Source organism: Mustelus asterias, chromosome 22, assembly GCF_964213995.1.
Source record: "Mustelus asterias chromosome 22, sMusAst1.hap1.1, whole genome shotgun sequence".
NCBI classification, from domain to species: domain Eukaryota; kingdom Metazoa; phylum Chordata; class Chondrichthyes; order Carcharhiniformes; family Triakidae; genus Mustelus; species Mustelus asterias.
Genome location: NC_135822.1, coordinates 18,101,306 through 18,173,394, shown reverse-complemented (window position 1 = coordinate 18,173,394; position 72,089 = coordinate 18,101,306). Strand labels below are relative to the sequence as shown.

The window sequence follows — 72,089 nt, the reverse complement described above, 5'->3', positions numbered from 1 at the left end:
ATAGATAGGGTGAACAGTGGGAAGCTTTTTCCCAGGTCGGAGGTGACGATCACGAGGGGTCACGGGCTCAAGCTGAGAGGGGCGAAGTATAACTCAGACATCAGAGGGACGTTTTTTACACAGAGGGTGGTGGGGGCCTGGAATGCGCTGCCAAGTAGGGTGGTGGAGGCAGGCATGCTGACATCGTTTAAGACTTACCTGGATAGTCACATGAGCAGCCTGGGAATGGAGGGATACAAACGATTGGTCTAGTTGGACCAAGGAGCGGCACAGGCTTGGAGGGCCGAAGGGCCTGTTTCCTGTGCTGTACTGTTCTTTGTTCTTTGGTGCCAGGAGTCTTTTACACCCACTCAAGAAGGCTGACTGGGCCTCAGTTTAACATCTCCTAAATCCAGTGCCTCCAGCAGTGCCGCATCCCCTCGGTACTGCGTACGAGTGCCAGCCTGGAATTCTTTGCTTGAGTCTCTGGAGTGAGACTTGAAGCCACAACTTTCTGACTCAGGCCGAAACTCTACCACCTCGTCCACCCCGGAATCGGGGAGGACGAGGTTCCCAGAACAGAAATCTCCTTTGGCCAGGGGCGGGATTTTACGATCTCGCCCGAACAAGGCCGTAAAATCCCAATGATAGAAGTGAGGGAGCTTTCCCCGGAGCTTTGGCTACACGATGAACACTGCAATGGTCCTGCGGTGGGCCACTTGCATGAAACAGGATAGGTACACATGGTGTGGGGTTGGTATATGGAGGGTAGACAGATGTGACTCAGCATCTCTTGGAGATGAGAAAATACATTGGAGTCAAAGAGATGGAGAACGCTTGTCCTTAAAAAGCAACTGCACTGAAAAGAGCCTCCTGTAATAGTCTTTTCAAGCAACTATTAAAAATATATTGTGTGCCTCACTTATGTCAGAATGTTGCTTGTTTGTGTAATTAAAAAAGTTCCCTGTGGTTTTAGACAGGAAGAGGATGAAAGTCAGAGAACAGCCTCGAGCTGACGTGGGAGTGGGCTGCTGTGAAAAGGGAGCCCATACTATCAGTGATGTCACCATGTGGGCAGTACGGAGGGGGCTAACACTCATTGCGTGAATAGGGGACTGACTGCTCTCGACTGTGTGACTATCACGCTAATAACATAATCCTATCAAAAACAGCCTGCCTCTGCAACACACCCGAAACTACTCGGGCAAAGTCACTGGCCATTGGCTAGCACAGCCCACGCTGGGGGAATCCATAAAGCTGACACAATATTAAACTTTTCTCCCGGTGAAACTTCCAGTGGTCCGAGCACAAACTGGGATATCAGCACAAACTGGGATATCAGCACAAACTGGGAGAGATATCAGCACTAATTGGAATATCAGCACATACTGGAATATATAGCAGCACAAACTGAGATATAAGCCCACACTGGGATTTATGTCAGCACACACTGGGATATCAGCATAAACTGGGATATAAGCACACACTGGGATATCAACATAAACTGGGATATAAGCACACATTGGGATATCAGCATAAACTGGGATGTCTGCACACACTGGGATATATATCAGCACAACTAGGATATCTGCACAAACTAAGATATCAGCACACACTGGGATATCTGTACACACTGGGATATCAGCACACACTGGGATATCTGTACACACTGGGATATCAGCACAAACTGGGATATCAGCACAAACTGGGATATTAGACTCATTCAATGTCTGTCCTGTTGCGCAGCTCCAAGATCCAAGAGAGTTTGTAAAATCTGTCATTTTATATCACAAAATCAATATGAATACTGTAATTACAATGTATATGATTAAACTAATGTATATTCCAAGAAAATAACGCATACACAGGCATGGACCATCAATTTAAACTACATACTGCGGCCATAATGTTTGTGTCATAAATATAACATGATTATACCATGAATATAATGTCTACCATGGGTATACTGTGAACTTAATAGAAATCAAACATGTATACCATAGGTAGTGCATGAATCTAAGGTACCATGTGTAAAGCAGCTATGAATATAACATATATATTATGATGTAACAAGTGTCAATTCGCAAAAGACAATTATGTTAAGACTTTTCAACCTTGGTGTCACATTCAACCCTTCATCAGGCTCCTTCATCACCTAAAAGCTCATGATTCCAAATAAACCTGTTGGACTTTAACCTGGGATTGTGAGACTTCTTACTGTACTGAGGGAGGCAGTGTCAGAGGTGTCGTTTTGTTGAATGAGTTGTTAAAGCAGGGACCTGTGTGTCCTCTGAGACAGAAGTAAAAGATCTCACTGCACCAGTTTGAAAAAAAGCATTATTGGTGTCCAGATCAATATTTATTCTATGTGGGGAATAATACCCATACTAATAATTATGGAGGAGAGTGGTAGCCATATTAGTAACTGTGTCCAAGAAAAGAGTTAAACCACAAAAAAGCCTGCACACAGTTTAACAGCAGAGACAGGATAGTAAGCTGCTATTTCTAGACAAAGGACGACGGTCTGAGTTACAGACCTTTCAGATAAACAGAAGGGGAGGAAGATGTCTTAGTCTGGGAGAGGTCATTAAACCAGACATTTGGAATGGGAGGATTGATTTGTGTTCTAACATTCAGACACAGCTGGGGTGTCCAAAGATAGTTGGAACAATAACCTACTGATGCAATTGAACCTCATGCTGATTCGATATTATAATTAAGCAAGCATAAGGTGATTGTAATTGGTTTTAATATCTGTACCTTATGAATGATGTAACCTTAATCAATAACTCTGAGTGGATAGAGATAACTCCTATACATTGATTGGTATATGCTAATTACTTGTAATCAAATTTGAAACTATAACTGCTTGTGTATTTCTGAATTCTGCAATCTGACTGGCCTTAATGACCTTAGTCAGGGTCCTATAGTTATAGTCCTCAATAAATCATTTTGAACCACTGCCATGACTTTGCCTGGCTACTTGAGGGGAATGGTAGTTATAACTAGAATCCCCACAACATCCTTCAACCAACATTACTTGAAGCAGATGACTGGATCATTGTCACATTGCTGCTTGTGGGAGCTTGCTGTGTACAAATTGGCGGCCATGTTTCCGCATTACCACGGCGACTACACTTCAGAAAGGACTTTGCAGGCTGCAAAATGCTAGACCCTGAGGTCATGAAGAGCATTATGTCAATGTAAACTCTTTCTGAATTATCTGGTCATTCAATTCTTTGCTGTTTGCTGTGTAGGGAATGACTGGAAAATTTGCTTATTAAATGAGAATAGTCACTGGATTTCAAAGCCATCCAGATTACATGAGTTATTTGTAGATAATTTTAAGAAATGGAACAAGGCCACTCTCTAAATACGAGGCACAAACAAAATAGTTCTGATGCTGGAAATCTGAACCCCTTATGCTGGACACATTCAGCCAGCCTAGCATCTGTGGAGAGAGAAACAGGGTTAACGTTTCAGCTGTATAACCTTTCATCAAATATAAACCTTTCTTTTTCTTGCTGGATTCTGTTGGGTAATAGTCCGGTTGCCTTTACACGTGGTCGGTAGGGACACAGATGTCTGGGGGTTGCAGGGCCACAGGAGCAGTGGGCGTCGTACTCCAGGCTGCTGGCCGTGCTCACTTCACACAGTTTGAGTAAAGTGACGTTAGCCGTCAACTGCTGAACTGCGAGTGACAGCATCAATCACGTGTGCCACACCACAGGAATCCGGCGTCTGGTTGGCCTTCGAGAAACCTCAGTGGTTGAAGACTCACGGGTGTGACTGGAGAGTGACTAATGAGCTGTAACCTTCACCTAGAGGTGCAAGTTACATCAGAAACCACAAGCCTGAACTTTACAATAAAGTATTGGTTTTATCAAAAACTGGAGTTTTCTTCCAGCACCCTGCTCAATGTCTATCTTTACATAAAATTTTATGCAAAGCAGGGAGAGTGGGGCTAATTGAATAGCTCTTCCAAAAAACCAGTACAGGCATAATGGGCTGAATGGTCTCTTTCTATACTGTATGTTTCTGTAAAACTACCTTAACAAATTCCATGTGAGATCAAAGTGCGGTCGGCATAGGTAGGGTAGGTGGTTTCCTGGCTCTGCACCCCTGGCATCGACCCTTGCCCACTGGGGGGAACTGGGGGCAAGGTATGACAATAGGTGAATCTGGTGGCTCACATCACCCTCTAGAGACATAAACATACAGAATATTCCGCCAGGGTCCGAGGTGGCCAGTGATTTCAATGCAATTCGTTTTAAGGAGGAGTCAAAATCAGCTTTGTATAACCATTACTCTCGAGAAACAAAAAGGTTTGAGGGCCGACCTGATGGAGGTCTTTAGGGTTATGGCAGGGATTGATAGGGTAAATGTAGAGAAACTGGGGAGACCTTTAGCCTCTCAAGGTGGGGGGATTTCTTTGCGGATGGCAGGTTAAAGAGCTGAAACTGCCAACCATGTTGGAAAGCTAGCAGGAAATTATGAACATGACCTCTGCATTTAACCTGAGCTTAGTCCAGTGCATGGAAATCCCTCCTGGGGCAGGCGGTTCTGCTTTTTAAATGTTGTTAAAATCAGGTGAGAAAGGGTGAACTGACCCTTCTCTATTAAATCTCCTCAATTGATCACAACAAAGGTTTTAAGCTTCTTTCACAAGGATATGCCTTTTCCAAATCAGAATGTATTTAACTATTTAAGGCACGCATCCACACACACACACACATGCAGGTACACATAGACACACTGATACACAGATACATGCACACGCACACGTACACGCATGTATACATGCACACACGCATGCACACATACAATCATACACACACATACACACACACGTGCACACACACGCACACACACACACATGCACACACAAATCCAGTCCTGTGTTTCCACTTGTTCTGGTGGTCAAAACTAGAGGCATAATTATAAGATAGTCATTAATAAATCCATAAAAATTCAGGAGGAACTTGTCTACCTGGAGAGTGGTTAGAATGTGGACGTTGCTACCACAGAATCACAATCACAGAATTGTTACAGTGCAGAATGAGGCCATTTGGCCCATCGTGTCTGAACCTGCTCTCCAAATGAGCAACTCACCCCGTGCCGTACCCTGGCCTATCATCATTATTAGATTATTGTTACTGGGCCGACTCCCCCCACCATCCAGACTCCGAGAGACCCACTGTCATTTTACGCTCTAATGAGCATTGACTGACAGAAGACAGGTCTACAGTCCTCACTTGGGCAGAAGCCCTGCCTTGGAGAGCTGCTGGCCAATCTGAATGGTGAGCAGTCCTTGAGGGGAAGGCACCCCCAGTAGAAGGGGGATTAGATGGAGGTGCTCCCCTCCATCTTCCCACCCGAGATTTAGGATTTCAAATTTTTATACTTCCCCCGCCTCCCGACCTATTTGCTGCCAGCCCGCCTATAAATTGAGCCCCCTGTCCCAAGGCCCTGCCGACTCCACCAGGAAATAACTTCCAGATCAGGGATGTCCCAGAGGGTAAAGTGTAAAATTCAGGCTGTGGAGTAATTGAGACAATAACCACAGATGTATGTAAGGAGAAGCTAGACAGATTCCTGAGGACGAAAGGAATAGAAGGATATCCTGATAACATTTGATGAGGAAAGGTGGGATAAAGTTGATATGAGTTCAGTTGCAAGGGGGCTCTAGAACCATATCACCAGGCCCTACAATCCATGATTAGGACTCACTGCTCTGAGTATCCACATAACTGGAACAAGGGTTTAGATTGCCTGCTGTTTGCTTCCAGGGACTCCCCAAACGAGTCCACTAGCTTCTGGCCCTTTCAATTAATTAAGATGCAGGACCTGTGAAATGATTTAAAGAGAAGTTTTTGGAGCCCAAATGTTGGAGTTTGACTCCACCTTCCAGCAATGGCCTGTGCAGTGACCAAAGAGACCAAAGTGACTAAAGGCTTCCCAGCAAACCATAAAAGAAACAGGCAGACTGGCATGCCAAGGCCCGGACTCTCTAACCAGGAGACTAGGTCCTAGTGCTGTTGCCTCTACTCACTGACCCTTTCTGAGCCAAGGTCAGTGGGCCATATTGAGTGGCCACAGGGCGACAGAGTCAGTCACCTTATCCATGCCACTGGTGGGAGGAAAAAGCTTTGGTTAGGCCACCTTAACCTGCTAAAGGAATATTAGAGTGAGAGCCCAGTCAACCAGTGGGCGTTTACCAGAGGGTGGAACTATGTGAGGGCAGCCAGGGGGAGTTGGACAGGGAGGGGGCACTGGAGGGTGCCCCGGTGGAATACCTGGCCACCAAGCTGGAAAACACCAGGTTCTTGGGTGGACATGGCAAGTAGAATAGATCAACTATCAGAACAAAACACTGTATGGTTAGTTGACTCCGTCCAAATTGCTTCCTAACATTCGTTATGAAGTTCAATCAGAAAGTGGAAAAGACTTCAGTCTAAAAACAAGTGCTTTTTATTGCACAGACATTTCAACTAACTTCACTCCTGCTGTCACTCTGACAACACCTCGAATCAAAGGGGCCATCGGGGAACTTCCCTGGCTTGATGATTGGTACATTCCTTTATCATCATTCGGGAATGTGGATGTCACTGGCAAATCCATCATATGTTACTCATCCCGCAGATACAGAAAGAAGGTGCTGTTGGGATTTCTCTCTGAACCACTGTGTTGTAGTGTTTTGACACAGCTGACTACTTTTCGAGGTAACCTCAGGGGGGAGTCAAGAGTCAACCACATTGATGCAGGGTTTGAGTCAGAGAGGGGCCTTGACCTGGTATCCTTCCCTAAAGGACATTCATGAATCCGTTGGATTTTTCCGATGATCCAGCCGACAGCTTCAAGGTCACTTTTACCAATTCCAACTTTTAATTTCCAGATTTTTAAACTGAATTAAAATATTCAAACTACTGCAGAGGGATTTATACTCATATTCTCTGATTCTCTCGCTCAGAGATTGGACCACCAAACACCAAGCCCAAAATTCTGGTTGTTTTGGTTGGGGGGGAGAGGGGGGGTAACATGTTGTCCTGCTGAAAGAGGGAACAATTTGGGACACGACCTGAATGAACACAATAGGAGGGAGAGATCCCAGACAGGAGGAGGGATGGTGGACATCCATCAGCTCATTCCCCTCAAAGAAGGAGGCAGAGGGGGATAGGGATTGCTCCTGTGGTGAAGGCTGTTGAGGACTCAGAGATGCTGCACAGGTTCCCTGTGGATCCCTGGAACAAGCCACTTGTAAATAGGTCGAGTACAGTGGCAACCTTCAGGAGCCCTGGCACGGAACAGCCTCCCAGTCCATGAGGCGTTAGATCCTCCCACAGAATGTGGCAGTTTGAGTCTCACATCCTTGACAAATGTAGACGGGAGCAGCACCATCTCCCACTCGTCTCCAAATAGGAGATATCTTTGGTTTGCCCTTGGTCGCGACAGTCACCTTCTTGGGATGGGTCTGAGCTCCTCAACCTCTGGCTTTTCCTGGGGCACCCATGGACTGTACACTGTGGCCAGGCTCCTCTCTAAGCTGTGCTAGACGGTGCCAGGCCCGCCTCCTCCTCCTCAATCTGAGCATGGCCATCAAGAGGGCAGCATTGGCCACAGCTCCAGTCTACAATCCTCTCTCAAGAGATCAATGTATCTTACCCAATAATTACAGAGCTTCCACTCTGAGCCAGAAAGCCACTTCCATGCCTTTGAGTTGTGCTTTCGCTACCTACCTCTCCCTGTTCCATTCCTGTAGCTGTAACGTTTCACCAATCACAGATGTCTAAGAAGCGACTCCAACAACTTGACATCTCAATCCCTTTACTAAGAGGGTTCAGCACAGATATGTCATTTATTTTTGCCTCACTACAGGCACCCATTTGGATTTGAGATTATCCCAGCTTTGCTCCTATTGAAAGATTGGATGTCTTTGTGCCCTACCTGGAACTCTTCCCCCCCCCCACCTCGAGGCTGTCTGCATGGTCACATACAGAATCATCACCCCCATGAGAGCTTCCAGAGCCACACCACCCCCCCGCCCCCCTTTCTCACCTTATCTCCATTTACAGGTTTCAGATGCCTCCCTGACCATGACTCTTCCATCTGGAGTCCAGTACTGAGTCAGGCACACCCAGACCACCATGGATGGTGTGCACGACTCCCAAGGAGGCGACAGGCCTTACCCCTCCCTGGCCAGGGCCACAACGTGCATGTTATGCAAAACCCTGTAGCATGGCCCATAGAGAACCACGACTGCCTTTAACCTCTCACCTTGATCATTTGGCCTCAGTCCCAGGACTATGACTGACACTCATCCCCCAGCACCCCGTGTGATCGGCTTGTCTGGGGGGGCACTGCACCCCGTGTGAACATCCCTGTCTGTGTCCCCAGCATCCAGTGTGAACAGCCCTGTCTGTGTCCCCAGCACCCAGTGTGAACAGCCCTGTCTGTGTCCCCAGCACCCAGTGTGAACAGCCCTGTCTGTGTCCCCAGCACCCAGTGTGAACAGCCCTGTCTGTGTCCCCAGCATCCAGTATGACATTTTCCCTCACGTCCCAATTTTCCATGCCTGCCTGTCACTCCTACCATCGTTGGGACTGGAAAATTCTGTCCATTGTTACTCTGATATTGACAGATTGTTCCAGTGATGGACACGTTATCACACCATTAGGGGAGGCGATGGCCTAGTGATATTATTGCGAGCCTATTAATCCAGAAACTCAGCTAATGCTCTGGGGGCCTGGGTTCGAATCCCGCCACGGCAGATGGTGGAATTTGAATTCAATAAAAAATATTTGGAATTAAGAATCTACAGATGACCATGAAGCTATTGTCGGGAAAAACCCATCTGGTTCACTAATGTCCTTTAGGGAAGAAAATCTGCGATAGTTACCTGGTCTGGCCTACATGTGACTCCAGGCCCACAGCAATGTGGCTGACTCTCAACTAGGGATGGACAATAAATGCTGGCCCAGCCAGCGACGCCCAGGTCCCATGAATGAATTTTTAAAATGTTACTGCTGTCCTGCTGTCTACCCCAGTCCAACGCTGGCATCTCCACATTACTGCTGTCTACGCCCAGCACTTTGTGATATAGGAGGCTGACTGAGCTGGGGTGACTAGTTGCAGTGGGAGAGAACTATCTCCATGTGTCAGACTGTCAGTGGGCTGAAGGTGACTAAGTGTGGCTGATTCGAGTCCAGTGTGTGCTCGGGTCAGTTCTCCTGTTGGGTAGAGTCAGCAGTTCCTCGGGTGAGGCAGAGTCTCTCCTTCAGCCGTGTCCTGAAGCTCTGATCCTCTGAATTGTTCTCCCAGCTGGAAGATCAACCTCAAGACTCCTTGGATCTCCATCAGCGGAGAAATGGAAACATGAATTACTGAATGGTCATGACATCCTCATTTTAATGTGGTAATTATTCTTCATTTTAATTATAGAATTGAGTTATTACATTTTTTCAAGTAAGTCCATTAGTAAGGTGTTTAAGTGGTGTCGGGACAGGACAGGGCTAAGGGGAAAGGGAAAGGGCAGTTAAAGGACAATGTTGGGGGTGAGGTGAGGGTTGGTAGAGGCAGGGCAGTGGCACTGACAGAGTGTAGGGAAGGTGATAGAATATACAGTCGGGATAGTGTTGGGTAGTAGAGAGAACAGGAGAGGTAAAGCAGGGGTTGGGGAGGAAAGAGATACAGAGTAGATTAGGGTAGAGTTAGGTTGGGGCTGCAACAGGGAACAGGGTAAGGGCACGCAATCAGGTTTTGTGACGTGCAGAGTTATAAAATGACCTTCAGCATCTTTGTCAAGTGAGGGTAGACTTTTAAAAGACGGGAGGAATAAAATCTTGATTATTTCCACTGACTCTCTGCCCTCAGGCTGCTGTTGAAGTTAAATACCAGCGGTGATGATGTATGATCGAATTCAGTAAAGTTCAAGATATGATTATGCGATCACAATCTCTGCTCTCTTCCTGAGGCTGTTTTGTTGACACAAACATGATATATTTTTTAAATATGCCATGAGACAGGGTTAATGTCACACATAACACTATCTCTGAGCATCATTCCTGACATGATTTAAATCGGACAGGAGGGAACAGCCAGCTTCCTGCAGCCTCTGTTTTCTTTCTGTACCAGGTGTTCTTAAAGCTTTGTGAATCACTTCATTCTGTGAAATCTGCATCTGCAGGTGCCACATCTCGGTCACAGTCTTGCGTCATTTTCAGCTCAGGTTAGGGAGCGTAGCGCTGAGCTGATCTCAGCTTTGCCCTTGCTGTACCACCCTACAGCCCAGAGAGAGAAGGAGCACCTCAGGGTGATGTGCGCATGAATTTCCTCCCCCTCCTGGTAACTCAAGCTCCCCCCTCCCCTGCCGCATTGTGCTCCTAGCCACTGACCTAGTGATCAGTGAGGCCAGATACCCATTGTGTGTATCCTCAGACTGTGTGGTTCTGTTCAATGTGTTCCACTAGATGAAGTGGGTTTTTAACATGGAGTCTTCTTTGAAGCTGGTGGACTTGGTCAGGCCTTTGTCCCTTCTGGCACCTCATGTTTGACTTGCCACCGAGGCAGCAGTGGGTGAGCGCCAACCTGGAACTCCTGGGGACTGATGGCTGAGTGCCTGTTGTCATAGACCAGTTGAGAGGACTCCCTCAGGATACACTCCATTCCTACAACCTTCCAAGGCCTTTGTAACCTCCCCCCACCCTTCTAATATCTCTGCGCTCTTCCAAACCTGACCTCTTGCACATCCAAAATGTTATTTGCTCCATCACTAGGCCCTCAGCTGCCAAGGCCCTGAGCTCTGCAAATCCCTCCTTAAACCTCTTCACCTCTCAATCTCTCTCTCCTCCTTTCACATATGCCTTGAAACTTGTCCCTTTGACCAAGCTTCTAGTCACCTGTCCTCTCCTATGTGGCTCAGTGTCAAATTTTGTTTGATAATTGCTCCAGTGGAAGTTTTACTTATATTAAAAGTGCTATATAAATGCAGATTGTTGTTGTGCTAACGAGGCTCAGGATTTTGTGGGGAGATGCCAGTGTTGTGTGAATCTACGGCACTCGGTAAATGTTGTCAGAGTAACTCCCCGCCCCCCCACCTTCCTCCTCCTCCTGTTCTACATTTTACTGCCTCTCCGCTGATTGGGTGACCTTCTCGGGAACTTCTCCCTGGTCATCTTTAAATTTCAATTTCAGACACGGGAAGTTCCTTTTTTTTAATGAAAGACTGGTCATTTAAAAAATTGGATCAGCAAAATTGGCAATGAGGCTGTTTGATTGCCATAAAATCCCAACTAACTTACACAGGTCCCATTAGGGAAAAAGCTTGCCGTCATGACTGGACCTGGACAGATATGTGACTCCAGTCCCACTGACCTCTGCAGTGGCTGGGTGAGGCTCTGGGTTGTACCCGGATAATAAATGCTGCCTCTGCCGACGTCGAGTGTTGAAATCAATATAAAAATGTACATCGTTGAAGTTATTTTTGTCTTGTTTCAGTTACAGGTTATGCAGTCGGGTTCCATGACTGGTGCTGAACTATCCATCAGTCAATGTTCACATTGCCCTGTTAACAACTAGGAGAAGTTGGATGATGGACATCACAGTGTGGTTGCAGATGATCCACAGTGGATGTGTGAGAATGGGACAAGACAGACAAGTGTGACACACTCCACGGTAGCAGGTTGCCTGGCAAGAGTAGCTACACAGTAAGAGTTTTAACAACACCAGGTTAAAGTCCAACAGGTTTATTTGGTAGCAAATACCATTAGCTTTCGGAGCGCTGCTCCTTCGTCAGATGGAGTGGAAATGTGCTCTCAAACAGGGCATAGAGACACAACATCAAGTTACAGAATACTGATTAGTATTCGTATTTAGTATTTCAATTAGTATTCGATTAGTATTTCGGAGCAGTGCTCCGAAAGCTAATGGTATTTGCTACCAAATAAACCTGTTGGACTTTAACCTGGTGTTGTTAAAACTCTTACTGTGTTCACCCCAGTCCAACGCCGGCATCTCCACATCAAGAGTAGCTACAGGCAGGACGGAGCACTAAAAACTTGTAACTGTATTGGTTCCCCATCTTTCAAAACCCTTCACAATCTTCTCCAACTTTATATCATCTTCCATACTCATTCGTCTCTCTGCCATGCACTTCACCCCACCTGCAGCTTTCTCCCTAACCCAACTGCCCGAAGCCCTTCTCCAGGCCTCAGCTTTCTGCCCCAATGCCTAACCTTTCCTCCAGTCTTTTGTTTTATATTCATTCATGGGATGTGGGTGTTGCTGGTTGGGCCAACAATTACTTCTTATCCCTGAGGGTATTTTAGAGTCATTGTTGTGGGTTTGGAGTCATATGTAGGCCAGACCGGGTAAGGATGGCAGGTTTCCTTCCCTAAAGGACAACAGTGAACAAGATGGTTATGACAATGGTTCCATGGTCATCATTAGACTTTTAATTCCAGATTTTTATTGAATTCAAATGTCACCATTTGTCCTGGTGGTATTCAAACCCATATCCCCAGAGCATTACCCGGGGTCTCTGGATTACTAGTCCAGCGACAATGCCACTACACCACTGCCTCCCAAAGTCTCCACCCTCCCTATTTCTTTGTCTCTATCGATGTGAGTGTATGCCAGGACATTTTCCACAGGAAAGATCTTTAATAATATGAGTCAAAAGCAAAAAAAAATTGCAGGTGTTGGAAATCTGAAATTAAAACAGAAAATGCTGGAAACAAGAGCAGTCAGGCTGTATCTCGCAGAGTTAACAGGCCTGATTTTAACTTTGTGCAAGTGGTTCTGAATGAGTTAAAAATCTCACCCAATGTTTCAAGTCAATTCTGATATCGGCCATTAAAGTTTAACATTATTTCCATCTCCCCCACAGATGCTACCAGATCTGCTGAGATTTTCATTGTAACTTCATTGCAGTGTTAGTGTAAGCCTACATGTGACAATAATAAATTTTTAAAAAGGTTATTCGCAGCATTTTCAATTATTTATATTAAAAGTGAGTGTTTGCTTTTTTTCATCCTATTCCAGTCACAGGGCATGTAATCGGCCTTCGATGATTGAGGCTAAATTTACTATCAAGACAACATCAGCACATTATAGTTCCTCGTTATCAGTTTGTGGCTCCCATGAGGCAGAAATGCAATCTCAAAGCACGTCAGGAGCTGATGTATTAGATTGTGCGTGTGTGATAACACAATAGAATAATTCTTTCAATGTTTGCAAAACCCAAGGACACTTGGGATTGTCTCCAGTGAGATTTTAATTCATACAAAATTGGCTGTTTTTGCTGTGGTTAGCACTGCTGCCTCGCAGCACTAGGGTCCTGGGTTCGATTCCAGCCTTGTGTGTCTGTTTGCACGTTTTCCCCGTGTCTGCATTGCTTTCTTCGGGTGCTCCGGTTTCCTCCCACAGTCCAAACATGTGTAAGTTAGGTGCATTGGCCATGCTAAATTGCCCCTTAGTGTCCCTAGTGTTAGGGGCATTAGTGGGATAAGTGCATGGGGTAACAGGGATAGGACCTGGGTAAGATGCTCCATCAGAGAGTCGGTGCAGACTCGATGGGCTGAATGGCCTCCTTCTGCAATGTCGGGATTTTATGATTCTATGTTCGCCGGAATTTCTGATGCTTTGGCTCAATCTGACCGACCCACCAGAGGTTTCTCTCACTGCATTGGCCCCACTCCCCCTGCTCCCTATAAACTGGCCTGAAGGTCTTTCCCAGCGCCTTCACGCTTGGTCCACTGACTCCGCAAAACCATTGCCTCATGCTGAGGTTCAGTTCCACATGTCCCACTCCCATCACTGGAGCAAGGGGCCATTCTTCATCTCTGTATAACTGGTGAAGCCTGGACATGCCACAGGATTAAATTTCAGCATTGCATATCTGGAATTGTTTGCCAGAACTGACAGTGAGTACTGACTGTGCCTGCCCACATGGGTTCACATTGCCACTTAACGGAGTCGTCCAATAGACCTTCTGCCCTAACTGCCCCCATGTGTCAGGAGAACCAGTTTCTGGCATCCTGCATGGCACAGGCAGCATGGGCAGAGCTGGATAGAAGAAGTCCGCACTTTTTTTCTTTATTCGGTATTGCATTGTGGGCAATGGTGGCACAGTGGTTCGCACTGCTGCCTCACAGCGCCAGGGACCTGTGTTTGATTCCCAGCTTGGGTCACTGTCTGTATGGGGATTGCATGTTCTCCCCTTGTCTGCATGGGTTTCAACCCACAGTCTGAAAGACCAGTTAGGTGCATTGACCCGAACAAGTGCCAGAGTGTGGCGACTAAGGGAATTTCACAGTAGCTTCATTGCAGTGCTAATGTAAGCCTTACCTGTGACTAATAAATAATTAAAATAAACTTGTTGCTGATCCCGTGTTGCCCTCAAACTAGATTTATATTCCAGATTTATGAATTGAATTTAAACTCCATCAGCTGTCAAGGATTCTGGATACCAGTCCAGTGACACAACCACTACCCCACCGTCCACCCCTGTAGTGACTGTGGTGGGGGTTTACTCTATATCTAACCCTGTGCTGTACCTGTCCTGCGAGTGTTTGATGGGGACAGTGGAGAGGGAGCTTTACTCTGTATCTAACCCCATGCTGTACCTGTCCTGAGAGTGTTGATGGGAACAGTGTAGAGGGAGCTTTACTCTATATCTAACCCCATGCTGTACCTGTCCTGAGAGTGTTTGATGGGAACAGTGTAGAGGGAGCTTTACTCTATATCTAACCCCATGCTGTACCTGTCCTGGGAGTGTTTAATGGGAACAGTGTAGAAGGAGGTTTACTTTGTATCTAACCCCGTGCTGTACCTGTCCTGCGAGTGTTTGATGGGGGCAGTGTAGAAGGAGCTTTACTCTGTATCTAACCCCGTGCTGTACCTGTCCTGGGAGTGTTTGATGGAACAATGTTGAGGGAGCTTTACTCTGTATCTAACCCTGTGCTGTACCTGCCCTGGGAGTGTTTGATGGGATAGTGTAGAGGGAGCTTAACTCTGTATCTAACCCCGTGCTGTACCTGTCCTGGGAGTGTTTGATGGGAACAGTGTAGAGGGAGCTTTACTCTATATCTAACCCCATGCTGTACCTGTCCTGGGAGTGTTTGATGGGGACAGTGTAGAGGGAGCTTTACTCTGCATCTAACCCCATGCTGTACCTGTCCTGGGAGTGTTTGATGGGGACAGTGTAGAGGGAGATTTACTCTGTATCTAACCCCGTGCTGTACCTGTCCTGGGAGTGTTTGATGGGGACAGTGTAGAGGGAGCTTTACTCTGTATGTAACTCCGTGCTGTACCTGTCCTGGGAGTGTTTTGATGAGGACACTGTAGAGGGAGTTTTACTCTGTATCTAACCCCGTGCTGTACCTCTCCTGAGAGTGTTTGATGAGGACAGTGAAGAGGGAGCTTTACTCTGTATCTAACCTCATGCTGTACCTATCCTGGGAGTGTTTGATGGGAACAGTATAGAGGGAGCTTTACCCTATATCTAACCCCGTGCTGTACCTGTCCTGGGAGTGTTTGATGGGGACAGTGTAGAGGGAGATTTACTCTGTATCTAACCCCATGCTGTACCTGTCCTGGGAGTGTTTGATGGGGACAGTGTAGAGAGAGCTTTACTCTGTATCTAACCTGGTGCTGTACCTGTCCTGGGAGTGTTTGATGGGGGCCAGTGTAGAGGCAGCTTTACTCTGTATCTAACCCCGTGCTCTACCTGTCCTGGTAGTGTTTGATGGGGACAGTGTAGAGGGAGCTTTACTCTGTACCTAACCCCGTGCTGTACCTGTCCTGGGAGTGCTTGATGGGGGCCAGTGTAGAGGTAGCTTTACTCTGTATCTAACCCTGTGCTGTACCTGTCCTGGGAGTGTTTGATGGGGACAGTGTAAAGGGAGCTTTATTCTGTGTCTAACCTTGGGACTACGATGTTGTGGCCATTACGGAGACGTGGGTCGAACAAGGACAGGAATGGTTGTTGGATGTTCCGGGGTATAGATGTTTCAATAAGTGTAGGGAAGCTGGAAAAAGAGGTGGAGGAGTAGCATTGTTAATCAAGGATAGTTTAACGGCTGCAGAAAGGCAGTTCGAGGGGGATCTGCATACTGAGGTAATATGGGCCGAAGTTAGAAATAGGAAAGGAGCGGTCACGTTGTCAGGAGTTTACTATAGGCCCCCAGATAGTAATAGAGATGTAGTGGAAGAAATTGCTAAGCAGATTATGGATATGTGTGGGGATCACAGGGTAGTTGTCATGGCAGACTTTAACTTTCCAAATATTGATTGGAACCTTTGTACGTCAAATAGTTCGGATGGGGCAGTTTTTGTGCAGTGTGTACAGGAGGGGTTCCTGACACAATATGTGGATAGGCCGACAAGAGGTGAGGCCACATTGGATTTGGTACTGGAAAATGAACCGGGCCAAGTGTTAGATTTGGTTGTGGGAGAGCACTTTGGAGATAGCGACCACAATTTGGTGTCTTTTGGTATTGCAATGGAGAGGGATAGGGCCGTACAGCAGGGCAAGGTTTACAATTGGGGGAGAGGTAATTATGATGCGATTAGGCAAGAATTAGGGGACATAAGATGGAAACAGAAACTGTCAGGGAAAGGCACTAATGAAAAGTGGAACTTTTTCAAGGAACAAATACTGGGTGTCCTTGATAGGTATGTCCCTGTCAGGCAGGGAGGAAATGGCCGAGTGAGGGAACCATGGTTCACGAAAGAGGTGGAATGTCTTGTGAAAAGGAAGAGGGAAGCTTATGTAGGGATGAGGAAACAAGGTTCAGATGGCTCGATTGAGGGTTACAAGTTAGCAAGGAACGAGCTGAAAAAGGGGCTTAGGAGAGCGAGGAGGGGACATGAGAAGTCCTTGGCGGGTCGGATCAAGGAAAACCCCAAGGCTTTTTACTCTTACCTGAGGAATAAAAGAATATACTGTCAAGGACAGTAGTGGGAACTTGTGTATGGAGTCAGTAGAGATAGGCGAGGTGATGAATGAATACTTTTCTTCAGTGTTCACCAAGGAGAGGGGCCATGTTTTTGAGGAAGAGAAGGTGTTACAGGCTAATAGGCTAGAGGAAATAGATGTTCGGAGGGAGGATGTACTGGCAGTTTTGAATAAACTGAAGGTCGATAAGTCCCCTGGGCCTGATGAAATATATCCTAGGATTCTTTGGGAGGCAAGGGATGAGATTGCAGAGCCTTTGGCTTTGATCTTTGGGTCCTCACTGTCAACGGGGATGGTGCCAGAGGACTGGAGAGTGGCGAATGTTGTTCCTCTGTTTAAGAAAGGGAATAGAAATGACCCTGGTAATTATAGACCGGTTAGTCTTACTTCGGTGGTTGGTAAATTGGTGGAAAAGGGCCTTAGGGATGGGATTTACGACCATTTAGAAAGATGCGGATTAATCCGGGATAGTCAGCACGGATTCGTGAAGGGCAAGTCGTACCTCACAAATTTGATAGAATTTTTTGAGGAGGTAACTAAGTGTGTTGATGATGGTAGGGCAGTTGATGTCATATACATGGATTTTAGTAAGGCGTTTGATAAGGTCCCCCATGGTCGGCTTATGATGAAAGTAAGGAGGTGTGGGATAGAGGGAAAGTTGGCCGATTGAATAGGTAACTGGCTATCTGATCGAAGACAGAGGGTGGTGGTGGATGGAAAATTTTCGGACTGGAGGCAGGTTGCTAGCGGAGTGCCACAGGGATCAGTGCTTGGTCCTCTGCTCTTTGTGATTTTTATTAATGACTTAGAGCCCGAGGGGGCTGAAGGGTGGATCAGTAAATTTGCTGATGACACCAAGATTGGTGGAGTAGTGGATGAGGTGGAGGGCTGTTGTAGGCTGCAAAGAGACATAGATAGGATGCAAAGCCGGGCTGAAAAATGGCAAATGGAGTTTAACCCTGATAAATGTGAGGTGATTCATTTTGGTAGGACTAATTTAAATGTGGATTACAGGGTCAAAGGTAGGGTTCTGAAGACTGTGGAGGAACAGAGGGATCTTGGGGTCCATATCCACAGATCTCTTAAGGTTGCCACTCAAGTGGATAGAGCTGTGAAGAAGGCCTGTAGTGTGTTAGCTTTTATTAACAGGGGGTTGGGGTTTAAGAGCCGTGGGGTTATGCTGCAAATGTACAGGACCTTGGTGAGACCACATTTGGAATATTGTGTGCAGTTCTGGTCACCTCACTATAAGAAGGATGTGGAAGCGCTGGAAAGAGTGCAGAGGAGATTTACCAGGATGCTGCCTGGTTTGGAGGGTAGGTCTTATGAGGAAAGGTTGAGGGAGCTAGGGCTGTTCTCTCTGGAGCGGAGGAGGCTGAGGGGAGACTTAATAGAGGTTTATAAAATGATGAAGGGGATAGATAAAGTGAACGTTCAAAGACTATATCCTCGGGTGGATGGAGCTATTACAAGGGGGCATAACTATAGGGTTCATGGTGGGAGATATAGGAAGGATATCAGAGGTAGGTTCTTTACGTAGAGAGTGGTTGGGGTGTGGAATGGACTGCCTGCAGTGATAGTGGAGTCAGACACTTTAGGAACATTTAAGCGGTTATCGGATAGGCACATGGAGCACACCAGGATGATAGGGAGTGGGATAGCTTGATCTTGGTTTCAGATAAAGCTCGGCACAACATCGTGGGCCAAAGGGCCTGTTCTGTGCTGTACTGTTCTATGTTCTATGTTCTAACCCCGTGCTGTACCTATCCTGGGAGTGTTTGATGGGGGCAGTGTAGAGAGAGCTTTACTCTGTATCTAACCCGGTGCTGTACTTACTCTGCCATAACCATTTGCTGCTCCTATACAGACATAGACGAGGAGTCAATGTCGATATATCTTTACGTAGGTCTCTGGATACATACGCAGTCAGAGGGGGGGAGTGTTCAACGTTAAAATGACATTTATAGCAATGACTTTGTTCGCTCAGTGGGGAATGTTTGCATTGTTCTGACCTTTCACCCACTCATATACGTATATTATAAACCACACCGACTACCCACATTTTCAGCTTCTGCTCAGTGTTTTTTACTCCATAGTAGCTCAACCCATTCACAGAAATAGTCATTGAGATATGCTAAATATATAAAGACTGGGTTCCTGTGACACACTGGCCTTTAATCTGATTGAGCTGTATTGAACCGGCCCATTATTCTTGAAGGAGAGTCCTTGCTTTTTAAAAGAATATGTATTCTTTTCTCAGAGTCACAAAGCCAATATTCAGAGTGGACTGGGCAAGCCCCTAATCCATCTCCTTGCATGTTCCAAAAAACAATTCAATTTGAATCCAATTCATGGTCCCACAAGAGAGCCAAACATGATCCACGCTGACAAGAACAGGCATTGCACCTGATCTTGGGTATGATCCTACGCTTGATCTTAGCCAAAAGGTCGCTGTTCCATCTGACCATGTCCCCTGCTTTCCAGAAAAGGCCACTGGAAACAATCCAGACTGGGTAAAAGACCCAACTTACTCTCCTCTAAGTCAAGGGTATTGAGGTCCCAGTTGAGATCAGCAGACTCAGAACAGACTTGGGATCAAAATTGGGATCCTTTGGGATTCGGGCGACATTGCAAAATTTCATCCCAAGGCAGAAGAAGGATACTAAGGGCAGGATGAGGCAACCATGGCTGACGGGCTAAGTCAGAGACAGCATAAAAGCAAAAGAAAAAGCATACAATGTGGCAAAGATTAGTGGGAAGCCAGGGGATTGGGAAGCCTTTAAAAACCAATAGAGGACAACTAAAAAAGCAATAAGGGGGGAGAAGCTGAAATAAGCTAGCCAGAAATATAATAGAAGATTGCAAGAGCTTTTTAGATATATAAATGGTAAGAGAGAAGCAAGAGTGGACATTGGGTCGCTGGAAAATGACGTTGGAGAAGTAGTAAGTGGAAACAAAGAACTGAATAGGTACTCTGTGTTAGTCTTCACGGTGGAAGACACCAATAACATACGAATGTGAATGTAATGGCATTACTAAGGAGAAGGTGCTAGGGAAGCTGAAGGGCCTGAAGATGGATAAATCACCTGGACCAGATGAATTACACCCTGATTGAGAACAGAGGGAGGCAGAAGACAGGAAATTACAGGACAGTTAGCCTGACCTCAGTCATTGGTAAGATTTTAGAGTTCATTATTAAGGATGAGATTTCGGAATACTCGGAAGTCCATGGTAAAATAGAGCAAAATCAGCATGGTTTCATCAAGGGGAGGTCATGTCTGAAAGATCTGTTAGAATCCTTTGAGGAGGTAACGAGCAGGTTAGACAAAGGAGAGCCAGTGGATGTTATCTACTTGGGTTTCCAAAAGGCCTTTGACAAGGTGCCGCACAGGAGGCTGCTGAGTAAGATAAGAGAGGTGTTAGAGGCAAGGTATTAGCATGGATAGAAGATTGGCTGATTGGTAAAAGGCAGAGAGAGAGAGTGGGACAAAAGGGTCCTGTTCAGGATGGCAGCCAGTGACTAGTGGAGTTCCACAGGCATCCGTGTTGAGACCACAATTTTCACTTTATATACCAATGATCTAGATGAAGGAACTGAGGGTATTGGGGCTAAGTTTGCAGATGATACATAGATAGGCAGAGGGACAGGTAAAATTGAAGAGGCGGGGAGGCTGCAGAAGGATTTGGACAGGTTAGGAGAGTGGGCAAAGAAGTGGCAGATGGAATACATTGGGAAAGTGTGAGGTTATGCACTTTGGTAGGAAGTATCAGGACATAAACTATTGTCTAAATGGGGAGTGAATTCAGAAATCGGAAGCGCAAAGGGCCTTGCAAGGCTTAGTTCAGGATTTTCTGAAGGTTAACATGCAGGTTCAGCCGGCAGTTAGGAAGGCAAATGCAATGTTAGCATTCATTTCGAGAGGCTAGAATACAAAAGCAGGGGCGTACTGCTGAGGTTGTATAAGGCTGTAGTCAGACCACATATGAAATATTGCAAGCAGTTTTGGGCCCTGTATCTAAGGAAGGATCAGCTGGCCCTGGATAAGGTCCAGAGGAGGTTCACGAGAATGATCCTGGGAATGAAAAGCCTGACATATGAGGAGTGTTTGAGGACTGGGTCCCCTTAAAAGACTCGATGAAGTTTAGAAGAATGAGGGGGGAATCACATTGAAACTTACAGAATATTGAAAGGCTCAGTAAAGTAGATATGGGGAAGATGTTTCCATTAGTGGGAGAATCTAGGATCCGACAGCAAAGGGCCAACCCTTTAGAACCGATATGAGGAGGAATTTCTTCAACCAGAGGGTGGTGAATTTATGGAATTCATTGCCACAGAAACGCTGTGGAGGCCGGGTCATTGAGTATATTTAAGACAGAGACAGATAGGCTCTTGATTGGTCAGAGGAAGTTTCCGGGAAAGGGCGGGAGAATGGGGTTGAGAAACTTATCAGCCATGATTGAATGTGGACAGAGCAGAGTCGATGGGCCAAATGGCCTAATTCTGCTCCTATATCTTATGGTCTTAAGGTTTAGGGTTTCACTGCCACACTCACTGAGGAGGGAATGGGGGTGGGGGATGTAGTTTATGGAGAATGATCAGCTGCCTGACGTATTACTTGATGTGGAAGCATGGGATTTGTGTCCATGAACTGGGAGGAGTACTGGGACAGTGTAGAAGGAGCTTATTTCTGTATCTAAGTTGTGCTACACCTGGTCTGGGAGTGTTTGTTGAGATAACGTAGAAGGAGCTTCACATATATCTACTCCATGCTAGACCTGCCCTGAGACTGTTTATTGGGACAATGTAGAGGAAATTTCATTTACCAATTTTGTGCTTTATCAGAAACAATATCTCCCACTGTGAAATTCTATTCTGTTGGCTTTGCTCTAGTTAACTTTAACATGTCCACAAAGGGTTAAAACTTGATGTCATCACTGCTCTGAAGACAGGTCACTACAACAGCGAAGCGTAATAATATCAGAACATTTGCACCCACACTCATCACTCGACCATCCCACTCCTGCTGCACTCACTATCACTGCCTGGCACTCACAACACACAGTTAGAGCTGTAAGTGAGTCACAGGCAATGCTCTACAAATTACAATCACTAACATGGAATGAAGGGGAATCACCGTTGATGATGCGCTTGCCATTTCAGTGTGCTTCTCAAATATCAGCACCAGATCCTACTCTCCACAATGCTGCTCTCGGGCATCTGTCCTAGTTTGTGAATAGCTTCACTTGAAGTAAATTGACCCGAAAGCAAAACCTGGGAGAGAAGGAAAACCTCGGGAAAATATTTCTCATCCCTCTTCTTTCCCTCCACCGTCTCCCTTCCTGGAAAGGGGCAGCTGTCGATAACATTGCAAGTGACCATCCATTACTTGTGAGGTCAGACAGCACAAAGTGGCGTGTCGGTGAATAACAGAATAAGAGATCCTCACTGCTGTTCCCCACTCTGAGTTAAGGGTAAGTGAAAGTTACTTCTGAAATTCAAAAGACGTGGATGAAACATTCAAAAACCATCTTCAGCCAGAAGTGTCAAATGGATGATCCATCTTCTCCTCTTATTAATGTCCCCACCAATGTTCCCTCTATTTTTTTCCTTGGAGGGTATGGGCGATTTATATAAGTGTGTGACCCGTTTAAACTTCTTATTTGTGCATGCACAGTAACTTAAAGGGGTCGGCATGGGGACTTTCAGGTTGCCACACAGCCTACAAGGAACATTGGTCCCCCCACCAACAGAGTTATCAGATTTCAGCCAATTTAATTTATTTCACATCAAATCAGGAAACGCAGAGCGCTTTGGATGCTGCAAAGTCTGTGGGCTGCATTCTGGCTGTAGCATTGAAGCTCCTCAGGGCAGTGTCCTCGGCCCAACCATCTTCAGCTGCTTCATCAATGACCTTCCCCACATCATAAGGTCAGAAATGGGGATGTTCACTGATGATTGCACACCATTCAGTTCCATTTGCAACTCCTCAGATATTGAAGCAGTCCATGTCCGAATGCAGCCAAGAATCGGACACCATCCAGGCTTAGGCTAGTAAGTGGCAAGTAACGTTCACTCTACACAAGTGCTAGGCAACGACCCCCTCCAACAAGAGAGAAGCTTACGTGACATTCACTGGTGTACCATCACCAAAGTCCCCAAAATCAACATCCCTCGAGTCACCATTGACCAAAAGCTCAAGAGAACTGGTGATCTGAACCCTATTGGTACAAGGGCAGATCAAAATCTGGATATTCAGTGAACTTCCAACTCCTTAAAGTCTGTCGACCATTTACAATGCACATCAGGAGTGTGATGGAATACTCTCCATTTATCTGTTGGCTGCAGCTGCAACAGTATTTAAGAAGCTCGACACCAGCCAGACCACTTGGTTAACAGCCAATCCGCCACCCTCCACCAGTAGTCAGCCGCTGTGCGTGCTATTTATAGGATGGGTTACTGTGACTCACCAAAGCTTCCACAGCAACACTTCCCAAATCCATGATCGCTAACACCTAGAAAGACACGAGCAGCAGGTCCTGGGAACACCATTACTTCCAAATTCCCCTTCAAGCCATCGCTGTTCCCTCATCAACACTGAGAAAAACTTTTTCACCCAGCGAGTGGTTGGGGTTTAGAATGCAATGCCTGGAAGTGTGGTGGAGGCAGGTTCAAGCGGGGCATTCAGGAGGACATTAGATGGTTATTTGAATAGAAACAATGCGCAGGGGTATGGGGAAAAGATAGGGGAATGGCACTAAGTCACGATGCTCTTTTGGAGAGCTGGTGCAAACATGATGGGCCAAATGGCTTCCTGCTGGGCCATAGCAATTCTGTAATTCTGTGTCACAGTCCTGGTACTCCCTACCTAAATGCACTTCTAAAGACACTTTCGCCATAGACTGCAGACATTCAAGAAGAAGCATCATCACCAACTGCTCTTCAGGGGCAGCTAGGGATGGGCACTAAATCCTGGCTTTGCCATGATGGCCAAGATCCACACCTGAATAAAGAAAAGATGCTATTGTATCTGAATAAACTCCCTATGCCTGCATGTTTCTCGGTATGATTTTGTGTGTATGGCAGTGACTAGCTTTCTGTGTGTGGTTGCCTTTGCAGAGGTTTATTGATGTCATGGTCACAGATTGCTGGAACAATGGACAATAGATGAATGAGCTTGTCCAATACCCTCGCCCATTGGGTGTAACAGAGACTAGAGTGTTTGCACTTTGTTATCCCTGATGTGAAGTTCCAGCCTCTAGTGCTCTGTTTCTGACATCTGGTGCCACCATGTGGCCAATACAGTTCACTGCGGTGACTAGGGTTTGAGATTCACTGCCTCTTAATCCCAGTGACTGAGGAACTCCACTGGATGTTAACATGTGGACGCAGGTTGTGTGTTGTAGCACCTTCAACAATGATTTATTCACAGTGGACCCATGTCAAACAGATAATAGGCACACCCATGTGTGAGTTACATGGAATAAACAGGCAGCAAAGCTTCAGGTTTACAAGGAAATAGTTATAAGATCCTTACTGTATTTGTGTAAGAGCTGGACTACTTATCAAAAAACTCAATCACTTCCACCTGGGCTACCTGAGAAAAATCATGACAATTTAATGGGACAAAATTCTGACAATGGGCTCCTTAGAAGAACAATTGTGCTGGACACAGAGTCACTGATTGTGAAGACACGCCTAATGAGCCCTGATCATGTAATCCAAAAACCTGATGCTAAACTACCCAAGAAGGTTACTCTAGAGTGAGCTGAAACTTGGTAACAATCTTGTGTTTGTCAATTCAAAAGATACAAGGATTGCCCAAAGACCAATCTAAAAATAATGTGGCAGCTGCACAATTGCAAATATTACATGGAATAAACACCACAGAAAAAACCATTTGGTCCAATCAGTTCATGCCAGTGTTTATGCTCCACTTTGAGACTCCTGCCATCCAGTTCTATCGGCAAAAGCTTCTATTCTTTTCTCCTTCATATCCTTATCTAGTTTCTCCCTAAAAGCATCAATACTATTCATCTTAATCACTCACTGTGATAATATTCTTCAAAGAAGTTAAAGTTTATTTATTAGTCACAAGTAAGATTTACATTAACACTGCAATGAAGTTACTGTAAAATTCCCCTAGTCACCAAACTCCGGTGCCTGTTCAGGGTCAATGTACCTAACCAGCACGGCTTTCAGACTGTGGGAGGAAACCAGAGCACCCGGAGGAAACCCACGCAGACACGGGGAGAATGTGAGACAGTGACCCAAGCTGGGAATCGAACCGGGGTCCCTGGCGCTGTGAGGCGGCAGTACTAACCACTGTACCACCGTGCCGCCCCCAATCCCAGGGTAAGAAAGTAAATTCTTGATTCCCTGTTTGGTTTCTCTGTGACTATCTTATATTGATGGCTTCTTTCCCGCAAGTGGAAACTCTTTAGGCCAGTTTTTAATTCTGTGTGGGTGAATGGGTTTTGAGTGGGTTAAAGTTGAGCCCGCTGTCTCTACTCAATCCAAGCCTGTCAAAACTTTGAAGATCTCGATTAGGTCACCCCTCAGCGTTATGGGTGGGATTCTCCGATCTCATTCGTTCCGTCCTGCTGCCAGCGCGAAGCCAAAACTCCATTCACTGCAGCGGCACTGGAGAATCCCAGCCATGGGCAAGGTCAGGGGTTTCTGGCATCTGCTTCAGGGAAAACAGAGACTCAGCCCATTCTCTCTTGCCCATTAGGTATAACCTCCCCTCTCTGCTATGATCCTTCCTATTTTGTTTGTATGCTATCTTGTGAATCTGAATGCTTTTTACAACATGGTAACCAGAATTATTCACAGTATTCTCGCGTGTTCTAAGCAAGGTTAGATACAAGTCTGGCATAAATTCACTCTGCTTCAACTTGATTCCTCTAGAAATAAACCCTGGTGTTCGGTTTGTATTTGTAACCATATTAACCTTAGTCACTAGTTTTAATGATTTGTACCTTCAATAATTAGCTGTGTCTTTACAATTGGTGCCTCTGTGTGCAGCACAGTTGTTTTTTTTAAGATCTTGTCCCACCATTGAATTTTTGAGATCTTTTTGAGGTGACCTCAGTGGAAGTGATGAGTATTCTGATGTAAAGTTTGTAAATCCTTCAGCTATTTCACACTTACAGCATTTGTCCTCCCTTTATTTCTGTATCCCATCTAAATTCATATTCTCCAACCAAGATTCCCATTCTAATTCCCTTCCCACACCTAGTGGTGCACTAAAGCAGCCATCCATATGATTTCATAGCTAGTAATTCCTGAGACAGATCGCTAGTCTGTTGCCAGGGCTTTATAGCTTGAGTGGGTGCCACTCCACATCAAGCATGGCTCTCCCACTCTTACCACCAGCCATTGCTGTGTTTGGAAGGATTTTGCAGGTTGCTACTAAACCTGGTTGGTCAGGTTATGAACACACCTTCATAGAATCATGGCATCCCTACAGTGCAGGAGGCCATTTGGCCAATTCATCTAACCCGCACATCTTGGAGTGTGGGAGGAAACCACAGCACCCGAGGAACACCCACACAGACATGGGGAGAATGTGCAAACTCCACACAGACAGACACCTAAGGCCAGAATTGAACCCAGGTCCCTGGCTCTGTGAGGCAGCAGTGCTAACCATTGTGCCACTGTACCACCCTGTTGCCGTCAAGCCCTGGGGTGGGACTCGAACCTGGAACAGGGTTGCTACCCACTGCACCATAAGACCTCCTCCTCCAACTAATGTGCACCCTCCTTACTTTTCTTATCATTTTGCGAGTGTATTTCTGCCTTCTTGCAATTTGATGCAGCCCTCTTCAGTATTGACTATCCTCCCCAAGTCTGTGTCATCCACAAATTTAGAATGGTATTTTTTGATTCCAAAGCCTAAATTGTGAATATCAGTGTTCCAAGCATTGGGAATGCACTTTCCACCTTCTGTCATTCTGTATAACCAGCCTTTATTCCCACTCTCTACTTTATGTCTTGGAGCCAGTTAGTTCCATTTTGCTATTTGTCCTTTGACTCCGTATGCTCTGACTTTATCTTAGTTTATCAAATATCTTTAGAAATCTGGATAAGCAACATCTACTGCATTACTCTTGTCTACTTTCTCTTACCTCTTCAAATAATTCCATGAAGTTGGTCAAATAAGACTTTCCCTATTGAAACTCATCTGACTGTTGAATTTTTAGTATCTAGATGTTTTTCTATTTTCTCCCAATTAGCAATGATTCCAGTTTTGTTCCTGCTACAATTGTTAAGCTAACTAGTTCCCTGGACATGTTCTTAAACAGAGTTACAACAGTAGCTATCTGCCAGTTCTCTTTTTCCAAGAAAAATTATTTGTTATAGCGTATCTGCTATCCCTTTTAGATCCTTTTAAAATGTATGTATGCAGTTTGTGATGAATATATGTTTCATGATTCATGTTAATATTTTACACACAATTACATAATCTTTACAGTACAGAAGGAGGCCATTTGGCCCATTGAGTCTACACTCTCAAAAAGAGCATTCTACCTAGTCCCACTTCCCTGCCTTATCCCCATTACCTTGCACATTCTTTCTTTTCAGAGTGCAATCCAATTTTCTTTTGAATACCTCGATTGAACCTGCCCCAACCATCCTCTCAGGAAGTTTGTTCCAGACTCCAAACATCCTCTGAGTGAAAGGTTTTTTTTCCTCATATCACCTTTACTTCTTTTGCCAATTATTTTGAATTTGTTCCCTCTAGTTCTTGATGCTCCCTTGAATGGGAACAGTTTCTCACCATCTACTCTGTCCATACTCCTCAGGATCTTGAATACTTCTATCAAGTCCCCTCCCAGCTTCTTTTCTCTGAGGAAAGCTTTCCCAACCTCTCCAATCTATCCTCATACCTACAGCTCTTTATCCCTGAAATCATTCTGGTGAATCTCCTCTGTACTCTCTCCAATGCCTTCAAGTATGGTAAGAAGTCTCACAACACCAGGTTAAAGTCCAACAGGTTTATTTGGTAGCAATAAACCTGTTGGACTTTAACCTGGTGTTGTGAGACTTCTTACTGTGTTCACCCCAGTCCAACGCCGGCATCTCCACTTCAAGTATGGTGCCAGAACTAGACAAAGAACTCCAAATGAGGCCTAATTAGTATTTTAGACAAGTTCAACATGGCCTCATAGGGTGCAGGTGAGCTTACCTAGCTGGAGAACTTGTAAAGGGGGGATAATTGGGATGGAGGATAGAGCAGGGCAGGCTCAATCATCATGGAGATGAGGGGAGCTGAAGAAGATTCTTTGGTTTCAATGTCTCTGTGTGTTTGCTGGGACAATGAGTATTCTACAGCAGGGAAATAGCCGGATGCCAAAGAAGGTGATGCTGTTAGCAGGCTCCAGGCAGTTAGTATTCAAAGAAGCTGGGAACTGTGCAGTGCAGTTTTATCACATTTATTCTTTCATGGGATGTGGGCATCACTGGCTAGGCCAGCATTTGTTGTCTATTTCTAATGCCCTTGAGAAGACGATGATGAGCTGCCTTCTCTTGAACCTCTGCAGCCCTTGTGATGTAGGCACAGCCATAGTGCTGTTTGGGAGTGAGTTCCAGGATTTTGTCCCAGTGACAGAATGCAATTGTAGATGGGATTTAACAGTAGAAGGGACTAGGTAGATTAGGAATTAGCTCTAGGAATCAACTTAACATCAGATAAACAGCTGTTTTAAATAAGTAACTGAATTATGTTAACTTTTTTATATTATAAACTTTATATGAAAAATTAATGCTGAATATTCATTTAAGGCCAATGTGCAAGGTAAATTCGAACTGAAATGAAAGATGTAGAAACACAATGGACTTTTTGATTAAGAAACTGAAACACAAAGTATGAAATATTCTGGGACGAAAGCCAGACAGCAGGTCAACATCAGAGATAAGAAAACCAGTTAGGAAAACTGAATTTGTAGTTGGGAATTCTGATTAATTCTAAATACCCAACTTGAGTATAATTAGCAGTTAATGTTTTAATATGTGGTTTGAGAATAATACAAAATATTTAAGTAACATATTAATAGTGTTCTCTAAGAAATGAATTTGTAACATTCCAGTAAAATGCATGAAAGATATCAGCACAAGTCAGGCACAAATAATGCAACAAAGTAAATTACCAATGCATATCTAGGCCAGGGAATAAGTCCAATAGATAAAGGTGCCTTCAGTAGAGCCGGTTTAAATTGGTTAGAGAAATGCTGAATCATTTTGGTACGGTACGGTAGCACAGTGCGGCACGGTAGCACAGTGGTTAGCACTGCTGCTTCACAGCTCCAGGGTCCCGGGTTCGATTCCCGGCTCGGGTCACTGTCTGTGTGGAGTTTGCACATTCTCCTCGTGTCTGCATGGGTTTCCTCCGGGTGCTCCGGTTTCCTCCCACAGTCCAAAGATGTGCGGGTTAGGTTGATTGGCCAGGTTAAAAATTGCCCCTTAGAGTTCTGAGATGCGTGGATTAGCGGGTAAAATATGTGGGGGTAGGGCCTGGGTGGGATTGTGGTCGGTGCAGACTCGATGGGCCGAATGGCCTCCTTCTGCACTGTAGGGTTTCTATGATTTTCTATGAAGCCATTTTTGGGAGAGAACTTCCGTAAATCGGACTGACAAATGACAGATTTATATTTGAAGGTGTCAAAGAATAATTGATTGATGGACATGCCATCATTAGATTGACAGATCCGTGAATGAATGAAATTGCTTTTAATTAAGTGCTGGGTTGATTAATCTGATAATAAAAAGTATAACCATTCTACTATTTTGGCATGAAATCAGATCTTTTGTGAAAGCCTGCTAGCGCAAGCTGTGTAAGCTGCTAGTGAAAGCTGTGTAGGTGGAATCATTGATCTCCCGTTTTGGCCAAAATGAGATTTGTCTTGTCTTAATTGTATGTTTGTCTGAATTTTTTTTTTTAATTGTCATGTTTTTGATTCTAACGTTTCAATGTTTTAATAAAACTACTTTCTTGAATTGAATAAATTTTTATTGCCTTTGTGCAAGTAAAATGTTAATAAAAAGATTTTTAACTAATCAGGCCACCTTGAAAGAATTTCCCACAACAGCGATATATTTCCAAGTTAGGATGATAAGTGGCTTTGAGGGGAAACTACAGGTGGTGGTGTTCTCATCTTCTGTCCTCGTCCTTTTAGAGGTTTGGAAGGTGCTGTTGAAGGAGCCTCAGTGAATTGCTGCAGTGCACCTTGTAGAGGGCGGGTGTTGCACCTTCTGCGATTGCATGAGAAATTGCCATGGCAGGGGGGTGAGGTGTTGGGTGTGGACCACGGTATCCCTGAGGGAACAGTCCCTGCAGAATGCTGACAGGTGGAGTGAAGGGAATGTGTTTGGTGGTGGCATCATGCTGGAGTTGGCAGAAACGACAGAGGACGATCCTTTGAAAGATTTGAACAATTGGGATGTTAAGCTTAAGGTTGGGGGTTTGGGTTTATGATTAGTGTTATTGGTTAGGAATATCATCTGCTGTTGACAGTGCCATTGTTACCAGGTACAACTTCTTTTGAAATGGCGGCACAAAATATTGGGAATTTGAAATAAAAACAGTAAATGCTGTAAATACTCAGCGAATCAGTCAACATCACTGGAGAAAGATAATTAATGGTTGTAAGGGGAAAAATACAAGGGAGCACACTTTAAAATGGCTGCCTGGCACATAAAGGGTTAACTGGGAAAGAAGCCAAAAAAGCAGACACAGGCTCCCGCTGTTCAGAAATCACTTTAAATCAAAACCTAACAGACAAGCCATTCCCAAATCACAGACAGTGACTCATAGCAAACAAACACCTCAGGAAGCCAAGCCAAGGGTCAAAACATCTTTTAAGATAAGGAAAACCCGAAACAAAGAGCTTAGTTTAACCTTAGGAAGCTGGAAAATATGAATGCGAGGAAACCAATTAGCACCTGAATGAGACGAAACTGACCATTGACAGATACAGACATGAGGAAATGTACCCATTCATAAAATGTTAAATGTCTATACCTGCTTGTACTTACTTAAATGATGTGATAATGTTCGAATCACCGGCTTACCCATTGTGTAAAGGGTATAAAAATGAACCGCTCCTGACATTCGAGTGAGAGAAGGTTTGCTACAGACATATGCCTTGTCTCCACAGAGCTCCGTTTAATAAATCGTATTTTCTGAATCTCGAAGTCTGACTACTAGTGGATTTTTCCCACAACAATGGTCAATGGGCCATTTCTGATGAAAGGTCATCAAGTTGAAATGTTAACTCTATTTCTTCCCATTTGTCTCTCTCAGACGTGCTGAGCATTTGCACAAGTTTGTCTTTCTGTTGTCCTTTTTTTTAGTTTTCATCTTTGTTGTCTTTTTATTCTTTCCAATAATTCTTGAACAGGCAAAATTGCCTTTATGAATTATTACATATGGGCAGTGAGTTGCGAGCAATTTCTTGCTGTAAAAATGAACAGATGAAGTTAACATATCAGGAGGGCATAGATAATAGTTGACATTTGGTGAAGCCCTGTGAAGAGGTTGGCTGGATGCTGCACATGATGTGGAGATGCCGGCGTTGGACTGGGGTAAACACAGTAACCTGGTGTTGTTAGGCTTCTTACTGGGTGCTGCACTGCAGCTATTTTGAATTCGCGGCTCCGGCTCTTCTGGCCGCTTTGGGGATCCGTCCCCCTGCCCATAATGCACCGCGCGGGCAGCTTTCCCAAGATGGCGGGCAAGCGGGCGCTGGTGATTCTGGCCAAAGGGGCGGAGGAGATGGAAACAGTGATTCCCACTGACCTGCTGCGCCGGGCTGGGGTGAGCTGGTCACCGTTTGCTTTCCGGATTCGTATTGATATGAAAATCCATTGGAGATTACATTGAGAAATGTATTAGTTAGTAATCGGGGCGGGCGGGGTTGATTGACGGGTGGACTGTCCAATCAGGGCAGAGCTCGCGCCGACTTGCAACCAATAGGGTTGCGGTTGCCTTGACCTGGAGTGACCTCTGGTTTCCAGAACATTCCTCTGGACAAACTGACCCCTCGCTTTCTGCCAGATCTTTAAATAACCAAATGCAGGTTTATCCTGCAGGTAGGATAGCTTAGTATTTATGAAATAAAAGCAGAAAACGCCGGGTAAAATCAGCAGGTTTGGCTGCCTCTGTGGAGAGAGAAACAGAGTTAACGTTTCGAGTCCAATATAACCCTTCTGCAGAGCAGTATTTATGACCATGGACTAGGAATCCTGCCGCCTGGGCTAATGATCCTCAGTGATATGAATTCTATTTTGGTATTAGTAGGAGTATAGCAACAGGAGACGGTCATTTAGCTGCTCAAGCCTGTTCTGCCAATTGCAAAAGATCGTGGGTGATTTGTGACCTTAATCCCATATTCCTGCCTTTGCCTCATTTCCTTTATACCTTCCATTATCAAAATCTAAAATTGATGGTTGATCTAGGATCGATTGCTGTTGTGAAGAGTTTCAAACCGCTAACACCCTTTTGCCTAATTTCACTCCTGAAAGGGCTGGCTCTTTTTAGACTAGCCCCTCAGTCTTTGATTCCCCAATCGCTACCTATCTTCTCCCTTTGATAGCTTGATAACTTTGATCAAATGTACCCTTAACCCTCTAAATTCCACAGAATGCAACTCTAGTTTATGTAATGTTTCTTACAGGTATCATTCTAGTAAACCTATGCTGCACTCTCTGCAAGGCCAGTATATTCTTCCTAAAGTATGGTGACTCAGAACTCCAGGTGTGATCTAACCAGGAGTTTGTACAGCTGAAGCATGAATTTTACTCCTTTGTATTCTAGTCTTCCCGGTATAAAGGCCAGCATTTCATTAGCATTGGGCACAATGAAACTATTGGTTTGTCGTTAAAAACTTATCAGGTTTCCGAATGTCCCTTGGGTGCAGAAATCTGACCCACATGTGATTCTAAACCCACAGGTTGACTTTTAACTGCCCTGTGAAATGGCCTGGTAAGCCACCCAGTGGTCTTGGTGTCGATTAGGGATGGGCAAAAAAATGCTGGCCCTGCCAGTGATACCTATAATTTATTCATTATCGCAATGTTAATGTTGCTGGCAAGGCCAGCATTTATTGCTTGGCTCCATTGCCTTTGAGTAGATGGTGGAGAATCACCTTCTTGAACTGCTGCACTCCATTGGTATAGAACATAGAGAACATCGAACATTACAGCGCAGTACAGGCCCTTCGGCCCTCGATGGTGTGCCGACCAGTGAAACCAACCTAAAGCCCATCTAATCTACACTATTCCAATATCATCCAGGTAGGTGCACCTGCAATGCAGTTGGTGGGAAACGTTCCAATTTTTTGACCAGCGGATGAGGAAAGAACAGCATTTCACAATCCCTTAAAAGAGGCCAAATGGTTACAGTGCAACAGGAGGCCATTTTCCAAATTAGCAGCTCACCCAGAACCATTTGCCACCTTCTCCATGTAACCTTGCACATTCATCCTTTTCAGATAACAGTCTAATTCTCTTTTGGATTGAACCCACCTCCTACACAGTGATTCCAAACCAATCACTCTGTGTAACAAAATAAAGTTTCTCCTCGTATCACTTTTGTTTCTTTTATGAATTACTTTAATGCTGTGCCCCTGGTTCTCTTTCCTTTCATGGGTAGGAATAGTTTCTCCCTATCTCCTTCGCTCAGACCCCTCATGATTCATGGTTTTGAATATCTATATCAAATCTCCTCGCAACATTCTTTTCTCTAAAGGAAACCGTCTTAATCTCTCCATTCTGTCTTCATAACTGAAGTACTTCATCCCTGGAACCATTCTTGTGAATCTTGTCTGCACATTCTTGAATGCCTTCATATCCTTCCTAAACTGCAGGGCTCAAAACTGGATGCAATACTCTGACTGAGGCCGAACCAGTGACTTGTATAAATTCAATATACTTCTTTACGCTTGTATTTTAGGTCCCTGTTACTAAAGCCCAGGATACTGTATGCTTTATAAACTCCTTTCTCAACCCATCCTGCTATGTCCAGGTTCTTCTGCTCTTGCATCCCCTTTAGAGTTGTCCCCTTTTGTTACATTGTCTTTCCATGTTCTTCCTACCAAACTGAATCACCTCTTCTCTACATTGAACTTCTTTTGCCACTTGTCCACCTGTTCCACCAACTTGTTTATATGTCCCTTTGAAGTTCTACACTATCCTCCTCACAGTTCACTGCTTCCAAGTTTTGTATCTCGCACAGTTTGAAATTGTCCCTTGTATGCCAAATGCTAAACCATGAATGGCCAAACTATTTATAAGACCGGTCAGTTTCTGGTCACTGGTAATCCCCAGAATGGTGATAGTGGGAGATTCAGTGATGGTAATACCATTGAATGTCAATGGGGGAGCTGGTGAGCTCTCTTGTTGGAGATGGTTATTGCCTGGCACTTGGGTGACATGAATGCAGCTTGCCACTTATCAGCTCGAGCCTGAATGTTATCTAGGCTTGCTGCATAAGGACACAAACTGCTTCAGTATCTGTAGAGTTGAAAATGGTACTGAAACCTAAGATTGTCAGCAAACTTGCTTATATCTGAACTTATGATGGAGGTATGGTCATTGAAGCAGCTGAAAATGGCTGGGCAATTTTTTGCATTGTCGGGTAAATACTATTTGTATAGTTGTGCTGTGCGGGTACAGCTGGAGCACAAGTCTTCAGTAGCACCAGGATTTTAAATTTGTTACTGATTTCTAAATGTTCATGTATACTTGGAGATTTATTTTGTTAGTTATCATGTAACTACAAGTTAATTGTTAACCAGGATGTTTGTGTTTTAATGATTTGTTATGCAGAACCTTTACCCACAATGATGTTACCTCATGTGGACAGGCCTCTAGAAAGTGCATCTTAGTCTGGTTTGGATCGCAATCCACAATTAAATTTGGTCTCTTGTATATCTCTCCCTCTTCCTCTGTCTCTCTCTCTACCTGCTCTGCCCACCAGCTGGGGTAAGGGGGAGTGGGTATCAGCTTCTCAGTCTCTGTTGTTGCTGGAGAGCAAAAGAAAGACCCGTGACAGCTGACTGTTTAACAGATTGACTGAAAGGAACCTCAGAACATGTCGGTTAGGAAGTACCTTGTATCTACGATATATCTTTGTGATAATAAAACAGGGATATAATCGGTGTCAGAAGTATCTTCACCCACTGCTATTAATGGACTAGGAAAAAATAGACTGAAGCTAAGCATACTTTGTGTGATTCGATGCTTATGATTCACTGAATTCACTCCTCAAATTGATCCTACTCCAGTGACAAGCCTGTCATTGCTTATGATCCCTTAATATTGCATAGCTTAAGGTGCTCTTTCCCAGCCTGGAAGGATCTATTTTAGAATTTTACTGCTAGCTATTTTCTCAGTTGAAGTAAATGCCAAATAACATTCCCAAAATTTTGCTTTTCTGATATCCCAGTGGCAGTTCTGAGGTGCTAAGCATTTGAGGTGTCTCACTGCTGTTCCATGGCAAATCTCTGTCACTTAGACTGACTTCTGATTTTCTGCTGTGTCCTTCGTATTTCAGGTAACAGTAACAGTGGCAGGGCTGACCTGTAAGGAGCCTATAGCATGCAGCCGTGATGTGGTTATTTGCCCTGACTCCAGCCTGGAAGATGCAGCTAAACAGGTACGTTGCCACTGCTTCAGTGTCAAGTGATGCAGGTAAACGTTTTAGCAAGGAATGAGCAGAGCTCAGAGACTCTGCACTAATTGAACTTTGGTTTCATATTCAAATTCTGCAGCAATTTGCCAATTGGGTAAAAACATCAGACAAGCCTCCAGCCTGCATTTTCTCTGGATTGGTGTTTACTGCACTTGCTGGTTTCAGGCAAATTTAGTTCATGCCAGTGAACTACCCAGTAGTGGAATGTAGGTTGTTAACTGAGGCCTGGTCTCCATTCAGCATGAAGCCCTGTTGATTGTGATACTGAACCATGTTTCCATTCTCAAACAGCCTGGAAACATAGAAACCCTACAGTACAGAAAGAGGCCATTCGGCCCATCGAGTCTGCACCGACCACAATCCCACCCAGGCCCTACCCCCATATCCCTCCATATTTTACCCACTAATTCCTCTAACCTACACATCTCAGGACACTAAGGGCAATTTTTCGCATGGCCAATCAACCTAACCCGCACATCTTTGGACTGTGGGAGGAAACCGGAGCACCCGGAGGAAACCCACGCAGACACGAGGAGAATGTGCAAACTCCACACAGACAGTGACCCAAGCCAGGAATCGAACCCAGGTCCCTGGAGCTGTGAAGCAGCAGTGCTAACCACTGTGCTACCGTGCCGCATCACAGCAGCATTTAAAAGAAAAAATGTTCATGGGATTTGAGGGTTGCTGGCAAAGCCTGCATATTTGCGTATATTGTAGCTGTACCAGAACAGCTTGGCCAGAAGCACTGCTAGCTCTGGAGTATAATTTTTCACCACTACAGCTGGGATGTCATCAGGGTCCATTCACTTTGCTGTATCCTGTGCGCACTACTGTTGCCTCGTGTTGCCTGAAGTGAATCAAATCCGCTAAAGTCTAGCAACTCTGGAGGAGGCTTGGCTGGATCATCCACTTGGTACTTCCAACTGAATATGGTTGAAAACCATTCAGCCTTGTCTTGCACTCAAGCACTGGGTTCCACCATCGTTGAGGATGCTCATAGAACCACCTCCCCCTTTAATTGTCCAGCAGCATTCACAGTATGGCAGGCACTGTTCGGTCCCTATTGTCCTCATTTGTTTCATACCAAGACATTGCATGAGGTTCAGTGCATGGCAAGATAACTTGATAGTGAAGTTTGGGTGTATTACATTGTCCCCCGAGATTCGGCATGAAGCACTGTTTCTTGTTTCCATCCTTGAACAATCTTCAATTATTGCAATAGCATTTTAAAAAAATTCTTCATGGGACATGAATACTGCTCACAAGGCCCACATTTATTGCCCATCCTTACCATGCTGAGTACTGTGCACGCTGAAATGGAGTGTTGAATATCCTTCTATGGGCTCAGAAACCAGACGTGTCTGTTTTGTCCAGGTTCCTGTACCACTTCCTACGGCTAAGAAAAATATTTAATGGTTGGGTTTGAAGGCCAGATAGTTTGAAGGCCCAGTTCAGTGGCAAGGCAAGTGACCTCATTGGACTGGTCAAATCCAGGACCCAAAGTCACTGTTCTTTTATCTGTTCTAATGCTTAGTGGGTTTGATTCCCTTTCACTCCATGAATAATAACTTCTTGTGATTCTGTTTGCAATGAGGGGCACATTAGTCAGACATGTATTGACTGTTGGAATATTGATAATGTATCTTTTTGCAGGGTCCATATGATGTGATCGTATTACCTGGAGGAAACCTTGGAGCCCAGAACTTAGCTGAGGTGAGTTCAAGTGGAATCTGAGGTTCAACTAATTCTGTATCTGGTTTCACTATTCTCTGTCACTGCTGGAAACATTATACCCTAATGAACAACGTTGTGTTTCACTCCTTTCTGGGATGAAAGAAAGAACTTGCATTTATGTGGCACCAAGTGTTTTGTAGCCAATGAATTGCTTTTGAGGTGTAACTCCTGTGATGTAGGCAAACAGGCAGCCCAAAGATGTATAAAGCAGCGATGTTCTGAATGAGCTATGATATGCTCTGGGGCTGAATAGCCTGTAACTTATCAGGCTGTTTGTCCAAAATCCCAAGCTGGATGAGCAGAAATTTTCTCCTCCTAAATATTGGGAAGACTGAAGTCATCGTTTTAAATTCCTACTACAAACTCTTCCCTAGTCACTGATCCTATCCCTCCCTCTGCCAACTGTCTGAAACTAAACTGCACCATAGGGATTCTATAATAAACCAGACTGTTAGCAACCTTGAATGTCATATCTGACTCCAAGATGAGCTTCTGACAAGTTCATGGTGTCACTAATACTCTGTTTCCGCTTCTGAGACATTTGCCCCATCTCTGCTCATTTGTCACTCGAGACGTGATTATTCCAACATGTTCCTGACTGGTTTCCCACCTTCCTTCCTTTAAACATGAGAATCTTGCAAAGCCCGGCTGTCTGTGTCCTGCAGCAAGTCCCATTCACCTATCTCTGTTGCCCCCCCTCCACTTTTTGACCTACATTGGCTTCTGTTCATGCAACTTATTGATTTTTAAATTTCTCATCTTTGTTTTCAAATCCCTCCATAGCCTCGCCCTTCTTAATATCTGTAATCTCCTCCAGCCCCACAACTCTCCCAAGATATTTGCACTCATCTAATTCTGGAATGTTGGGCGTCTCTGATTTTAATCGCTGCATCATCGGCAGCCATGTTTTTAAACAGAAAAATGACCTCAACCTTGAGCTCTGGTGCTCCTTCCCTACACCAATTTTAAAACTGAACTTCTTGACTAAACTTTTGATCATTTGACCTAATATCTCCCTTGGGTTGTTTTACTACATTAATGATGCTATATAAGTATAGGGTTTGTTGGGTTTTTCTGCTTGTGTGTGAAGAGTGGTCATTTGGGTAAAATATTGCAGGGCAGTTGCCTGAAAAGTAAGGGAATTACTGATGCACCTTTCAAATGCACACTTTGTGTGGTTTTTTTTTCAGATGTCTGTTTTGCACATGAAACATTCATAGAAACCATAGAAATGTATGGCACAGAATGAGGCCATTTGGCCCATTTTGCATGCTGGCTTTTTGAAAGAGTGGTAATTCCTAGTCCCTCATCCCTGTCCGCAATCCTATGACAACTAAGTGAAAGAAAATGCTTCTCGATCATTGATCGAATCACAGAGGAAATAATGTTTTGCTGTCCATTCTTTGAAAACCTCCCATCATCTTGAAAACCTCTCTATGGTCACCTCTTTCTCAATTTCAAGGTGAACTGTCTTAACTTTTCCAACCTCTCCTCAGAACTGAGGTCCCTCTTCCCTGGTAATATCCGAGTAAGACTTTTCTGTACCCTTTCTAATCCCTTTGCATCTTTCCTGGGTATGGTGCCCTGAATTGCCGCTATACCCCAGCTGAAGACTAGAGCTCTATAATTATTACTTTTATATTCTCTGCCTGTTTTTATAAATCCAAAATAACTCCTGTTTCTTGAACCACTTTAACAATTTGTCCTGCTACCTTTTAAGGATTTGTACTTATAGATACCAAGATCTCTCTGTTCATTTGAACTTAACAGCTTTTCAGGATAATTGATTCTTACAGAGCCTGGGAATAAATATATCATAAAATACACAATATTTGTTACTATTTCCAGATGACTGAGAATGATAACTGCTATAGAAAATAACTAGTGTAAATCAACAATGGCTTATTTGACATTTTCCTTTTTTTAATGTTAGTCTCCAGCTGTAAAAGAAATACTGAAGGCCCAGGATTGCAGGAATGGTTTAATTGCTGCTATTTGTGCAGGTAAGATACTTTCACTGCCTTGGAATGAAATGTGTCTGGAGCTCCCTGTGCTAATTTTCCTTGGTTGGTTAAAAGCAAATGACGAGACTAGAAAGATTGCATGTTTTATCTCTGGTCTATAGTAAATTCAGTGCCACGGGGCAGTGGAAGTTCCAAGAGTGCCCAGGTTGCTCTGGATTATTGAAGGTTAACTTGCTCAATGCCTGCAGTGGTTCACCTCAGTTACAAAACTCCCTCTGGTAACCTGTAATCAGTTGGTAGAATGACTGCTTGGATAAAGTACCAGAGGATGACTGGTGTCTTCAGAAGTTTTTATGACTGGCGTCTTCAGAAGTTTTTTGTGTTTTTTCACAGGATCTGAGCATCGTTGGCTAGGCCAGCATTTGTTGTCCATCCCTAATTGCCCTTGGCGATGAACCACTACCTGAAACTGGTTTAGGTATACCCACAGTGCTGTTAAAGAATTCCAGAACATTATCCTAATAGTTAAGGAACCATGATATATTTCCAAGTTAGGATGGGCTGTGGATGATCTGTGGATTGGGGGGGTACTTGAGGGTGGTATTATTCTTGTTTCTTCTGCCCTTGTCCTCCTGGGTGATAGACAGCACCTTCCAAACCTACAATCTCCAAGTAACCTGTCTAAGCTGAGTCTCTGCAGTCCATCTTGTAGATGGTACACACTGTTGCTACTGTGTGTCGCCAGTGGGGGGAGTGAAGATTTGTGGATGGAATGCCAATCAAGCAGGCTGCTTTGTCCTGGATGGTGTCATGGTTCTTGTGTTGTTGGAGCTGCACCCATCCATCACACTCCTGACTTATGCCCTGTAGATGGTGGACAAACTTTGGGGAGTCAGGAGGCGAGTTACTTATTGCAGGATTCCTAGCCTCTGACCTGTTCTTGTAAGCACAGTATTTATATAGCTAGTCCAGTTTAGTTTCTGATCAATGGTAACCCCCAGGATGTTGATAGTGGGTGATTCAGTGATGGTAATGCCACTGAATGTCAAGGGGTGATGGTTCGATTCTTCTCTCTTGTTGTTCCAGGAAGAAGTTGGGGGAGTTTATGGGGAGTATAGAAACTGATACTTAAAACCAGTGGAGAGGGAGTGGGGTGTTAGGGTGCAGTTTCCTTCAATGTTTTTGGATGATTTTTGTTTATCTAGGCCTCAAGATTAATACCGAATACCTTGGAGCCTTTGTTAGGTTTCACTAAAATGTAACTTCGTTCTAGCTTTTTGCATCTTCAGACTTGAGCTGGAGGCAGCACCTTCCTCTGCTGACTCTGAGTAACCTTGCACTGTAATGTGTGAGCAGTAGGCGATGCCACTTACTGTCTGTCTTTTTCCACCAGCAAATCTACAACACTTGTGTGAAGTGCTTGAGTGCCTGCCTGGTTGGTTTTTGGTTTCCTTCAGCTTTTAAGGGTCCCTGTGGTATTACAACTTGAATTTTATTTTGTTTTTGTTAACCACAGTATTTCCTGGGTTGGGCTGGGTCTGCGTTCGTTCTTGAATGGAAGGATGTCGAGAAGTTGTTTTTTTGTGATGCTCCATTCCTGAGCCCAGTAAAGGAGGCGGTAGAGTGAAAATGAGCTGGGCACCTATCATTTCCTCTCTTTCAGATGGTCTGAGTTTTGAAACGCTGACCCTCTTTCCCTTGCTCATGCGCTCTCTTGTGCGTGCTCTGTCTCGATGGTGAAAGAGTAGAGAACTATTTGCATGTACTGATCTTAATAATTCTAATCCTTTTCTTCACGACATGCCCCAATACCATTGGGCTGCTGCTCAGTCCTCCCCTGGGAGATGCAGATGGAGCAGCACAAGATGTCTATCTGTCTCTGGTCAGAAGTAGGTCATGAGCACTTTAAAGGGCAAAAGGAGTATAGGGCCTCAGCAGCTACAGGCACATTAGGACATCGACGTAGTTCTAATTTTGAATCCAGCTGCCCCTTGACGATTGAATCGTCTATAAAATGCCAACTTGTCACCTCTGTTGAGAGATGTTTCTGTTTTTGAAATAAGCTATGTTGTGCACTTTGTCCCGAGTGTTAACCTGGTGCCCATCTTTCTTTTGATTTGTTGCAGTCTTAACCAAAGCCAATGAACTTGTATTTACATAGCACCTTTCACATTGCTTCACATCTACTGCTGTGCTTCTTGAACTGTAGTTGCTGTGATGTTGGCAAATGTGACTTAAATGTGTTCTCAACATGGTCTGCTACATTGTGCACAGTATTTTCATGCTCCAGTGATGTTTGTCTCCCAGAATGCCCAACATTGGCAGTGAATAAACTTGACAACAGCTGCAGTGACACCTGCAATGATGCTCCTTGTATTCACCTCACATTTGTTCCAGTATCTGACTATAATTCAGTTTGTGTTTGTGTATTGTAATAAAGCATGTAAGTAAAATGCAACAGATACATCAGGCATAATTAGTCTGAGAGCATCTGATAAAGAAAAATGTTTGGAGTCCCTTTCCTTTAGTGATAGGTGACGAGTGATCAGCACAAGAAATACAATCAAATCATAAGTTTCAATTTGCCCTTAAGTAGTTAAATCTAAAACTTCCATGTAGTTTCTCTCTCATGTTTGAGCCCATACTTATGTGGAAACCTCAACTATTACTAGAGTTTAATTTATACATGTCCTTGAATAGGTCTGCATGGGTTCCGATCCTTCAGAGAAAACAATCAGACTTTTTAACTACCTCTCAAAGCTCATATGCTTGAAGTCAGGTATTAGTTTGATTTCCCTTTTCTTTGCTGACTCTCCAATACCTGGATACCTTTGTTGCGGTTCAGTGACTAAAACTGTACATAGTACTCCAGGTAAGGCCAATCCAAGTACATGCATACCTGATTATTACCCCCTGTTTTACCCCTAACTATGATGTGGAGATGCCGGCGTTGGACTGGGGTAAGCACAGTCAGAAGTCCTACAACACCAGGCTAAAGTCCAATAGGTCTACCCGTAGTAGACAGCAGTGAGAACTTGTACACGGAGTCAGAAGAGATGGGAGAGGCGATGAATGAATACTTTTCTTTAGTGTTCACCAAGGAGAGGGGCCATGTTTTTGAGGATGAGTGTGATATAGGCTGGAGGAGGTAGATGTCCTGAGGGAAGATGTATTAGCAATTTTCAAAAACCTGAGGGTCGATAAGTCCCCTGGGCCAGATGAGATATATCCTAGGATTCTTTGGGAGGCAAGGGATGAGATTGCAGAGCCTTTGGCTTTGATCTTTGGGTCCTCACTGTCCGTGGGGATAGTGCCAGAGGACTGGAGAGTGGCGAATGTTGTTCCTCTGTTCAGGAAAGGAAATAGGAATGACCCTGGTAACTATAGGCCGGTTAGTCTTACTTCGGTGGTCGGTAAGTTAATGGAAAAGGTCCTGAGGGATAGGATTTATGACTATTTGGAAAGATGCAGCTTAATCCGGGATAGTCAACACGGATTCGTGAAGGGTAAGTCTTGCCTCACAAATTTGATTGAGTTCTTTGAGGAGGTAACTAAGTGTGTAGATGAAGGTAGAGCAGTTGATGTCATATACATGGATTTTAGTAAGGCGTTTGATAAGGTCCCCCATGGTCGGCTCATGAAGAAAGTAAGGAGGTGTGGGATAGATTGGATAAGTAACTGGCTATCTCATAGAAGACAGAGGGTGGTGGTGGATGGAAAATTTTCAGACTGGAGACCAGTTACCAGCGGGTCCTCTGCTTTTTGTGATTTTTATCAATGACTTGGAGGAGGGGGCTGAAGGGTGGATCAGTAAATTTGCTGATGACACCAAGATTGGTGAAGTAGTGGATGAGGTGGAGGGCTGTTGTACGCTGCAAAGAGACATTGATAGGATGCAGAGCTGGGCCGAAAAATGGCAGATGGAGTTTAACCCTGATAAGTGCAAGGTGATTCATTTTGGTAGGACAAATTTGAATGCGGATTACAGGGTCAACGGTAGGGTTCTGAGGAATGTGGAGGAACAGAGAGATCTTGGGGTTCATATCCACAGATCTCTGAAAGTTGCCACTCAGGTGGATAGAGCCATGAAGAAGGCCTATAGTGTGTTGGCTTTTATTAACAGGGGGTTGGAGTTTAAGAGCCGTGGGGTTATGCTGCAACTGTACAGGACCTTGGTGAGACCACATTTGGAATATTGTGTGCAGTTCTGGTCACCTCACTACAAGAAGGATGTGGAAGCTTTGGAGAGAGTGCAAAGGAGATTTACCAGGATGCTGCCTGGTTTGGAGGATAGGTCTTATGAGGAAAGGTTGAGGGAGCTGGGGCTTTTCTCTTTAGAGCGGAGGAGGTTGAGAGGTGACTTAATAGAGGTAAATAAGATGATGAGGGGGATAGATAGTGGACGTTCAGACTATTTCCTCGGGTGGATGTAGCTGTTACTAGGGGGCAAAACTAAGGTTCATGGTGGGAGATATAGGAGGGATGTCCGAGGTAGGTTCTTTCCTCAAGAGAGTGGTTGGGGTGTGGCATGGACTGCCTGCTGTGATAGTGGAGTCGGACACTTTAGGAACTTCAAGCGGTTATTGGATAGGCACATGGAGCACACCAGAATGATGGGGAGTGGGATAGCTTGATCTTGGTTTCGGACAAAGCTCGGCACAACATCGAGGGCCGAAGGGCCTGTACTATGCTGTACTATTCTATGTACTATGAGTGTGAATTGCTGAGAGCTGCTTTGCACTGACCTTGGTAAACGTCAGAGCTCTTTCACATGGTCAAATCACAGCAGCATGAACAGGCAGAATGTGGATCTTTAAGAAAGTGTTGGCATTCAGTTTGGTTGTCTTGAAGTCTTCAGGTTGTATTCCAAATTGTTGGTATGCTTCTGGCAGTATGTACATGACAACTGTGATCACTTGACTTGCACGACATGGTACATTTCATTCCTGTTGAATAAAATCCAATCCTTATTTTTCACTTGTACTAATTTTGAAAACACAATGTACTCTTGCTGCTCCTTTTTGAGGATAAGCAGGGAAGATTGGTGTTGCTATGATACAAGGTGAGCTTATTTTTAGTTTTCTACTGTGATTTTTTTTTTTCCAAATCTATAGTCTGAAGGTAATAACGGAGGGGCTAAATTATCTTGAGCATGGACAGGAAGTAGCCATAGTTCAAACGTTACAAGATACTGAAGTGGAATTGATTCTACACCTTGGGGCTGTGTTGGGGAGCAGCATCCTATCGTAGATCAGTGCCTTGAGGACACCACAGTTGTTCCTTTGAGCTTCCAGTCTCTCTCTCTCTCAGGAGGGCATCTGCTTTTCATCCCTCTTTCCATTGCTCTCAAAAATTATGAACCATTAGGAGCCAGGAAACTGCTTTTGATGTTGATGGTGCCAGCTCTCAATGGCACTGTTAATGTAAACTTTCTAGGTTGTGAGCCTGAGCTATGAACATCTTCAGAACTGCAAGGCAGATTCATCTAAATAGTTATGTTTAACATATGAATTAGGGCAGGAATAGGCCATTCAGTCCCTCGAGCCTGCACTGTTATTGAGTAAGATCACGGCTGATCTGATTGTGGCCCCAACTCCACTTTCCCTCCTCTCCTGACTCCCTTGTTAATCAAGAATCTATCTACCTCTACCTTAAAAATGCTCAATGACTCTGCGGTCACCACTCTTGGGAAGAGTTTCAAATATTCCCAACCCTGAAGGGGGGGGAAAAGAATCGCCTTAAATGCGAGTCCCTGGCTTAAGTCTCTCCCACAAGGGGAAATATCATTTCAGCGTCCAAAACATGATCTGTTTGGTGTGAAATTGTTAGTACAGAAGGCCACCTTTTAATCTTTGTTTATTTTGCAGGCCCCACAGCTCTGCTGGCTCATGGAATAGGCTATGGGAAGAAAGTCACGACCCATCCTCTGGCTAAAGACAAAATGATGAATGGAGGTAATGGTTAGGATACATGCTTCAGGCCTAGTGTGCATTCACCTTTCCAACCTGGCAGACAAGCTTGCTGCACTCTTACATGATGAAATGTTCATGTGTGATTTTATATTTCTTATTTGAATGCAGTGATGAAACCTATTAAAACCTAAAAGGAGTTTACTTTCTTGTCAGAGTGCACTGCTTATGGTTTTTGTGTGCTCAGCTGTTTAAAGCAATGTCATACCATGAAGCTACCAGGCTCAATTCCTGGCCTGTGCAAGATTAGCTAAAGGTCAGCAAGGCGATCGAACAGTATTACATTTGGCACTCTTCTGGAGGAGTGCTCAAAAAAATCGGCTTGCTTTTTCTTGCTTCTGATCACTATCAGGTGATTTCCTATTGAAGTATGTTTCTGTGGTGTGCACAAGATCAAACACTGCTGAGGATTCTTCCTCACTGTCCTTGCTTGTGAAGATCGGACCTTGGGGTAAGCAGTTTCAGGTCTTTGGTATCTGTATCCCAACAAGGAGTTCTCTTCAGGAGAGAAGAAATGGAGAAGTGATGGGAATTACTTTATCATGCTCGGGAGTTTTGGATATTGATGTACATATTTCATTAAACAGCTGATCTCAGAACCCTTTTAGCTACAGTCTCATGGTTTGGGGGCATTAATTTGAACTTGGCATAACATATGCTGCTTGAATGACATACCAAGAACTGTGTGAATTCAGTTGGAGTCCACGTCTTTTTTATACTTGAATGTAATTTTCACAAACATTGGTATTTGTAGTAGCTGAGCTGAAAGGTCAAACATAAAATAAAACTGGTCAATATCTAAATATAACTAAACGGAATATTCCATTGTTGTACGGTCTTGAGGCAGGGGTTAGCAAAATTGATGGCATCACAGAATATGATCACAAAAGGTTGTGAAAATCCTGCAATTCCCTGTAATATACAATCCATCTTATTTCATCACCATAACCAAAATGGGCTCTTATCAATGCAGTGGCAATGTTCTCAAATTCTTGCTCTGATGACGTGCTTTTTCTCTTCCAGATCACTATACCTACTCTGAAGCTCGTGTGCAAATAGATGGGAATATTCTCACCAGCAGGGGGCCTGGTACCAGCTTCGAGTTCGGCCTTGCAATTATTGAACAGCTTCTCGGGAAAGAGGAAGCCGAGAAGGTCAAAGCCCCTTTAGTCCTGTGAAACTGCCAACTTCAGAGAACTGTGAAGTTACTGGTGGGGGACAAGGAAAGAATTGTTGGAATGGCTGTTTTCTAGGTAGCAAGTCCCCAGTCTATCATAAAGGCAATATGCATTGTGGAAATTAACATGTCTTTAAGCATCTTCAGAGTAAATTTTACTGTAAAGGTGCAGGACTGGAGAATTTAAATTTCTCTAAATCTTGATGGTACTGGAATCGGCTTCCAGCATCTCTGCTCAATCAGAGATGTGTTAGAATAAAGTTTAATCTCTTCTCCAGTCCTACTCTGAATTGAATAACTGAGGTGCAACTGTAACCTGAATTGCTGTAATTGAGATTGCAATGGGAGAAGATCTTCCTGTGTTTAATACCAATTACCTACATCATCTTTGTATTCCATACCTCCCCAGCTTTTCCTTTTGATCATCATTGTATTCCACACTTGTATTCTTTCACAGCAGTGTTATTCACTTTCAACCTTTTTGTGAAGAATGTGTTCTGAATACATTTCCAGTTCCAATGGACTCTGTTGACACATTTATTCCTTTTGAGAAATACCTTGATTCTGTGTCATGGAGATTTCTCAAATTCTGAAACTAATTTTGTGCAAAATGTTCATTAAGCTAATTTCCTGCTTTACACTAGTAGTCTTTAAAAACAAATACTTGAGCAGTTTTTTCCACTCTTTCAACTGACAACTTCATGTAGGGAAATTGATCCAGGAACCATTTTTCATCAGGCTTTCTTTATATTTAAAAAGAAAGCCCTGAGTTTGTAAAGACCTCTGCAAGTTGCTGATGACTTGAATGTGTGTTTGTTAAATAATATCTTGGAAAATGATCTGCACTGATAGTTGTGGCTGTAGGCTCCAAGGCTTATTAAAACAAAGCATGATGAATGTTTCCTATGAATCAAAGGTTTGATTTTTCTGTAAATGCTCAATGGCATTTTAGCTGAAGATTTAAGATTTTAGTTAAAATTCCACAAGTCATTGCTTTGAACCCAATCTGAGCAGCTCCTCCTGCAGCTTTTGGACACCTGCGGCAATAACTGAACACATGTTGCTTAAACTACATTGGACGATTGAAAATACCACAAATCTCTTGTCCAGCACTAGTAATGGCTTTTTGTTGTTGCAACAAATAAAATTAGTATCTAAATGTTAATGTGTGCACTTTTCATTTGCCTGCTATGTCACATTGATAGACATTGTCACCTGTAGGTCACTCCTGATCTTTTAGTAAGTGTGTGAGCATTATTGTTGGTGATACAGCTGACTGGTACATGTTATAAATGTTGGGTCTTGAGGTAAAACTTGCTGGGGGCTGCTATCTTTTTATAGAGAGCAGCATCCTTTGGATATATAATCCAGGTGGCCATTCTTCCTGTATGTGTAGACAGTGAATATCAGTCTTTTGGTATGGGGAACATTGTAGTTGAGGCCAATCTGGTGTTCTTAGACTCCTTTATTCTAGCAGGTGGTGTTGGATTATGAGCAGGGCTAAGAACCCTGACTAAAATGTTTAACTTCCTTCATGTTTCTGGAATCTAGAACAGTTAGTTCCTTGGTTTGTATAGCGTTTGCCAGGTTCAATTACCAATGTTGTCCTGGTTGAGCAACAACATTGGTCTATTTGGCTACCATTGAAAACTGCTCTTGCTCTTGATTCTATCACACTTCCTGGTTGATTGCTTTCGTCTGTATCCAATTTTGATCAAGTTGAGGTTCAAAATCCCATTTTAGTCAGTACTGGGACTGGTAAATTTCACCGCTGCAACATTGCCCCTCTCCCTGAAACCCATACCAAAGTAGGCTATTCAGCCCGTCAAGCTGTCCTATTGATCTTGGAATTAAAATTATTAATTGGGCATTTATTGCTTTTTTGTGACAGAGTATATTCCACACTTTTACCAACCTGTGTGTGAAGATGTGTTTAATTCCCTCCTGAATGGCCTGGCTCTAATCCATGCTTGTCTCAGAGTCTATCCTACATAAACTCCAACTTGAACAAACTCTTTGACCTCTCCCTATTTCGCTTCCCTTAGTTCCTTCTCCATGCCCTCCACTGGCCATCCCTCACTCACTGCAGCTGTGGCTCAGTTGGTAACATACTTGCCTCAGAGTCATAAGTTCTTATCTCAGTGTGGACCTGAGGGAGTGCTGCACCTTTTGGAGGTTTCCATCTTTTGGATGGGATGTTAAACTGAAGCCCCACCTGCCTGCTTGGTTGGATGTAAAAGATCCCCCATTGCCCTCATTCAAAGATGAGCAGGGGAGTTCTCCTCCGTGTCCTGGCCAATATTTATTCCTCAGTCAACATTGCAAAAAAACAGATTAGTTGGTCATCACATAGTTGTTTTTGGGAGTTTGCTGTGTGCAAATTGGCTGCCACATTCCCTAATTACAACAGTGGCTGCACATCAGAAGTATTTCAGATTGGCTGTAATGCACCTTGCTACTCGTAAAAAAATATATATAAATCCAGATATTGTTCGATCCACTAACATACGCTGTACTAGATTCACTTTTTAATGTACTTTCCTTGGTGATTCTTTGCATGGAAGCTTTGTGGATTGTAGTATTCAGTATGCTGCAGGGTGTGGGGCCTGAATAACCATGTTCATTTTCCTGCCCGATCGAGTCAGCAGCGTTGTTGAGAGAATTGCACCGAGTTTCTGTATTAACCAAATTGTACACTGTGACAATGTTTCTTTGTGTGCTTTGTTTAGCAGTAAAACTTGCTCTAGTCAGAAGGTCATGGGTTTATATGTGCATAGCAGAACCTGAATGCATATTCTAGGCTTGATTCGGTCAGTGAAGTACTGATGGAATGCTTCATTATTGTATTGTCTTTTGGATGAAACTGGGGCCCTTTCAGCTTGAACAGAAATGGAAGAACAGTTCTCAATATTTGTCCTTCAACAAACTCCACAACACAGGCAAACTAGCAGCACCTTCCCATGCAATCGCAGGAGGTATAACAGCTGCCCCTTTACTTCCTCCCTCCTCACTGTCCAAGGCCCCAGACACTTGAGGTGAAGCAGCAATTCATTTGCATATCGTTCAATTTATTCCACTGTATTCGCTGCTCACAATGTGATCACCTCTACATTGGGGAGAGTAAACGCAGACTGGGTGACCACTTTGCAAAACATCTTTGCTGAGTCTGTTTCTCCACAGATGTTGCCAGACCTTCTGAGTTTTCCCTGCATTTTCATTTCCAATTTCCAGTATCTCTAATATTTTGTCTTTAGATTAACTGATCGTTTATCTCTGCTGTTTGTGGGTTCTTGTGTGCTCATTGGTCATGTTTGTCTACATGACTAATGACCACTTCAAAAGTAATTCATTGCTTTTAAAGTACTTTGGGTTATCCTAATGACTTAAAGTGCTACGTAAATTGAAGTTGATTCTTTTTATTCTTTTGGCTTGGCTTTCTCATGTTAAAGCTTTGAGAGATATTTATAAGGAGATATTACCATGATCCACGTCAGTTAGGGGCAGAGATGGGGAGGAGGGGTTGAAAGTGCTAAACCGTCTGTTGGTTCAACCCACATGTAGCTTGTCCAAAAAACTATTATTTGGAGAAAGAATATTCGTGAGGATCCTGGAGACCTCCGCAGTTGAAAATTACACCATCCAGTCAAAAATAATGTATTTATTTGGATTCTCCCTTAACAGTGAGACCTGAAGCACTGGGTGGCACAGTGGTTAGCACTGTTGCTCACAGAGCCAGGGACCCAGATTTGATTCCAGCCTTGGGTGATTGTCTTTGTGGAGTTTTCAAAAGGTACATAACACTGTCCATATCTTGGTTAGAACATCCACCCAGATAATACCTTCACTAACAGAATTTGGAATGAAAATATTTCTAAATGTTCACACTCGATGAAAAAGGGGTCCTTTGTACATGTTCTCCCCGTGTCTGCATGGGTTTCCTCCAGGTGCTCTGGTTTCTCAGAGTTCTAAGAAGTGAAGGTTAGGTGGATTGGCCATGCCAAATTGCTCCCCTCAATCCAAAGATGTGTAGGTTAGGAAGATTAATCATGGTACATGTGTGGGGTTACGAGGATAGTATGGGAGGCAGGGGTGTTGGGTAAGATGCTTTTTTTCAGAGTCGGTGCAGACTCGATAGGCTGAATGACATCCTTCTGCACTGTAGGGATTCTATAGTTAAAACTGAAATATTTAGCACATCAATTCTTCCATCAACAATACACTAGCTGTTCCACTGAAGTCTATAATCTCTGATACTCCATTGATTCCTATCTTTCTGGTCTAATATTTTTTCATTCAATTATATTTTTATAAACCCAGCATTGTCTCAATTACTCTGCTGAGTTGAGTAGATTATTTGAAGCATTTTTCACTGAGTAAATATTCTTTCCTCTTATCTATCCCAAATGCACTTTGGACAAGTGTCAATTTATATCCTTTGGGTTTACTTTTATGAATCACTTTGAGTTAATAAATATTTATGTTTTCTGGGTTTCATATTCATTCTGGAGCTAGGTTTCCCTTTAAGACCAATGTTTGAAGCACCCCTTTTTCAAGGTAAACATTTGGAAATATTTTCATTCCAAATTCTACGTATTAGTGAAGATATCATTATCCGGATGGATGTCCCAACCAAGATATGGACATTGTATGTACCTTTTGACTCGGTATATGATTAAACAATGAGATTTATATATTTTAAGCAAGAGGATTATGATGGAAAATACCTTGTTATTGATGATGGGTGACTCTAAATAACAGTCCCAATGGCAATTTGTGAGGGGAAAATCTGTCGAGCCTTAAATCCATTGGGAATATTACCTAATCTATTTGTTATGCACTTGGCAAATTAATCATCCTTCATTTCGGGCAAGAGAAGCCTATAAATATATTGTCTGTATTATTGAACTATATGAATAAGCAGTTTATCATACAGCTAATTTAGCTGCAAACTATGGAAGAAGGGAATTGTTTTTCACTCTCTCTTTTCCACCCACTTCTTTTTCTTTTCTAAAGCCATTGACTCCTTGCTGGAGTGTGATTTAATGGTTTCTGGAAGTCACCTTGTACCTCAAGTGGTCACTCTCCAATGCAAGACAGTGAGTGTTGATATTTGCCCATTGGGAGTAGGAAAGAAGAATATGAAGAACAACAAGTTCTATTTATAACATTTGTAATATAGAAAGACATCCCAATGTGCTTCACAGAAGCATGTTCAGACAAATAATCTGCCCAGCCAGAGGACATATTAGGAAGGCTGATTGAAAGTTTGGTCAAATTGGATTAAAAGGAGAATCTTAAAGATGGAAAGAGTGACGTAGGGTTTTGCAGGGTTAATTCCAGACTGAGTCTTGGAGGGCTAAATGCATGACCACCAATGGTGGGACAAAGGAAATGGAGGATGTACAGGAGGTCAAAGTTTGAGAAACACAGCATTGTCTTGGGGCCAATGGAAGTTAGGGATAGGGAGGGGAAAGAGGTCATAAAGGAATTTAAAGACTATGTTAAGAATCTCAAATTCGAGATATTTGAGACCGCGAGCGTCTGTGGATTAGCAAGCATAGATGTGACAAGTGAATGAGACTTGATGAGGGATTAGAAAAAGGCACCAGAGCTTTAGATCAACAATAGGATAGATAGTTGACCAGGAGAACATTGGAATGGTTTCTATGGGAATGTCTTCAATCAGAAACGTTAACCCATGGTGGCACAGTGGTTAGCACTGCTGCCTCACTGTTCCAGGGACCCGGGTTCAATTCCAGCTTGGGGTGACTGAGCAAACTCCACACAGACATTCGCCCTGTGTCTGCGTGGGTTTCCTCCGGGTGCTCCAGTTTCCTCCCACAGTCCAAAGGTTAGGTGGTTTGGCCATGGTAAATTGCCCCTTAGTGTCCCAAGATGTGTAGGTTAGATGGATTAGCCATGGTAAATGTATGGTGTTACACGATGGGGGAAGAGGGCCTGGGTAAGATACTCTATCAGGGTTAGTGCAGACTTGATGGGCTGAATGACCTCTTCTACATTGTAGGGATTCTATTATTCTATATTAACAGCTGAACCTAAATCCTGTGTTCACCCAGGCGCAGAATCATTTTCGGCATAGGAGGATGCCAATTAGCCTGTTGTGTCTTCACTGGCTCTCTGAACAATTCACCGAGCGCCTTGCCATTACCATGTAACCCTGCACTTTTTTTGTATAAGTCTAATTCCCTTTAGAATTTTCCCAATTGAACCTGCCTCTACAAGACTGCCGGGCAATGCATTCCAAACCCTAACCGCTTGCTAAGTCAAAACATTTTTCTCTTAATACTTTTGCTTCTTTTACAAATCACTTAAATCTGTGTTTTCTCATTCTCGATCCTTCGACAAATGGGAATGGTTTCTCCTTATCTACTGTCCAGTCTCCTTGATTTTGAGTACTTCTAATAAATATCCTCTCAACTTCTCTTTAAGGAAAACAGTGCTAATTTCTCTAACCTACCTTCATAACTGAAGTTCCTCATCCCTGGGATTATTGTTGTGAATCTTTTCTGCACCCTCTCTAACGTCTTCACTTCCTTTCTAAAATGCAGTGCCCAGGATAACGCAAAACTCCAGCTAAAACCAAACTAATGGTTAGTACAAATTCAAGATAACCTCCTCCCTCTTGTACTCTACACCCTGATTAACAAAACCTAGGATACTGTATGCTTTATTAATTGCTTTCTCAACCTGTCCTGCTACCGTCAAAGATTTATGCACATATACATCCCTCTGCCTCTGTACCCTTTATTTCATATGGTCTCTCGATGTTCTTCCTAGCAAAATGAATCACCTCAGACTTCTCTGCATTGAATTTCACCTGTTACCTGTCTACCCATTCCAACTTGTGTATACCTTTTTGAAGTCCTACACTATCCTCAATTCACAATGCTTCCAAGTTTTGTATCATCTGCAAACTTTGAAATTATGCCCTGTTCACCAAGGTTCTAGTCATTTACGATATATCAGGAAAAGCAAGGTCACTGACACTGACTCCTGGGAAGTGCCACTACAAACCTTCCTCCAGCCCTAAAAACATACATTAACTACTACTCTGTTTCCTGTTGCTCAGCCAATTCCGTATCCAAGTTGCTACTTCCCTTTCATATTTATTCCATGAACTATAAATTTGCTTACGTCTGATGTATGGCACTGTATGAAATGCTTTTTGGAAGTCCATGTACGTACACCACATCAACAGCACTGCCCACATCAACCCTTCCTGTTACTTCTTCAAATAATTCCAGAAAGTTAGTTAGACATGACTTTCCCTTAAGAAATTCATGTTGACTTTCCTTAGTCAGCCCAAATTTGACAAAGTGACTATTAATTTTATCCAAAATTATTCTTTCTCGAAGTTTCCCCATCACAGAAGTTAAACTGACTGGGTTATGTTCGCTAGCCTTATCTTTAAACCTTTTTCTGAACAAGGGTGTAACATTTGCAATTCTCCAGTCCTCTGGGACCACCCCCAAATCTAAGAAAGACTGAAAGTTATGGTCCCGCCTTGGCTATTTCCACTCTCACTTCCCTTCGTATTCTTGAACATTAAAATTAATTATTGGATGCAAGCATCACTGGCCAGGCTAGTATTTATTGTTTATCCCTAACTGGCCTTGAGAAGATGGTGTTGAGTTGCCTTCTTGAACTGCTGCAATCCCTGAAGTGTAGATACATACATAGTGCTGTTAGGAAGGGAGTTCCAGGATTTTAAACCAACAACACTGAAGAAACAGCAATAAATTTCCAATTTAGGAATGGTGAGTGGTTTGGAGGGGAACCTCCAGGTGGTGGTGACCCCAGGTATCTTCTGCCTTTGAGCTTCTAGACGGGAGCGGTCTGGGGTTTAGAAGGCGTTGCCTAAGGAGCCTTGGTGAGTTCCTGCAGTGCATCTTGTAGATGGTACACACTGCTGCCACTGTTCACCCATAATGGAGGGAATGAACGTGGGTATCAATCAAGTGAACTGTTTTGTCCTGGATGGTGTCCAGCTTGTGCATTGTTGGAGCTGCACTCATCCAGGCATGTGGAGGGTATTCCATCACAATCCTGACCTGTGCCTTATAGATTGTGAACAGGTTTTGGAGGTGAGTTACTCGCCACAGGATTCCTAGCCTTTGACTTGCTCTTGTAGTCACAGTATTTATATGACTAGTCCAGTTTCTGGTCAGTTGTAATCCCCAGGATGTTGATTGTGGAGGATTCAGCAATGGTGATTCCATTGACTGTCAAGGGGTGATGGTTAGATTCTCTCTTGTTGGAGCCTGGATATTGTCCAGGTCTTGCTGCATTTGGACATGGACTGCTTCATTCCATTCTGTCCCAGTGTCTTATCAACTTTAAGTATAGATAATCCATACAACACCACCACCATTTCAATTATATACCCATCTAGTGTCTAAATTGCCTCCTCTTTGGCCATGGTCTGGGTAGCATCTGGTAAAGACTGATGTAAAGTATTGATTTAATACCTCAGCTATGCCCTTTGTCTCTATGTGTATATCTGAATTTTTGGTTCCTAAACAGCCCTACTTTTTTTTTATCACCACTTTATTATTTATATACCTTTCGAAGATTTTGGGATTCCCTTTTATACTAGCTGCCAATCTCTTTTCATACTCTCTCTTATTGGCTTCTTCACCTCTGCTCTGAACCTTCTGTATTCAGCTTGCTTTTCAATTCTATTTTCTACCTGATTCCTCCTTTATCTTTTTCTTCTTTATCTTCTATCTTCTTTGCCATCCAGGGAGTTCTGGATTTGTTTGCCCTACCTTTCCCCTTTGAGGGATTATACTTTGACAGTCCCCAAGTCATCTTTTTTTTGAAGGTAGCCCATTGATAAGCTACCGCTTTTCTTGTCAATCTTTGACTCCAATTAATTCAGCCTAAATCCGTTCTAACCCCATTGAAATTAGCTTTCCCCAGTTACCTTTTCTTACTCTCGACTGTTCTTTGTCTTTTTCCATAGTCAGCCTAAACCTTGTGATACAATGATTGTTTGAAAATTTAAACCAAGCGGCTTGCATCAATTACAGAATCACACCATTAGACAACATTTGCTAAATAATCCTTAATGTATTAAAAATTATGCTGACAACCAATTAAAGATTGTCAGTTGAGCATGCTAGGTGGTGCATTTGTGGGTACTGGAAATTACATGTATTAATACATCAGGCTCTGTTCTTTGCAGACAGAACGAACATGCACACACATTGCACCTGTTTCAGCTAAACAAAATACGTGATAACCGTTCGCTGGTTCATTCCTTAGGGATGACCAGTCAGTTCAGCTACCTGGTTTAAATTTTCAAACAATGCTTGGCAGTTAGCTATCTGTCACCATGAAGTGGTACATTCTCCATGGTAACACCCCTACCAATCAAAGCCCATTGCCAACCAATCAGCATTCTCTTCTCATGCAGTATAAAGTTGTTGTTTCCCCTGACTTTAGTATTCTTGCGATTGTCCTGATGAATGCGAGATGTAAAAATTCCAAAAGATGTTTTCTTTCAGCAATATTCAAGTTCTGTACTACCAAACTATTACACACTACAATTTTTGCACCTCTCTGTAACTTCCTTTCAAATTTGTTCCTTTACATCCTTCTCACTAGTTGGTGGCCTATAGATTACATTGAGAAATGTAATTGCACCTATTTTGTTCCTTGGCTCTAGCCAATTAGATTCTGTCTACATATACTTTTCAGTAGCATTGATGGTCACTGAATAGAGAATGGGAATGGGTTTGCTGAGGCTAATTTTAACAAGCTCTGGCAATTCCCAATTTAAATAAGTTAAATTGGCACAAATTTGGGATAGAATCTGGGCATTGATTTTGACATGCAAAACACTGGGGGAGCAGGGTGGATGTGCAGTCAGACTCAAAACTACGCATTTGCTGGGTCTGCTAAATTACAGGTTGGAAGTAAACATAACCCACTGTTTAAAAACTTAACACCCTTGCATCTTCTCTCTGGACAATACAATGATTTTTGCTGAATATTATTTTTTACCAAATGCAGATGTTAGTTATTTATCTTATTTTCACTCTGTTGATATCTCCTTTGTTTGTCTTTACCTTTTTGCAATGTTTGCAATGGATTCTCTCTTGTTTAGATTTCAATCTACTTTATTCTTTCGACCTAATTGTCACTTTGCCAGATGATAAGAAACAAACAGATCTAAGCAAATGCACCACACAAGGCAATCCTAAATATTAGTTCATGAAAAGGAATGATTTTCTATTGCATGTTTTTTAAAAAGTGTATGTCTCCCAGGTCCTTTAGTGATATAAACACTCAGTAAGTACTTGTATATCTGATTAGATTGTCTTAGGAAAAATGGGTCATTTGTATTGCCTACAAATTAGTATTTTGCTGTTCTGAGATTACTGTAATGGAAATTTATTAAGCAGCATAGTCATTAACCCTTTCAGACCTTCTGTAAACATTTCCAAGCTGTTGCTTTATATGCACAGTGGCACTTTCTGATGCATTTGAAATGTTATTAAGGGGAGATTTTTAAAATCATTTCTATGTCCTTCGGTATAAAATTCAAATTGGCTTGCTTCTGCTAAAGAAATAATTAATTTAAATTTATTTGGACCCTTTCATGTCCTCAGGACAAAGTGCTTCACAGCCAATCAACTTTTTTTCTAAAGTGTAGATATTGTTGTAATGTAGGGAAATGGAGCAGTCAGTTTATGCACAGTAAGACCTCACAAACAGCAATGAGATAAGTAATCAGATAACGTAGTTTAGTGATGGTATTTGATGGATAAATGTTGCCCAGGACATTAGGAGAATTCTCCAGTTCCTCTTTGAATTGTAATATGGGATCTTTTATGTCCACCTGAAAAGGCATATGGGGTCTTTTTTTCTTATTTGTTCCTTGGATATGTGTTACTGGCTAGGCCAGCATGTGTTGCTCATCTCTGATTGTCTGAGAGGGTGATAGTGAGCCACCTTCTTGAACCACTGCCACCCACTTGGTGTAGGTACACCCATAGTCCTGGATTTTAACCCAGTGACAGTGAAGGAATAGTGACCTAGTTCCAAGTCAGGATAGTGTGTGATTTGGAGGGAAACTTGCAGAAGGTGATGTTCTCAAATGTTTGCTACCCTTGTCCCATTCGGTAATTCAAGTTGTGGGTTTGGAAGGGTCTGTCAAAGGAGCCTTGGCAAGTTCCTGCTATGCATCTTGTAGATGATCTATGCTGCCTCTCCTGTCTCTTACTTGTATGTTAAAATGCAACGTTTTAAGTGAAGATGTCATTAATCCTAATTTGGGTTGTTGAATCAATATTGCAATTTGTCCACTTCCATTGGAGGAGAGGAGCTGACTGAATCATGGGAAATCTTACTGGTGTCTTTTGACTAATGACTCTTGTTTCAACCCCCTCGTCAAACTGAATTGGAGAAGCTGCTGATGTGACTGAATAGTTCTAGTAGATTATGGTGCTGTCAACCTACAGTTAGCCACTGAACCAAACCATTGCCTACTTTTTTACTTAAATTATTCTTTTACAGGATGTAGGCATTGCTAGCTAGACCAGCATTGTTGCCCATCCTTAATTACTGTTGAGAAGGTGGTTGTGAGCATCCTTCTTGAACTGCTGCAATCCATGTGGTCTAGGTGTACCCGCAGTGCTGTTAGGACAGCTGATGTTACTTGTGATTGGGATGCCAAATCCTAATATACATCCAGTGCTCTATTTCTTTGTTTTATGCTTTATCCTTGTACATGGTCTCCACTCAGAAGTTCAACACATTGAACTGAGCATTGCCTAGTTATTAATTTTCTAGGTTAAGAAAATGGGTATTGGTCAAAGATAAAAAACTGACATTTGTGCCCATTGGAACTCATCAATATCAGTCTTAATATTTCCTGATTTTTGCCTCTATCACCCTGTCTGGCAGATTCCCAGATGTTTCATTGTTGCCCCTTTTCAAGTAAAGAACCATTTTCCTGATAATTTGTTTTAAACTTCATGTTAAATGTGTGCACACATGTCCTATTTTCTTGATTTTCTGGGGGGAAAAGATTTTTTAAAATTGTATGCTATCAAATAGCTTGTATACTTCACCTATTCCGTGTTTCAATACTATCTATCTAGCCTGAAAGTCTTGAGTTCTCTAATCTTTCTACATCCTTTTTCTACTAGGGTTGCTTTTGCACTCCATCTCTCTATCCATTACAGAGACTGCTCATCAATCCGTAAATTCAGTACTCTGAGGCTGACCTGTTTGATAATGTGGTACTCCAAGTTACAGCAGAGCTATGCAATTGGTCATCTCCCATGCTCACATTAATAAGACCAGCTTCTTTCTTCTGAATTGAAATTGGAGACTCAATTGGTTTTGCACACCGGCATCACTCTCCACCAATCGGCACAACAGAAAGTGCCTCTGGTTGTGAATATACCTGGAGATTTTATCATATGACCTCTTCCTCCACCCGGCCTGCCTGATCACAGTCTTTTTAACCATCTCTAATATTTTTATAACTAATGAGCAAGTGTTTGAAGAAAATGGGGGAAAAAAACAAGTATTTTAATGCTGGTTTGCTGGCAGCACTGTCCTAGAAATTAATCTTTAGTTCCTGGAGATTACAGGACAATCCTGGAGGGTTGGCAATCTTACTGTGGCCTGATTTATAACATGTTATGAATTCAAGGTTTCATAAAATGCTTCTGGTTTTGGACTATCTCATTAATTCAAGGTAAAATGGAGGAATGAAAGAAATCTGGCCATAGAACATATGCTGGCTCCAAATTGGAGCTCTTTAATTCCACCTCCTTATTCTTTTTCTCAAACCTTTATACTTTCTTAATATTGTCACTAGAACTATGATTTGTCAGTAAAGGCTTAAATTTCTCTTTTCCTCTATTTCTTAAAAGCATATTTCTCTTTAGAAAACACAGGGAGAAAAGAGGGCAAATAAATAAATTGTCACAATATGCATTGTGACTCTACATTTCATACAGCGAATGGTTAGGATTTTGAATGCACTGCTTGATGGGATGGTGGAAACAGATTCCCTTTGAAAGGAAATTGGATAAATACAAAAATCTAAAAAAATCACAGGGATTTGGGAAAACAGCAGGAGAGTGAGACTGATTGGATTGCTGTTTGAAAGAGTCATTGTGGATTCAATGGACTGACTGGCCTCCTTCTGTACTTCTCTTGTCTATGATTGTATGAATTTCTAAAAGTCACAATCTTGGTGTTGCAAAGACTGCAAAAGAGTCAGTCTGAGAAAAGGAAGAACATGCAGGAATATATAGTGAAGGAAGGGTATGGCACCAGATGAATTGCTCAGTTGGAGAGCCAGTGCAGATCCGATGCACCAAATGGCGGTCTCTTCCATTGTGACAATTCTTTGAAGTTAGAGAAAAGCACCACGAGCAAAGGAATAAATAGAAAATAGTATTAACAAATAAGGACGAGCAATTCACTTGCAATTGTATCTCCTTTCCTAATTTTTCTGCTGTTCAGCATCCACTTTTCTCACTATTCTAAATTGCACTATGAGATAGATGACTTCTATACATAAGAATGCTAGAAGTGTTCTCTAGAAAATTCTCTAGAAAATTCTCTGGAAAAGAAGCAAAATGACAGATAGAGAGCAGACATAAAGCAAGAGATATGAAACAAATAATCAAATGTATCAGGTTGTAAATAGATTGTAATTGTGAATCAATCTTTTGTTCTTTTGCATATAAATTTTAAAAAGTAGAATTGATTTCATTGCTTCTATTGATGCATTTGGGGGGAAGCTAGGTAAGTATATAAAGAAATAGGAGGAAATGCTAGGGGTGCTCTCCTTAAAACAGAGGGTTAAGGAGAGATTTAGTTCAAGATAATTTTGATGGAGTGAAAAGAAACTGTTTCTGGTGACAGAAGGTTGGTAGCCAGAAGAAACCAATGCATATTGTGTCTTTGACATAACAAAACATCTCACGATGCTTCACAGGAGCATTATAAAGCAAGATATGTCACCAAAAGCCTAAGATATTAGGGCAGTTGACTAAAAGTTTGGCTAATGAGGTAAGTTTTAAGGAGTGTGTTAAAGCAACCAGGAAAATGCCTTTGAAGCCTGGGCCTTCAATCTGCCAGCCCCCAGGGACCAGGAAAATGCCGCCGGAGCCACAGCCTTCACTCTCCAGACTCCAGCCGGCACTCCCTCAGCCCCCACAACTCAGGAAAACGCTGCGGAAGCGAGGTCTTCACTCTGCCAGTCTCCATTGGCCAGACCTGCATACCGGCTCCCACCAAACCCGATGACTGGACCAGCAAGTCTGGAGCCGGAGCGTCCACCCCACCAGCCCACAACCCCTCTGACCTGGAGAGCTGTGACCTCCTGCAGGCCACAAGCGCTCCCCGCTGTCACCCCACACTCCTAAATACCAACTCCCACTGCCTAAAAATCACTAACACTGCTCTTTTAAATTTACTTGCAGGTCTAGTGATCCTCCAACTTCTGAAGGAAGACCCCGACCTGGCAATGACCCTGAGGACCCCAACATATGGACCTGGCCATCAGCACATCCGCGACCGTGACCCCAGAGATGTCATCAACATACCGGCCCTCAACCCATCTACGCCGGTGCATGGTCTGGACATCCTCCGATCTCCAAAGCCAAACCACAGCCCGACAGCGACCCGGAATGCCCGACCACGCAGACCCATCTACCATCGCAGAAACTTCAAGAAAGGCAACAAATCCTCCATCCACACACCGACCAGAGCAAAGAACCTCATTGAACACACCACATACTACTCTCACCCTCTCCCAGGCCCGAAAAGATGCTGTCACTCTAGGAAGTGTGGAAAACATCCAGGCCTGCAGGTGAGGGTAAACAATACAGTCCCAAGGCCCTCCCTAGCTTACTCCTTGCAAATGTCCAGTCTCTGGAAAACAAGCTAGACAAACTTAAAGCCAGCCTCACTTTCCAAAGAGAACGGAGAGACTGCTGTGTGCTCTGTTTCACAGAGACATGGCTCACTCCTGCTTCATCAGACTGTGCCTTACAAACCAGAGGGCTTCTCAATCCACCAAATGGACCCCACGGTATCTTCAGGCAAGACTAAGGGAGGTAGGGTCGGCTTCTAATGAACACCTCGTGGTGCCTAGACATAGCTACACTAGCAAGTTTCTGCTCCCCGGACCTAGAATATCTGACGCTAAAATGCCGCCCCTACTACCTTCTGCGGAAATTCACCTGTTATTCTGACAGTTTACATCCCACCCCATGCAGACGTGAAGACTGCGCTAGACGAAATATACACCACTACAAATAGCCTTGAGAAGAAACATCCTGAGACCTCGTCCATCGTGGCCAGGGACTTCAATCATGCAAAGCTCAAGAGCGTTCTACCAAGATACCACCAACACATCTCCTGTTCCACCAGAGGCCCAAACATCCTAGACCACTGCTACACAAATATCAAACATGCCTACCACTCTACTGCCACCCACACTTTGGTAAATCAGATCACAAGGCTATACTGCTCGCGGCTTACAAGCAAAAACTGAAACGGGAGAATCCGTCAAAGAAAGTCGTGCAATGTTGGTCTGAGGAGTCGGATGATCTCCTACGGGACTGCTTAGAGTCAGTAGACTGGTCAGTATTTAAAAACTCTGCGACCAGCCTGCATATGTACGTCACTACAGTAACTGGCTTTGTTAGTAAGTGTGTAGAAGACATGTTTTCCAACCAGAAACCATGAATGAACAGGCACATTCACTGCCTGCTGAAGTCCAGGTCTGAGGCGTTCAAGTCAGGCGATCCTAACCTATACAGGAAAATCAGATATGATCTAAGGAGATCCATCAAATATGCCAAAAGACAGTACCGGAGCAAGCTAGAATCCCAGGCTAGCCACACCAGACTCGCGCCGACTATGGCAATGTCTACAAGACATAACAGGCTACAAGATGAAGTCAGGTAAAATTACTGGCTCCAATGCACCCCGCCCCCCCCCCCCCCCCCCCAATGAGCTCAACGCATTCTATGCCTGTGCATATGAGCAAGAGGTCAGCAAGAGCATGCAACCCCGACGAACCTGCATCCGAGGTCACCATTGCCGATGTCAGAGCAGCCTTCTCAAAAGTCAACTCATGGAAATAACTGGCCCAGATGGGATACCTGGATGGGCACTCAGGTCCTGCACGGATCAGCCGGTGGGGGTATTCGTAGACATCTTCAACCTCTCTTTACACTAATCTGAGTTCCCTGCCTTCTTCAAGAAGACGACCATCACCCGGTTCCAAAGGAAAGCCAGGCAGTGTACCTTAATGACTATCATCTGGAGGCTCTGACATTCATCATTATGAGGTGCTTTGAAAGGTTAGTCGTGGCATGAATCAATTCCGGCCTCCCAGATTGTCTGGATCCACTACAGTTCGCCTATCGCCGCAACAGGTTCACAGCGGATGCCATCTCCCTAGCCCTACACTTAACCCTGGAACACCTAGATAATAAAGACACCTATGTCAGACTCCTATTCATAGACTACAAATCAGCCTTTAACACCATTAGTCCTACGAGACTCATCTCCATACTTCATGGCCTGGGGCTTGGCTCCTTCCACTGCAACTGGATCCTAGACTTCCTAACCCACAGACCGCAGTCGGTAAAGATAGGCAACAACACCTCCTCCATGATCATCCTCAATATCGGTGCTCCACAAGGCTGTGTCCTCAGCCCTTTACTATACTTCTTATACACCTTTGACTGGCCAAATTCCCCTCCAACTCAATTTTCAAGTTTGCTGATGACACCTCCGTTGTGGGTCGGATCTCAAACAATGAAAAGCACAGTATAAGAAAAAGATAGAGAATCTGGTGAACTGGTGCGACGACAATAATCTCTCTCTCAATGTCCACAAAATTAAGGAGATAGTTATCGACTTCAGGAAGCAGAGTGGAGGGCATGCCCCTGTCTACGTCAATGGGGGTGAAGTAGAAATGGTGGACGGCTTCAAGTTTTTAGGTGTCCAGATCACCAACAACCTGTCCTAGTCCCTCCATGCAGACGCTATAGTTAAGAAAGCCCACCAATGCCTCTACTTTCTCAGAAGACTAAGGAAATTTGGCATGTCCACTACAACTCTCACCAACTTCTACAGATGCACCGTAGGAAGCATTCTTTCTGGTTGTATCACAGCTTGGTATGGCTCCTGCTCTGTCCAAGACCGCAAGAAACTACAAAGGGTTGTGAAAGAAGCCCAGTCCATCACTCAAACCAGCCTCCCATCCATTGACACTGTCTACACTTCCTGCTGCCTTGGAAAAGCAGCCAGCATAATCAAGGACTCCACACACCCCAGACATACTCTCTTCCACCTTCTTTCGTTTGGAAAAAAATACAAAAGTCTGAGATCATGTACCAACCGACTCAAAAACAGCTTCTTACCTGCTGCCATCAGACTTTTGAATGGACCTACCTCGCATTAAGTTGATCTTTCTCTACACCCGAGTTATAACTGTAACACTACATTCTGCACTCTCTCCTTTCCTTCCCTATGTACAGTGTGCTTTGTATAGCATACAAGAAACAATACTTTTCACTGTATACTAATACATGTGACAACAATAAATCAAATCAGTAAGAAGTCTCACAACACCAGGTTAAAGTCCAACAGGTTTATTTGGAAATCACGAGCTTTCGGAGCGCCGCTCCTTCATCAGGTGAGGGGAGAGGTAGGTTTCACAAACACGGCATATACAAACAAAGACACAATTGCAAGATAATGGTTAGAATGTGAGTCTTTTCAGCTAATCAAGTCTTTACAGGTACAGACATTGCAAGTGGAGGGAGGGAAAATCACAGGTTAAAGAGGTCTGAATTGTCTCAAGCCAGGACAGTTAGTAGGATTTTGCAAGGCCAGGCCAAATGGTGGGGATTACATGTAGTGTGACATGAACCCAAGATCCCGGTTGAGGCCGTCCTCACGCGTGCGGAACTTGGCTATCAGTTTCTGCTCGGCAGTTCGGCATTGTCGTGTGTCTTGGAGGCCGCATTGGAGAATGCTTATCTGAAGATCGGAAGCTGAATGTGCTTGACTGCTGAAGTGTTCCCCGACTGGAAGGGAATACTCCTGCCTGGCTATTATCACACGGTGTCTGTTTATCTGTTGTTGTAATATCTGCATGGTCTCGCCGATGTACCACGCCTCGGGACATCCTTTCCTGCAGCGTATGAGGTAGACAATGTTGGCCGAGTCGCATGAGTATGTATGTGTACCTGGTGGGTGGTGTTCTTACGTGTGATCGTGGTATCCATGTTGATGATCTGGCATATCTTGCAGAGATTGCCTTGGCAGGGTTGTGTGGTGTCATGGTCACTGTTCTCCTGAAGGCTGGGTAGTTTGCTGCGAACAATGGTCTGTTTGAGGTTGCATGGTTGTTTGAAGACAAGTAGTGGGGGTGTGGGGGTGACCTTGGTGAGATGTCATTGATGAAGACGAACATGTTGAAGGCTCCGAAGAAGATCTCTTAGTTTCTCCGCTCCGGGGAAGTACTGGATGATGAAGGGTACTCTGACGGTCATGTCCCGTATTTATCTTCTGAGGAGCTTGGTGCGGTTTTTCACTGTGGCACATCGGAATTGTCGATCAATAAGTCGGGCATCATATCCCGTTCTTACGTGGTGTCTTTCAGTGTCTGTAGATGTCTGTTGCGTTCTTCCTCGTCTGAGCAGATCCTGTGTATACAGAGGGCTTGTCCGTAGAGAATGACTCCTTTAACGTGTTTACAGTGGAAGCCGGAGGAGTGGAGCAACGTGAGGTTATCCGTGATCTTGCGGTAGAGTGAAGTGCTGAGGTGACCGTCCTTGATGGAGATGCTTCTGTCCAAAAATGCAACCGATTCAGGAGAGTAGTCCATGGTGAGTCTGATGGTGGGATGGAACTTGTTGATGTCATTGTGTAGTCGTTTCAGTGATTCTTCGCCCTGAGTCCAAAGGAAGAAAATGTCATCGATGTATCTGGTGTATAGCGTCAGTTGAAGGTCCTGTGCGGTGAAGAAGTCTTGTTCAAACTTGTGTATGAAGATGTTGGCGTATTGAGATGTGAATTTGATCCCCATGGCTGTTCCATGTGTCTGGATGAAGAACTGGTTGTCGAAGGTGAAGACGTTGTGGTCCAGGATGAAGTCGATGAGTTGTAGAATTGCATCTGGAGATTGGCGGTTGTCGGTGTTGAGTACTGAGGCTGTTACAGCAATGCTGTCGTCATGGGGGATGCTGGTGTAGACTGCTGAGATGTCTGTTGTGATGAGGAGTGTTCCTGGTTCAACCGGTCCATGGGTGCTGAGTTTCTGCAAGAAGTCCATAGTGTCACGACAGAAGCTGGGGGTTCCTCGTACAATAGGTTTCAGGATGCCCTCGACATAGCCAGTGAGGTTCCCACACAGGGTCCATTACCTGATACGATGAGACAGCCAGGTATGTTGGCCTTGTGTATCTTCAGGAGGGAGCAGAGATCTCCAACGCGGGGAATACATAGGATGAGAGCATGTAAGGTGCTCTGAAGGTCTGGATCAAAGCATCTCCACATCAAATCAAATCAAACTAAGGTGGAGTAGTTCAGGAAGGGACTTCCAGAGTTTAAAGCCTTGGCAACTGAAGGCATAGCCACATATGGTGGCAATATTAAAATTAGGAATTCTGAAAAGCCCAGTATAAGAGAAGTACATAAATTCCAGGGGATTGTGGTTAACGTACCCTCTTAACTTTTTTTGCAGTGAGCGAGTAATTTCTTTAATTTTTAATTTTTTTGGCCGGACCATGCAAAGTCAGCAACTTAAGTGGCTGACTTAAGCACATCGGGGACTATTGGGTTGTTTTGTGGCTGCGCATTCTACAGAGAACATTGGTAGTCAGGCTGGAGGAAGGTACATATGATTAAAAATAGGTGAGGCCCTGGAGAGATTTTATCTTCAACACCAATGCCCCGCAAGGCTGTGTCCTTGGCCCCTTACTATACTCCTTAAAAGTCTATGACTGTGTGGCCAAGTACCCCTCCAATTCAATTTTCAAGCTTGCTGATGATATCTCCATAGTGCGTCAGATCTCAAACAATGCCAAGACACAGTACAGGAAACAGATGAGAATCTGGTGAATTGATGTAACCCAATAATCTCTCCCTCAATGTCAGTAAAACTAAGGAGATAGTCATCAACCTCAGGAAGCATAATGTAGCACATGGAGGTTTACATTAATGGGGATAAAATGGAAATGGTCGAGAGCTTCAAGCTTCTAGGTGTCCAGATCACCTACAACTGACCCTGGTCCCTCCACGTCAATGCTATAATTAAGAATGCTCACCAATGCCTCTATTTTCTCATGAAGCTAAGGAAATTTGGCATGTCCACTACGACTTTCACCCACTTTTACAGATGCACCATAGAAAGCATCAAGTTGTATCACAGCTTGGTATGGCTCCTGCTCTGTTCAAGACTGCAAGAAACTACAAAGGGTTATGAGCTCAGCTCAGTCTATCACTCAAACCAGCCTCCCATTCATTGACACTGTCTACACTTCCCGCAGCCTGGGAAAAACAGCCAGCATAATCAAAGACTCCATGCACTCCAGACATACTCTCTCCCACCTTCTTCTGTTCGGAAAAAGATACAAAAGTCTGAGATCATGTACCAACCAAACAGCTTCTTCTGTCAGGAAATAGATACAAAAGTCTCAGGTCACATACCAGCCGACTCAAGAACAGCTTCTTCACTGTTGCCATCAGACTTTTGAATGGACCTACCTCCTATTAAGTTGATCTTTCTCTACATCTCTATGACTGTAACAATACATTGTGCACCCTCTCCTTTCCCTCTGTATGAATGGTATGTTTTGTCTGTATAGCGCGCAAGAAACAATACTTTTCACTGTATACTAATACATGTGACAATAAATCAAAGAGTTCAAAATAAGGATGAAAGTTTTAAAAGTGAGGTGTTGCTTAACTGGAAGTCGGTGAAGGTCAGGGGTGGTGGGTGAACAAACAGAGATTAGTGGGAGTAAGGACATGGCCAGCAGAGTTTAAGGAAGGAAATATAGGGAGACATGGATGAAGACGACATCAGCTAAAGCAGGCCATTGGGCAATGTTACGGAGGTGGAAATAAGTATTCTTAGTGATAGTATGAATGTGTGATTGGAAGCTCCAATGTGACGCTAAGACTCCAAATAGTCTGTTTTAAAGCACATGGGATTGCAGGTAATGTCTTGATATGGATAGAAAGCAGATAGGAAGCAAAGAGTTGGCATAAATGAATCTTTTTCTGATTGGCAGTCAGTGACTAGTGAGGTTCCGCAGGGATCTGTACTAAGACCCCAACTGTTCACATTATATATTAATCATTTGGAAGAGGGAACTGAATGTATTATCTCCAAATTTGCAGATGATACAAAGGTAGGTGGGAGGATGCAGAGATGCTTAAGTATGATTTTTTCAGGCTGAGTGTGGGCAGCTGCATGGCAGATGCTGTATAATGTGAATAAATGTGAGGTTATCCACTTTGGTAGCAATAATAGGAAGACGGATCATTACTTGAATGGGTGTAAATTGAGAGAGGTGGATACTCAACGAGACCTTGGAGTCCTTATGCGCAGGTACAGCAGGCAGTAAAGAAGGCAAGTGGTATGTTGGCCTTCATAGTGAGAGGATTTGAGTATAGGGATAGGGATGTTTTACTGTAATTGTAGAGGGAGTTGGTGAGGCCACATCTAGAGTATTGTGTGCAATTTTGGTGCCCTTATCTGAGGAAGGATGTCCTTGCTATAGAGGGAGTACAGCAAAGGTTTACCAGGCTGATTCCTGGGATGGCAGGTCTGTCATATGAGGAGAGACTAAGTCGGTTAGGATTATATTCACTGGAATTTAGAAGAGTGGGAGGGGATCTCATAGAAACTTATAAAATTCTAACAGGGTTAGACATGGTAGATTCAGAAAGAATGTTCCCAATGGCGGGGTAGTCCAGAACTAAGGGTCATAGTTTGACGATAAGGGTAAACCTTTTAGAACTGAGGTGGGGATAAATTTCTTCACCCAGAGGGTGAAGAATGTGTGGAATTCACTACCACAGAATGTAGTTGAGGCCAAAACGTGTCTGATTTCAAGAAGAAATTAGATATAACTCTTGGGGCTAGAGGGATCAAGGATAATGGGGGGGGGGGGGGGGGGGGGGGTGCAGTAGGGATCAGGCTATTGATTCGATGATCCACCATGATCAAAATGAAGAGTTGAATGGCCTACTCCTGCTTCGAACTTCTATGTTTCAGCCTCAGTTTTCAGGGGGAAGGAAAGGAATCAGTGGCTAGGGTATGGAGTTTGTGACAGGAGCTGAAGACAATGGTTTTAGTTTTCCCAATATTTAATTGGAGGTAATTTCTGCTCATCTGATACTGGATATGGGTAAATGGCAAAAGAATCAGCGGCAACATCAGGATGCCCTTTTCACATTGAATTGTGGTGATCTGGGATGCAACTCCCTTAGAAACAATACTGTATCCCAATACATGTAACAATAAATCAAATCAAAGAATGAATTTTCAGTGGTGAATAACCCAAACGTTGGTTTTAAACTCTGATAGGAAAAACCCAAAATTAAATGTAAACATTAATGGTTTAAAATCGGTATGGTGGCACAGTAGTTAGCACTGCTGCCTCACAGCGTCAAGGACCCGGGTTCGATTCCTGGCTTAAATCACTGTCTATGCGGAATCTGCACGTTCTCCCCATGTCTGCGTTGGGTTTCCTTCGGGTGCTCCGGTTTCCTCCCACAGCTGGTTAGGGTGCATTGGCTATGCTAAATTCTCCCTCAGTGTACCCGAACTGGTGCTGGAGTGTGGCAACTTGGGGATTTTCAGTTAACTTCATTGCAGTGTTAATGTAAACCTACTTATGACACTGATAAATAAAACTTTACTTTAAAAAAAAATGGGAAAAGAGATGAATTGGCCAACCCTACCGAATGGTTGGCACAGATCCGACTGGTAGAATGGCCTTCCCTCTGTGCTCTACTATTCTGCGGATGGTGATGGGGTGAGATGAGAAGGCAATGGGTCGAACGCTCTGTTTCTCTTGCTGCTGATCCTGCAATGATTTAGTTTTAATTTTAAATCTGACAATTGGAAGCCTCGGTGAGGGGGTAGCGGGTTAGCCGCCACCTGTGTGGCAGTGGGAGCGGGTTAACGGCCACCTGTAGGGGTTGGGGGTGGGGCTTCCACCCTAAACACGTTAAAGAAACCATCCCCTACGGACAAGCCCTCCGTGTACACAGGATCGGCTGGGATGAGGAGGATCGCAACAGACACCTCCAGACACTGAAAGATGCCCTCATAAGAACAGGATATGGCGCTCGACTCATCGATCGACTGTTCCGATGCGCCACAGCGAAAAACCGCACCGACCTCCTCAGAAGACAAGCACGGGACATGGTGGACAGAGTACCCTTCGTTGTCCAGTACTTCCCCGGAGCAGAGAAGCTACGGCATCTCCTCCGGAGCCTTCAACATGTCATTGATGAAGACGAACATCTCGCCAAGGCCATCCCCACGCCCCCACTTCTTGCCTTCAGACAACTGCACAACCTCAAACAGACCATTGGCTGCAGCAAACTATCCAGCCTTCAGGAGAACAGTGGCCACGACACCACACAACCCTGCCACAGCAACCTCTGCAAGACGTGCCGGATCATCGACACGGATACCATCATCTCACGTGAGAACACCATCCACCAGGTACACAGTACCTACTCTTGCAACTCGGCCAATGTTGTCTACCTGTTACGCTGCAGGAAAGGATGTCCCGAGGCATGGCACATTGGGGAAACCATGCAGACGCTACAACAACGGATGAATGAACACCGCTCGACAATCACCAGGCAAGACTGTTCTCTTCCTGTGGGGGAGCACTTCAGCGGTCACGGGCATTTGGCCTCTGATCTTCAGGTAAGCGTTCTCCAAGGTGGCCTTCACGACACACAACAGCGCAGAGTCGCTGAGCAGAAACTGATAGCCCAGTTCCGCACACACGAGGACGGCCTAAACCGGGATCTTGGGTTTATGTCACACTATCAGTAACCCCCACAGCTTGTCTCCTGGACCTGCAAAATCTCACTGGCTGTCCTGTCTGGAGACAATACACATCTCTTTAACCTGTGCCTAATGCTCTCTCCACTCACATTGTCTGTACCTTTAAGACTTGATTAGCTGTAAAGATTCGCATTCTAATCAGTATTCTGTAACTTGAGTTTGTGTCTCTGTGCACTTTGAGAGCAGATTTCCACTCCATCTGAGGAAGGAGCAGCGCTCCAAAAGCTAGTGGCATTTGCTACCAAATAAACCTGTTGGACTTTAACCTGTTGTTGTTAAAACTCTTATTGGGGGTGGGACACAGGGTGGTTAACCGCCACCTGACTGTTTGAAAAGAAACGTTGGTCGCGAGCACCCCCCACCTCGCGCGACAGCCACGCTCTCCCGTCTTCGCACGCGCGCACGCTCACGCGCACGCCCCCCATCACCCATCCAAAGCGCCGCCTCGCCGGGATTTGATGGACATCCCGCCAACACCAATAGGCAAGCGGCGTCATCTCTCCGTTGTGCGGGGATGAGCTAATCGCTGTGGTTCGGAGGCGGGACTTCCTGGAAGCGGGGTTGGTTGGGTGGGCGAGCAGCAGCAGCAGTAGCAGGTTCGGTTGCAGGGCGGCGCGTGCTGGTGCAGGGCAGAGGCGGCAAAAACAAGAGGAGAAAGCGCCAGCGCTGGAGGTGGGTGCCGTCAAAGCGGCGATAGACCATAAATTTATAGACAAAAAAAACATCCAGCTGGCTTCATTTAGCCGCTGGATCAGCAAATAAAAGTGCAAATACACTTGGAGATGACAGAACCCGGGGTGAGAATGACATTTTTTTTTAGCGGCGATGAACATACTCAGGCGTCACTTTTTCACCTTTATCTGAGAGGAGATCAAACCAAGATTAAATTGAAACATCCTGTCATGTAACACAAACTAACGACCACATATGAAAATGCTGTTAAAACTGGCAGAGCTTGGCCATTGTGGTACGCACCGGTGAGCCAATCTTCATCCCAAACATGACATGCGTTCAGTTTATCTTGTTGCCTTGATCTTTATAATTTATTTGGAAGATAATCAGGTTAAAGCAATTGAGAGAGGATTTATCATTTTTAACTAAGACGTGGAGATGTTGGACTCTTGATGGAGGTCCAGCCCCTCGGGCAGTGAGTGACTAGATTCCAAATCCTGTTCTTAAAACGAATTAAACACGTTTTTAATTTAAAATAAGCCTTGGTTTTAAAAAAAAGTGATTAAAAACTGTATTGTACTCGGGGGCATTTATACAACCAAATATCAATTTTAAAGATTCTTGTGGCTGGAATTATCTGGTGATAATTCACAAATAAGGAGAAATTAAGCTGAGAAAAAATACTTTCATGACTGAGAAATCTGAAGTGCAAGAATGTAAGAGTCAGACCTATTGGCCAGGACCTTGACAGTTAAGAAAGATCTTGAGTAGATTGGTATCTATACTGGTATTCATGTTACTTATTTGTTATTGAACAATTGTTTTTT

The 72,089-nt window shown here is 43.9% G+C and overlaps 1 protein-coding gene across 1 annotated transcript; it reads left to right on the top strand.

The window, feature by feature from the left end:
- Positions 1 to 31,611: 31,611 nt before the first annotated feature.
- park7 (parkinson protein 7) lies at positions 31,612 to 47,634 on the top strand. The gene is made up of 6 exons (XM_078238815.1): positions 31,612 to 31,749; positions 35,488 to 35,589; positions 37,279 to 37,338; positions 39,293 to 39,362; positions 45,191 to 45,277; positions 46,316 to 47,634. The coding sequence occupies exons 1-6, from the start codon at positions 31,633 to 31,635 to the stop codon at positions 46,468 to 46,470; spliced, it is 591 nt and encodes a 196-aa protein (XP_078094941.1). The 5' UTR covers positions 31,612 to 31,632; the 3' UTR covers positions 46,471 to 47,634.
- Positions 47,635 to 72,089: the final 24,455 nt, after the last annotated feature.

Excerpts from the sequence above, each read along its gene's own strand:
- park7 (XM_078238815.1), top strand. The coding sequence starts at position 31,633 with ATGCACCGCGCGGGCAGCTTTCCCAAGATGGCGGGCAAGCGGGCGCTG. Across the intron at positions 35,590-37,278 it reads TGGAAGATGCAGCTAAACAG|GGTCCATATGATGTGATCGT; the intron begins GTACGTTGCCAC and ends ATCTTTTTGCAG. Across the intron at positions 45,278-46,315 it reads AGACAAAATGATGAATGGAG|ATCACTATACCTACTCTGAA; the intron begins GTAATGGTTAGG and ends TTTCTCTTCCAG.